The sequence below is a fragment of the Haemaphysalis longicornis genome, unplaced genomic scaffold (assembly GCF_048455015.1).
Source record: "Haemaphysalis longicornis isolate Haplotype H1 unplaced genomic scaffold, Haemaphysalis longicornis Haplotype H1 scaffold_1, whole genome shotgun sequence".
NCBI lineage: Eukaryota > Metazoa > Arthropoda > Arachnida > Ixodida > Ixodidae > Haemaphysalis > Haemaphysalis longicornis.
Genome location: NW_027526203.1, coordinates 12,876,931 through 12,948,863, shown reverse-complemented (window position 1 = coordinate 12,948,863; position 71,933 = coordinate 12,876,931). Strand labels below are relative to the sequence as shown.

At 52.1% G+C, this 71,933-nt stretch overlaps 1 long non-coding RNA gene across 1 annotated transcript; it reads right to left on the bottom strand.

The window, feature by feature from the left end:
* Positions 1 to 39,578: 39,578 nt before the first annotated feature.
* On the bottom strand, positions 39,579 to 41,879 carry LOC144155340 (uncharacterized). Its single transcript, XR_013319563.1, has 3 exons — positions 41,688 to 41,879; positions 40,837 to 41,012; positions 39,579 to 39,626 (listed from the first exon to the last, which is right to left on the bottom strand). It is a non-coding gene; the product is annotated as an uncharacterized LOC144155340 (long non-coding RNA).
* Between the last annotated feature and the right edge of the window lie 30,054 nt (positions 41,880 to 71,933).

Sequence of the window (71,933 nt, the reverse complement as noted above, 5' to 3'; positions counted from 1 at the left end):
AACCTCTGTGTGCAAAGATAATTGCAAGTAGTAGCATATGTGGTTTTTGCCTGCAGGCATGCGAAGTAAAGGTGTTGGCATACGCTGACGATGTGGCTTTTTTCTGTTCAGACAAAGAAAGTGTGAGTACGGCGCTGCGCATGACGCAACGCTTTTGTGATGTAACGGGTAGTCAAGCGTCAGCAAAACTGTCGGGCTGTGGTATGGTGAATGCGACGAACTGGGGTGATAGGGCGCATGAAATGCGTGCACAGACAGAAAAATGGGGTGGTAAAAAATTGTCTATTTTTGCGCGTGCAACTGTATGCAACCTGTTTCTGGTGGCCAAGGTTTGGTATATAATGCAGGTTTTATCGTGTTCCCGGATGAATGTGCAAAAGTTCCATCGCCTGTTTGCAGTTTTCGTTTGGCAGGCGGTTTTCGAGCGAGCAAGCCGCAGCAATTTGTTCCGCAGACTGGGTGATGGTGGTCTGGCGTTAACACACCTTTTTGTGAAACAGCTTGTGTCAAGGTTTTTCTTTTTAAGGGACCAGACAGACCCTTTCGTTCGGGCCTATTTTCAAATGTCACTAGCGACGGCCCTGCCAAATTTTGATGTTTCATCTGTTGACTATGTAAGGCACAGTGGTAGCGGTTTTCTGCTGGAAGTAGTCGCATCTTTCCGTTTTCTCACGGCCCGGTTTTCGGTGGAATGCGCGACTCTACTCCACGGTCTCCTCTCCTTCAAGCGCTGTGAATATAAAGCGAGTATCGCGCTGGGTGGTGGCGGCTAAAACACGTCTACTCTCTCATTTCGCGTATGCATGTGCATGAAAATGTAAAATTGCCTCCATCGTCCCGTGTATGAGAACATCCGTATGTGATGGAAGGCATCCTACGCGTTCACAATACGTTTCACGCGATGTAGAGAATCAACCCAATGGAAACGCCAATTGAACGCCCAGATGCGCCGCATCACACCATGGTTCCCTCGCGGGGAGATGGAGGCAATTTTCACATTTTTACTTTCCCTCTTATAATATTGTGTAATAAATTGGAATCCTTTTCCAGTTCTCCGTCACAATCTTACAATTTAAGTATCATTGCTTAGTGCCGATGCTGTATCAGCAATAACTTCTTTTTACCTTCTCCCCTAAACATTTGCTAAAAAATTCATTGTGATGTTTGAAGATTTGGATATTGCACATAACCCGTAAAATAAGCAATACCATTCCGGGGTCTACGTTATTACCCGAGCGTACATATCTTTGCCGCTGTTATCACTACTGGCCCCCGCATACTAGTTACATTTTTTAACGCCTAGCACATCTATTTTTCCCTCCCTTGCATCTATAGTCGTCCTCTAGGCCGGCTACCAAACCATGGCAGTACATTTTCTCTCCATCTTCATCTCCATCCCCTTGAGCAGCTTGTGTTCAGGTTTGGTACGACACCTTCAGGCCTAGGGGGTGTGGCCCGGACCCCTCGCCGTGGGCTCCCTTCCCTCGCCCTCCTCGCCTTCCGCGCGGCGACCGGGCCGCAAGACGTGGAGACGTCGGCACCCGAGGGATGGGGCTGGCGGACACGGGGAGAAGCAGCGATGGGGAGGAGCGGGCGGTGGTGCTGAAGAACCGCGCGCGGGGGACTCGGGACTCCGGACGAGCAGAGTGTTCCTGGTGATGGTGTGTGTGTGTATGCCCGGACGGGCGACAGGGCGTTGGAAGATGTAAGTAAAGAGTTCTTTCACGCAACCGCAGTGTGCCTCATTCCTTGGCATGCCGTACAGAGCAGGCCCAGATCTGGCGCCCGAACGTGGGGCTGATGTCAAGCCCACCCGTGGACATTTGCTCTCTGCGGCTGCCGGGAAGGGGCCCACTGTGGTTTGGGACGGCATTCCTTTGTTCCAGGAAGGTAGCGCCATTTTGGCAGTGGGAGACCAGGGCTTTGAGCCGTGTAGATGCATGCCTGAAGTTTTTCTTGCGTTCTTTTTTTCTGTTGTTTGGTTAACGGCCGAAGTGGTTACATTGCGAGTGTATGTAGCGTTTGTAGGGATATTAGTCGTTTGTGAATTTGGACGTGTCCCTACCGTAGTTTTTTTGTATCTTAATGTGGCCGTAGTTCAGCCCCGTTGGTCGAATGTATTGTCTTGACGTTCCTTTTTTGCTTCCATTGTAGACTTGTGTGGGAGGTGTGTTTGTCGCGTTGCGTGTGTAGTTAGCGCGGCTTGTTCTGTCTCTTCGCGTCTACAGTTTGGCGTGGTTGAGCCAGCTTTTTGTTGGGTAGTTCGCTGGCAATGGCTCCTACCACACGGAGAGAGACGGGAGAGGAGGAGGAGCCGCAGGGCTCGGGGGGAGACTCAGCGGCCGCTGCGCAGGAGGCTGCTGATCAGTTGCAGCCCGCAGATCTCGCCTCAATAATGAGGCAGATGACCCCGATGTTCGCGGAGATGACCCGAATGCTCGGTTCGGCGCCAGCGGCTCCCACCGCTGGTCCTGTAGTGCCAGTGTCGAAGCCGCGTTTGAATATCGAGGTTCCCTCCTATTCTGGCTACGGAGACGTAAAATCCGTTTACGAATACCTGCAGCAACTGGATTCGTATCAGACTGCGGTAAGCGCATCGGATGATGACGTGCTGAGGCAGGTCCTGCCCGTGGCACTGGTAGGAAGCGCTGCGCGTTGGAGGCGCTGCCAACCGTCTTTCGAGTTGATGGCAGATTTTAAGGATCGCTTCCGCGCTGAATTCCTGCCGCCTGATTACGAGCACTGTATGAGGGACGAGCTTGCGCTTCGCACGCAGCACCCTGAGGAGAGCCTCCTCGAGTACGTGCGGGCGATGCAGGAGCTGTACGAAAGGGCCGACCCCGAGGCAGCCGACGCGGTCAAGGTAGCGCGCGTGTGCAGGCAATGCCACCCGCGTTTCAGACCGTACCTGCGGGGCCGGAGTTTTCGCAACTTGGAGGCCCTCGCACAAGAAGCGCGAGTAATTCAGGCGGATTTACTCGCCGAGCTTCACTACAGGTTGCCGCCGAGACCCGAGGAATCACTCGAACCGGGTGGCGCCTGGTCGGGAGGGGGAGCGCATAACGGCCCCACAAACTCCTCAGTCGGAAGCAACGCAGGCGACGGAAGAGGGAGGCAGGACGAAACAGCCCGCTTGTGCTGGTTTTGTCGCAAGCCTGGCCACTTTTCCCGTCAATGCCCCGAGAAAATGCGTAGCACGCAGGGAAACTCGGATCGCCGGCGGCGGTGAAGGGCGGTATCTTGTCGTCGCCGGCGGGAAGCGAGAAGGGGGGGCCAGGCAGAGGGGGTGCGAGGGAGCCCCCAGAGCACCCCGGCGCTGGCACCGGCGGGCAGCTGGCCCCCTCCACATGTAGGGCACACGGGGACCCATCCTCGGTGGCCCCGTTCATGCGAGTGCAATTAGTCGGTCGCGAACTTTTTGCACTGGTCGAGGCTCGACGGTGTCTCTAATAGGAGACGAAATGTTTGAGGCCTGCCGGAGAAGGAGAATCCGGGTTAGGCCCGCCGAGACACCCTTGAGCTTAGCAGCGGGTTCGGCAAAAGCAGAGGGAGCTGTGAGACTCACGCTCGCTTTTGATGGCAGAAAGCGCAGACAGCGTTTTGTTTGCTTGCCTGGTTTGTCTGTTCCAGTCATACTGGGCAGAGATTTCCTCTCGAGGGAGGGTGTTGTGCTCGACATGGGGAGGAACGGCTATCAGTACGGGCCCCAACCCCCTTTCTTTCCTTTCGCGAACGCGCCGATGCACGGTTTGCAACCACACGGGGCATATAAACTCTACTGTGCTGCGGAAGGCCAGGGAGAGGCGTTAGGAAAGATGAGCACTGATGTAGATGCGATGGTCAGCGCCGAATGTTGGCGGAAAGTTTGCTGCCCTTATCGGAAGGGGGTGGCGGAGCGCGCGCGCTGAATGCAGTGGTTTTATTAGCGGCGCGGGCCGCCCCAAGAGGGGGAGGAAAGGGCCGGACGGAGGAGTCGAGGCCGGCCGCAAAGAGAAAGAAAAGCGGCATCTTGCAGCGGCGATTTCTCGCCCCCCGAGAACAGAGGCAGACAGGAATCTGTCGTGGGGGAAGGTAGTGAGTAAGGAAGAGCTCATTGAGGCCCAGAAATCAGACGGTCTGTGCCAGCGGGTGCTGAAAAGGCTAGCGAGCGGCGTAGCTTGCACCGGTAACGCTGAGGGGTTTGACGCGTATCTGCTGGGCGACGATGGCTTATTACTTCGCTACATTCACCAACTGGACGACGAAGAGGCGGTTTCATCCCCCTTTCGAGTCGTGGTCCCAAGGAAGTTGTGGAAACGGCTCATGCGGTACTTTCATGACTCAGCGCTGGCAGGACATGGCAGCGGCAGTAAGACTTACGACAAGTTATGCCGTGTCGCGACCTTGCCAGGCATGAGGAGAGACGTAATGAGCCATTCCCGCGCTTGCCCTCTTTGTCAGGTAGCGAAGCCGCGCGCTGGGAAACCTGTGGGTTTCATGAAGCCGGTGGAAAGCAGCTCCCCGTGGCAGATTGTAGCGTGTGACGTAATGAGACCCCTCCCAAGATCCGCGCGAGGAAACCAGTTCATTCTGGTTATAACGGACCACTTTTCTAAGTGGGTCGAGTTGTTTCCCCTTAGAAAGCTAGCGTCGTAGCGGATCGTAGAGAAGCTGTTGGAGACATTCACTCGTTTCGGCTTCCCCTCCGACCTGATCACTAACAATGCTTCGTATTTCACAAGCAAAGTCTTTTCAGACTGTTGTCGAGCGCTGCACATTCGGCACAGGAAAACGAGTCCTTATCATGCTCAGAGCAACATCACTGAGAGGGTGAACAGGAACCTGAAGTCCATGCTGGTTGCGACAACCAAAGAGCATAAGGACTGGGACGCGCGTTTGCCTGAGCTGGGTTTCGCGACTAGGACTACCGTAAATAGGTCAACAGGTTTGACACCAGGTTACCTAAATTTTGGTAGAGAGATAGCTTTTCCAATGGAAAATGCACTGGTGTACGCGGCGGCGGGTAACGCCCCTTCTCTGTCGCAGTACACGGCTAGGCTCCGGGAACGCCTTTGGGCAGCGCAACGCACGGCTCGGGAGAACCTCGACGTGGCGCGCATGGAGCAAGCCGAGTAGTATAACAAAGGCCGTCGTCACCTTATGTACAACATCGGTGACCTAGTGCTAAGGAGAACACACCCACTCACCAACGTTGCACGCGGTTTCACTGCAGCGCTCGCACACAAATGGCAAGGGCCATACAGAATTACGGCGCAGACGACTCTGCTCACGTATGAGATGCAGTCGCTTGAAAGCGGCGAGCTGGTGGGTCCTGTGCACGTTAGCGATCTCGAGGCCTATCACGTTCGCACTGGCGATGACGAACAGGTGGTAGCGGAACCAGAAGGGGGGAGTCCCGCTACTGAGGACAGAACGGCCGGCGATAGGGTTCGCACCCATCGTTATTACCTGAGGGTGCGGTAGTGTCTACCCCCCACGGGCCCGGGTCTCACGTGGTTCTACCACGGAGCAACCCGCAGCACAGTCACCGCTTCAAGTTTCATCGCGCCACCTGTGCGGTGGTGCGAGGCGTGGTTTTGTGCCTGGCCGTTACGATGACCCGCCGCGGTGGCTCAGTGGCTAAGGCGTTGCGCTGCTGAGCACAAGGTCGCAGGTTCGATTCCCGGCCGCGGCGGCCGCTTTTCTGATGGAGGAGGCGCAAAGCAAAAACGCCCGAGTGTACGAGATTTCGGCGCACGTTAAAGATCCCCAGGTGGTCAAAATTAATCCGGAGCCCTCCACTACGGCGCGCCTCATCGCCTGCGTTGCGCCGGCGTGTTAAACCCTACATTCAATCAATGGCCGTTACGATGCCAGCCTGGGCCTGCCGACAGCGGGCCCTTCCGGTGCGACCCGGGAGCTTCGCGCCACCGGCCTGGTGGTGCGGGGCGATACATTCGTGCCTGGGCGTTGCGAGTCTGGCCCGGGCCTGCCGAGCAGAGGGCCTTCCTGGTTCAACCCGGGAGCTGTTGCCACGGTCCGGGGGTCCTGGTGCCCTTCGGAGATGTGAGGCGGCTGCGCTTCGCCTCCTGGTCCACGGCGGAGTCGTGTTCGTGGGTTGGAGGCCTGCTGAGCTCATCGCGGAGCTGTAACCCTGGCGTGGAGGCGCCGGTGGACGCAGGGCCTACAGCTCGCTCTGGGGCTTCGAGCCTCTACGAGCGCCCGTCAACCGGGTTTGCCCCGGGCTCATCGCGGCGCCTCCGGTGCCGGCGCCGAGCAGCGGAGATCGGGACATCGGGGCGCTGTCGAGAGGAGCCTGGCTGTTCGGTGGAATCCTGCGCCGGGCAGCCGAGAATGCTCTCCCGCGGATGCCTACATGGTGGCGATGGCGACAGGGCGGCATGCTGCCACACTTCGGCGGGTGCCAGCCCACCCACAGCCGCACAGGGCGGCCCTAGGCGCCGACCAGCGGTTCCTCGTGCACTAGAACCCCGAGGGCGATATTCAATGATGGACCCGTATCCCGTGTTTGAGGGGGGGAGAGATGTGGGGAGCGCCTTGGCACGACACCTTCTGGCCTAGGGGGTGTCGCCCCGACCCCCTCGCCGTGGGCTCCCTTCCCTCGCCCTTCTCGCCTTCCGTGCGGCCACCGGGCCGCAAGCCGTGGAGACGTCGGCACCCGAGGGATGGGGCTGGCGGACACGGGGAGAAGCAGCGATGGGGAGGAGCGGGCGGTGGTGCTGAAGAACCGCGCGCGGGGGACTCGGGACTCCGGACGAGCAGAGTGTTTCTGGTGATGGTGTGTGTGTATGCCCGGACGGGTGACAGGGCGTTGGAAGATGTAAGTAACCGCAGTGTGCCTCATTCCTTGGCATGCCGTAGAGAGCAGGCCCACAATATATATATATATATATATATATATATATATATATATATATATATATATATATACTGAGCCCCTCATTTATATATATATATAAATATATATATATATATATATATATATATATATATATTTTACTGAGCCCCTCATTTCCCATTTCTGATTCGCTACATGCTTAGCGGGGGCCTCTGTTCTGGCAGTCTTGGTGCCAAGGGTAGCTTAAGAGGGTTCAACGCTGGTCGACCACTCTCGACATGTCGTAGACACTCGAGTTAAAAAGAAGGTCCCCTTCACCCCGAGTAGTCCGAGTGGCGCTGGCTACCACCCACAAGTGCAGACAACAAAAAGTACCTTGACATAAATACCCGAGAAAGTGGTGGGGAAACAGCCCGCCGGTAGCGTAGTGGCTTTCGCACCAGACCGCTATTCTGGAGGTCGTGGGCTCGGATCCCACCTGGCGGGCATTTTTTCACCACTTTCTTTCTCACACAAAAAAAATTTTTCATCTGTTTCTATGACCCACCACAACCTCCCCTTTGCTTTCTGAGGTTTTCTTGACTGCCAACCCTTATTTTCTGTCTTATTTCACTGAGCCCCTCATGCCACTCATTTCCCATTTCTGACTCGCTATATATATATATATATATATATATATATATATATTATGTTTTTTCATGAGAGGGACAGATGGTTGCCAAACAGAAGACTAGCTTCATTCAGTATAGAGCCCACACACGGTAGCGAGCAAGCAGGCAGAAGGTCTTCCCTTCCTCTACCCAGGTCCCTGGCTTCGCCTAGTGGTCATGGCGGATTCCGAGTAGTCGGCACATACCCTTGCTGGGATAATTACCGTTCATAGTATGGCACTATCCCTCTTCTTCAAAAAGAATCGACTCGATGCGAAAGAAAAGAGTAAACAATAAGAAGGAAGGCTCTAAACAAAACACATTGCTACTATACTTCCGACAGCCTTTCACAGTCTTGGAGGCATCTTTGGCACTCCTCCAGGAGTGAGATTGCACTTTCAGCAGCCGTAAGTCCATCAAGTCGATTGAACGGGCATCGGCACTCAGCGTGAGGGGTACAGCTTCATCCTAGCCACATGGCCAACTTCTGGAAAGGCCCTCCGCCGAGATCGAACCGTTTCTTCGGGAACTACCCGGTAGGTAACCTCACTGAGTTGACGCACCACTTTGCAGGGGCCGAAGTAGCGGCGCAACAGTTTTTCAGATCTCGTTCGAAGGCACAGAGGGCTCCACACCAAAGCCTGGTCTCCAGACTGGTAAACCCCCTCTCTGTGCCGGTTGTTATATCTGCGTGCGTCGATTTTTTGTTGGTTCCGTATTCTACATCGCGCGAGGTTGCGAACTCCTTCGGCGCGACTAGTGAATTCGTCAGCGCCTGAAATGGATGCTTCAGTTCCACTGGGCAGAAGCATCGCATCAAGCATTGTAGTGACCTCCCGACCATGAACCAGACGAAAAGTAGTGAGCCGGCTGTTTCCTGCGGAGCCGTGTTGTATGCAAATACAACGTAGGGTAGTATCTCATCCCTGTTCTTATGGTCATCGTTAACATACATGGAAATCATATCAGCGATGTTCTTTTTGAGCCGTTCGGTCAGACCGTTCGTTTGCGGATGATATCTAGTTGTGTGGCGGTGGGCGGTGTACGTAAGTTTCATTATTTCTTCAGTAAGCATTGATGTAAACGCAGTTGCTCGGTCAGTAATGACGACTGCTGGTGCACCATGGCAGAGCACAATAGTGTGGAGGAAAAATCTCGCTATTTACGCAGATATTCCACGTGGCATTGCCTCTGCTTCGCAGTATCGTGTAAGATAGTCGGTACCGACCCCAATCCACTTGTTTGCTGCTGACGACAAAGTAAATGGGCCGAGTAAATCCATGCCAACCTGTTGAAATGGCAGGTTCGGGGGATCGATAGACTGTAAAAAACCGGCTGGCCAAGTACATGGAGATTTGCGGCGCTGGCAATCCCGGCACGTTGTGACGTAGTGTTTGATAGTCGCGGCTAACTTTGGCCAGTAGTACTTCTGGCGGACGCGCGCCATTACGCGAGCGATGCCTAAGTGCCCCGACGAGGGCTCCTCGTGGCAAGCGTGTGGAACGTCGCCGCGCAGGCATGTCGGTACAGCCAGAAGGTATTCGGATCCTGTAGGGTGAAACCCTTTTTTAAAGAGCACGCCATCCCGGATAACGAAAGATGAAAGTGGGAATCTAAAAAGTCGTGGGATAAGCGCGCTACGTCCCTCTAAGTAGGTGCGCGCTCACGTGCGGGAGCCGACCGGCCGTGCTTCACATCGGCTCTGTCGATTTTCGATGATTACGCCGATAACTCAACTTGAATACCCAAACTTTTTTCCCCTAGTGATCCGCGAAGTTGAGAGGAAAAGGTGGATACGCGATTTTAAGGTAGGGGACCATTTTTCGTGCATTTACGGACTCTGTTTCTGGAATCGCCACGCCGACCGGAGTTAAGCCTAACGCCAGCTGGGCCTGCCGGCCGAAGTCGCCGCTGCGCCTAGGCGTGCTTCGCGGGCGCCTAGGCCTGACGCCGAAGTCGTCGCTGGCGCTGACCTTCGGGGTGGACCTATTTCATCAAGACCCAAAGAAACATGGCCTCCGCCATGCGAATTGAAGTCGAAGGTGAGGAAATTCAACCGGAATAAGTGACAAGAGCTCAAGGCTGGCAAGTGGCAGGTGAAAAACTTCAAGCGCTGCAACAACAGCAACGAGAACGAAGCCTACTGGCCAACACCCAAGCAAGTAAGCTTACCAGGGAAGCCGGGTCATCTCGTCGGCCGGCTAATAATTTCAAGAGCAAGATCCTCAAGGCCGCGAGAATGCCCGAGCTACCGAAACAAGATATCAAGGTCATCATGAGGCCGAGGGGGGGCCTCGATGTCAGTGTGGTATCACGCTTTGAAATTAGCCGCGCCATCGCCGCTACCGCTGACGTCAGCAGAGAAGAAGCCAAGAGAGACGTCATATGTCCAAACAAACAACAAAACATCGTCATCTTCAGTACCCCAAAGAAAGAAAACGTCGACAACTACGCGGCAGTGTCAAAGCTCACGGTCTACGGCACCGAGCACGACATTAGTGCATACGTATCGGCACCTCACGGGACAGTGAAAGGAGTCATCAGAGGTGTCCCCCTCACGGATTCGGCCCAAGAGATAAACGACTTTATCGTCCATGAATTTAACCCGACAGCCCTGCAAGCCAACAGAATCGGCAAAACGTTGTCAGTCGTCATAGCCTTCAGCGGCGGGAAAGTGCCAAATTACGTCAAGTACGGCAACCTGCTGGTGGTATGCTCACTGCACAGAAAGCAAATTGACAAGTGCTTTCAATGTGGCCGTGTGGGCCACAGAATGGACGTTTGCCCAAATCCGACGAACCATATCTGCAGCGGCTGTGGAATCCAGAACCCGGCAGAAGACCACAACCACGACTGTAAGCCAAAGTGCAGCCTATGCGGAGGAGACCACCTCACAGCAGACAGAGTATGCAAGGCCCGATATAAGACCCCATACGTCGTGCGTAAGCGAAGATGGGAGCGGCAAAAGTCAGCCTATGAAGAAAGTTCCAGAACACCGCCAAGTAGAGAGGAAACACCAGCTGCGCCGGAGTCGTCGCCCCGTCACCAAGAGCGCCAGAGCCGGCGCTGCCTCTCCAGGGGGAGGGAAAGAAGACGGAGCAATAGCTGTGCCTCGAGACCAGGTTCGAGGACGTCATCGCCAGGCGCCGAAACCAAGGTTCGCAGGCATGAGACCCTCTCGAGGTCGAATACTAGGAGCAGTACGCCGAAGCGGATCGCCGGAAAACAGGTGGGTTGGGCAATTTGGTCTTCTGTCGCTCACAGCAACGACAAAGAATTCCCCCCTCTCACCTCCTCCCCTCTCAGTAGCAATTGCAAAGAATGCTCTGAACTTAGAAAAGAATGTGCCGAGCTAAAGAAGCTTATAGCGCAACAAAACCAACAGATTAAAGCGCTCATGGAGCGCATGGGGGCACGCAACAGAACCGAGAAATCTGAGGATAGTACCAAGAGAAAATTAGCTAAGAGAGACACCCATGTCCCTGAACTACCGCAGGCAGAGGCAATGGACGCCGACAGGATAGAACCGGCTCCGTCCCGAGCAACGCATCTGACTATACCACAGCAACCAGAACCTACCCTGCAAACCATCATGAACATGCTGTCTCAAATTTCAAATCAACAGGCTGAGACCAACAATCAAGTGGGAATTCTTACTGAGCCAATGGGAAACCTTACGTAAAGACTAGATAACTTAGAAGCCAAGTACAACCAAGTGTCCTCAAGAATGTCGACTTTCGATGCAAAGCTCAAACACGCGACACTACTAATGAGGAAGTCACACAAGAGCGCGCTCCACAGCAAACCGCACCATGGAACTAATCCCGCGGAAGGTAACACCACCCATGACGATGAACAAGAATAGAAACAAGGAAAGCTTGACAACGATTTATCAATCGAATTGCAGGGGTATAAAGAACAAATTAAGCGAGCTTCATCTATACATTGAAACACTCGAACAGAAACCAGATGTTATAGTACTGCAAGAAACAAACGAGAGGCCAAAATTGGCGGGGTACATTACGTATACCGACCCAAGTGAAAAGAGCACGGCGACCTTGGTTACAAAAAACGGAGCGTCAACCCAACACATGACAACCCAAAGAGGGTGCGAACACGTGCTAGTGGAAATTCAGAGCAGGGATACAGGCAGCAGGAAAAACATATTCATATTAAATGCCTACGGCCGACCGTCTAAAAAGGACGTGGGCATCGAAGGCACCATGCTAGATTGCATCCGAGCAGCAAAAGCAATACCGACGCTGATATCAGGCGATTTTAACGCCCCGCACACGCAGTGGGGGTACCAATTCCAGTCGAGAAGGGGCAAGCACCTCATGAACGCTATAGAACAACATAACGTAACGATACTAAACGAGCTGAAGACCCCCACCAGGATGGGCACGAGCACGGCCAGAGACACCACGCCGGACCTATCACTTCTGATAGGAGACCTGGACGTCACCTGGGCCAAGCTAGACGCTAACCTCGGATCAGACCATGACATCATCTCCTTGAAGATAAGGGGGCAGAACTTCGGGGAAAAAATAGGACAGGCCAGGATTACCGACTGGGATCGCCTCAGGGGAAGAACGGAGATTGAATACGAAGACGGTCAGGGGACTGGCAACTACCAAGACTGGGCCAAAAAATTTCCCCGCATTTCCCCGAGGGGAAGAATGTGAAAGTGCGAATGCACGAGTTGAATTTGCGCGGTTCGGTAATGTTCGCGAAAGAGAGATCACACACACACACACACACACAACTACAAAGAAAGAAAGATGCATTTATTCACAGACACCTATTTGTGTTGTCGTTGTACTTGATTGCTAGAGCGGATCTCAGCTTTGAAATTGTCAGTACTCCTTTAAGCGGGTGCATTAACCCTTCTCACGCCCGATTCCTGGCCAATCCCCCACGTGGGTATGTGCCATGCACAGACACCTATTTGTGTTGTCGTAGTACTTGATTGCTACAGCAGATCTCAGCTTTGAAATTTCGTGTCAGTACTCCTTTAAGCGGGTGCATTAGCCCTTCTCACGCCCGATTCCTGGCCAATCCCCCACGTGGGTATGTGGCATGTCAGCGGCCAGGCAGCGCGCACCCATCTCCCCCCGTTGCCAAGGAAGACGAGGAGATTCCTGGCCAATCCCCCACGTGGGTATGTGCCATGTGAGCGGCCAGGCAGCGCGTGCCCATCTCCCCCCGTTGCCAAGGAAGACGAGGAGCGCGCGCACCCGCAGCTGTTGCTATGTGGACGGACGGCGGTCGCCGGAATTCAGCGTCGCTTATAAAGTGCATTCGCACTTAAAAACACCTGCACTGGGTGGAGAGAGAGAGAGAAATAAACGTTTAATAAAAACGAGCAAATTTGGTGCTAGATGGCAGGGGCACCAGCCCTGTGGGGGGCAACCTTAGTCCGGGATTCCTTGGTCCTGGATGGCTGCCCGGGCTCTAGCGATGACTTCTTGTTGCGCCGCAAGGTCCGAGCTGGTCAGCCGGTCCGCCCACTGCTCGTAAGTAGGGTTGGGGATTGGAGATGAAGACGGGGATTGCTGGCATTCCCCTACCAGGTGGTATAGGGTGCCAGGGGATGGGCAGTAGGCACAGGTCGCGTAGTATTGGGTAGGGTACATTTTGTGGAGGAGTGTACGGTGGGGGTAAGAGTTAGTTTGTAGCCTTCGGAGGGTAGTGGCTTCGAGACGACTAAGGCGAGGGTGAGGGGGAGGATATCTGCGGCGGCTGAGGCGGTAGTGGGTGAGGAGATCAGGGGGGGTGAGAGGGGTATCTGGGCAAGGAGACTGCCAGTCGGAGACGGCCTGGCGTGCATACTCGCAGGCAGCGGCGTGGGCCGCATCGTTTCCGGGGAGGTCAGCGTGGCCGGGTGCCCAGATGAGTTGGATGTCGGGTAGTTCGTGATTAGCCTGAAGGATGCGGAGAGCTGTGTGAGTAATTCGGCCGCGAAGATATCGGCGGCATGCCTCTTGCGAGTCACTAAGTACGGTGACGTAGTCTTTGGCTGTAGTCGCTGCTAGCGCAATGGCTGCTTCTTCGGCCGTTGTGGCAGTGGTGGTGCGGATAGTGGCTGCCGAAAGTTGTTGAAAGCGGTGGTCGACAACGGCAACGGCGAAAGCTCGCTGGGTGGAGTAGCGGGCAGCGTCCGTGTACCGAGTGACGGGGCTAGTGGAATGTAGCCGGTGCAACGCGGCCGCACGAGTAGCTCGGCGGGCGACGTTGTATTCCGGATGCATATTTCTGGGGACAGGAGCCACCGTGATTCGACTCCGGATATCAGGCGGTATGCCAACCGGGCAGTCGTCGGTTGGGGGAGTGGCATAACCCAAGCGGTGAAGAGTCCAGCGCCCCGTATATGTAAGGAGAAGGCGTCGTTGCTGTGACAGCTTGTGCGCTTCAAGAAGTTCTTCCCAGGTATTGTGGATTCCTAATTGGAGCAACTTGCGGGTGGATGTAGTGGGCGGAAGGGCGAGCGCGGTCTTATAAGCCTGGCGAATAATCACGTTGAGCTTGTCTCGCTCCGCAGGTTTGATGGCCAGGTAAGGGGTCCCGTACATAAGGCGGCTGGTCAGTATTGCCTGAATGATGCGAACCGCATCGTGTTCTTGAAGGCCGAACCGACGGTGGGCAACACGGCGGACTAGTTGAGTGAGTTGAGTGAGCGTCCGCTGGAGTTGGGGGATGGTGCTAGACCCGCTACCGTTCTTAGAGATGTTTAGTCCTAGTATTCTTAGTGAGGCGACATTGGGCACTGGGTGGTTGTCGATGAAGAGGTCAGGATCTGGAATTGGGTCAGTGCGTTTCTTGTACGTGCGAGCGCACAGTGTGATGAGCGCAGACTTTTCTGGGGCGCATTTGAGGCCCCTCTCCTGCAGGTACTCCTGAATGACATCAATAGCAGCTTGGAGCGAATCCTGCTGCCGGCCGGTGGAGCCCTGTGCCACCCACAGTGTAAGGTCGTCAGCATACAGAGCATGATTGACCGTAGAGATTGCGCTAAGTAATGGTGGCAACTCTCGCATCGCTAGGTTGAATAGTAGCGGAGACACCACTGATCCTTGCGGTGTCCCTCTGGAGCGGAGAGTGAAAGTCGTGGATCGGAGATGCCCGAGGCGGACGGTGGCCGTGCGGTTTTGGAGAAATGCACTGAAATAGGCGTGCATTCGCGGACCGCAGTTTGTGGTTGCTAGTCCCTTGAGTATGGCCTCGTGTGTGACGTTATCGAATGCACCTTTAATGTCAAGGGCAAGCATAGACTTCTGGGTGCATTCCTGGGTGGAGGAATGCACCCAGAAAATAGACACCACAACACAAACCCCATACGCGGACAGCAAGCTGACTCACATTTCGGAGGCGAGACATTCGCTAACGAAGAGATGGAAACGGCAAAGGCGTAATAGAAAGCTACGAAAGCGCATACACGAGCTCAATAGGCAGGCTGCAGAATACGCAGCCCAGCTCTGTAAAGAAAATTGGTTAAGGATGTGCGACGGGCTCCAGGGAACCCTGTCTGCAAAAAAAAAAAACATAGAGCCTCCTACGACACCTTATTGACCCTCTGAACACCAAAAGTGCGAGCAACCGAAATCTCACACGCACGCTGAGTAATTTTAAAGGAGACAGCAAACGCCTGATGGAGGTGCTTAAAGACAAGTATTTGAAAGCGGAAAAGTCGGGAGCACCGATACCCGGATACGAGGGAGAGGAAAACCCGGACTTGGACAAACCCTTCACCGATCGGGAGCTGGTAACAGCGATCGATGAGAGCAACCAAGCCAGCTCCCCAGGGAAGGACGCCATTACCTACAAACTGCTGAGGAATCTCAGCGACAGGAGTCGAAGTGAGCTTTTAGGATATATAAACAAGGCCTGGAACGAGGGGTCACTGCCCAAGGAATGGAAGGAAGCAGAGGTACGGTTCATACCGAAGCCAGGCAAGACTCCACACGTCGATAACATGAGGCCCATCTCCCTGACGTCATGTGTGGGAAAAGTGGTCGAGCGCATCATCCTGAAAAGGCTGCAGAGACACCTTGATGCCACTGATCAGATGCTGTCGTCCATGTACGGTTTCAGGGAACACCTGGGCACCCAGGATGTCCTCCTGCAACTAAATGAATTAGTCATCAAAAAGGCTAAGAACCAGACCCCGAGGGCAATACTAGCCTTGGACCTCAAGGGAGCCTTTGACAATGTGACGCACGAGAGCATTCTTCGCAGTCTGAATAACACGGACAGCGGGGAAAGAATCTACACTTACGTCAAAGACTTCCTCAGCAACAGGACTGCTATAATCAAGATTGGGGAGGAGAAGTCACAGCCTATAGCACTAGGGAACAGAGGAACTCCTCAAGGGTCTGTTCTGTCACCGCTTCTTTTCAACCTGGCTCTTCTACCTTTACCAGCATTACTAGGGAAAATAGAAGGAATAGATCATGCCTTTTATGCGGACGACATTACGATCTGGACAGCGCAAGCGGGCTCAGAAGGGTGGATGGAGGAAACCCTTCAAAGGGCTGCGGACACAGTCCAGAAATTTGCAAGCACCTGCGGTCTCTGCTGGTCACCGCAAAAATCAGAGCTATTAGTGATACAGCCAAGGAAGACAAGAGAAACATAAGACTAGTTATAGACGACTGCAGCATCACTACCAAGACTCACGTCAAGTTCCTTGGCCTAAGAATATGAGAATGGTAAAGCCCGAACCGCACTCAAAAAACTCAAGAGCACATCCAAACAAATCATGAACATGATTAGAAGGATCACAAATAAGAGAAGAGGACTCAAAGAAGAGGAATCCCTCAGGCTTGTCCAAGCCTTCGTGATTTCTAGAATCATCTACTCGGCTCCCTACCTACAGCTTTTGAAAAACTAAAGGGACCAACTGGACACTGTTATTAGGAAAGCTACGAAGCTCGCGCTGGGCATTCCCATACTCTCATCCACGGAGAAGCTACTGGGGATGGCCAACCATAATACGGTCTCCGAACTGATCGAAGCGCACCTATCAAACCAAAGGGTGCGACTGAGCCAAACAAAAGCGGGAAGAGCCGTACTAGCTAAAATAGGATGGCAAGAAGCTTATCGCCAAAACAAAGGCCCTATACCGCCCGCATGGGCCGAGACAGTGGATAGCAAACCATTAACTCAAAACATGAAGCTGGACAGAAACGAAGGAAGACGACAGGCCAGAGCCAAGACCCTATACGAGTCTCTAATTAAAGAAACAGGAGTGACGTACACAGACGCCTCACTTCCCAAGCACTCAGTGAGAGCAACGATTGCAGTAACAGGAAGGGACGAGCTCATCACGTGTGTCTCAGTCATCACACCAAGCCCAGAGAAGCTAAAGAAATAGCAATTGCCGTTGCGTTGACCCAACCAAAAGCGACGAAAATAGTCACGGACTCCCAAAAAGCATATAGGAACTTCAGAAAAACATGGGTTTCTTATAAGGCAGTGAGAATCCTCCAAAAAAAGTACCACCAAGTCACAAAATAAACCTAATATGGGTGCCATCCCACTCTTCGGTGGAGGGCAATGAATTTGCCTACCAACAGGCCCGAGAACTAATCAGCCGGGCAGAGGGGCAAGAACCGCAACCTATAACGGGCTACAAGGACATAGTCAATCACTATAAAGACGGGAGGAAGCGATATCCTAAACCACACCATTCTCTAAGCAGAACGCAGCAAGTCATATATAGACAAGTTCAAACCGGGTCGTTCCCCCACCCTTATCTCCTAAACACGTTCTACCCAGATAGATACGAGAAAGAATGTCCCAACTGCAGACAACTGGGCACACTCCAACACATAATAAGGGAGTGCAATTTTCCCCAAGCTCACCCCCCTCCCCTTCCCCCCTCCCCTCACACCAACCCTGAGCGATGGGAGACCTTTTTGTCCAGCCCTGCCCTGGAAGAATAGATTGCACTGATCACCAGAGGCCAGGAGTACCTGGAAACATATGGGGCCCGAGAAGAGGGCACCACCCCATCAAGAGCCTAAACGGCTCTAGAATGCTCAATAAAGTTTGTTCTCTCTCTCTCTCTATCTCTCTCTCTCCCTCTAAGTACTCAATGAGTGGTTGGAGCTCTCTGAGTCGTCTCTCTGTTGCTGGGCAAGATATGTACCTTCCAAGGCTCGGACAAGCTCCAAAGCGCCAAAGCGACAAGCATTCGGTGTCGGTGTGCCGCCTTCCGGATTTACACACGATGGTGACATCGAACTCCTGAAGCTTGAGGCTCCACCGCGCAAGGCGTCCCGACGGGTCCCTGACACTTGCCAGCCAGCACAAGCAGTGATGATCACTAACGACGCGAAATGGCCGGCCGTAAAAGTAGGGTCTGAACTTTGTAATCGCCCATATTACCACCAAGCACTCCTTTTCTGTCGTAGAGTAGTTTCTCTCCGCCCGTGACAGAGTGCGACTTGCGTAGGCAATTACTCGCTCAACTACCTCTTGCCACTGTACTAAAACTTTGCAGGGTCCAACTTTACTTGCATCTGTGTGAAGCTCCGTCTTGGCATCTTCGTCAAAATGACCAAGTATAGGGGCCGTTTGCAAGGGCCTCTTTAGCTTCTCGAAAGCTATGCGCTGCTCTTCTCCCCAAGCGAAAGGTACGTCGTCCCTTGTCAAGCGAGTTAGGGGCTCCTCCGTTTTTGAAACTTCGCCACAAATCGTCGATAATAAGCACAAAGACCCAGGAATCGGCGGGCGGCACGTTTGTCAGTTGGCGCTGGGAACAAGCTCACCGCAGGCGTCTTTTCGGGGTCTGGGCTCACGCCCTCAGAGTTCACCACATGTCCAAGAAACTTAAGTGTTTCGAAGGCGAAGTGGAACTTTTCTGGCTTGAGGGAGAGACCGGCTGCACGGATCACATCGAATACTGCGCGGAGGCGTTCGAGATGTTCATCAGACGTGGCCGAAACGATGACTACATCATCCAAGTAAACGAGGCAAGAGCGCCATTTGAGATCTGAGAGAACGCTGTCCATCATTCGCTAGATTGTGGCAGGTGCAGAGCAAAGGTAGCACTTTAAAGGTAGCACTTTAAACTCCAACAATCCGTCAGGGGTAACGAAGACAGTCTTTTCACGGTCTTGTCCATTAACTTCATTCTGCCAGTATCCGCTACGCATGTCGATGGACGAAAAAATCCCGCCATCTCTACGAAGTGAATGATGATGAGAGGAGCGAAGCTAAAATGCTTATCGGTAAAACCGTGAAACATTCGCCCACACATCATATAGACTCGACACGTCAAGCTTTCCACCGCTCCGTTGAAAAGCCCGTCGACGACATCTATGTTTGTGATTAGGTAGGGCTTGTTTGGGACGATGAGAATCTCCTTGGGTAGGTTGGCGAATTCGGTGTGAGACATTTTAGCCGCTTTGGCCGTCCCCTTCTGCAGAGCGTCTTGTGTCGCATACCCCCGGTACGTGTCTTGAGCTCGCAGGCGACGAACGACAACCTCTTCTTCTTCCTCTCCTTCTTATTGGGTAGCAACGAACACGTTGAAAGTTTTGACCTCTTCGGCCAATCTTTGGTTGGCCAATCCCTAGGGGTATCCTGCCACAATCATCATCATTCCGCCCTCTATGACAGCAACGAGGGACGGGACAGGGCCCGAGCAAGAGTCTTCAGCTCACAGGCGACGAACGACAACCTCTTCTTCTTCCTCTCCTCCTTGTTGGGTAGAAACGAACGCGTTGAACGTTTTGACCTCTTCGGCCAATCTTTGGTTGTCCAATCCCTCGGGGGATCCTGCCACAATCACCATCAATCTGCCGTGTACGGCCGGGAGAGGGGCCCGAGAAGAGGAGCTTCGCCCCTAAAATATCTGCAATGGCGGAGTCGATAGAATGAGTCATCGATACGTGGCAAGGTATATACATCCTTTTTGGTAATTTTGTTAAGTCTTCGATAGTCGACGCAGAAGCGGAAGGTACCGTCTTTCTTAGCAACGAGAACGACAGGACTTTTTGACGGCTGTATCACGTCATCCCGCACCATCTCCTTGACCTGGCGTTGAATGGCCTCTCGTCTATTGACGAAACCCTGTACGGTTGTAGCCGAACAGGTCTCTCTATGTCTCCGGTTTAATGCGGTGTTCTGTGCTACTGCAAGCTCTGTACTTCGAGTCAACCGCCGTTATACTTCTTCGTTAACTATTGTAAAAAAAATATGTTCGACATGTGTTGCCTGCTCCTGTAAAATCCCAGAAAGGATTGACAGTATCAATAAAAAAATAAATAATTAGTCCAGTGCGCTTTACCTTGGTCGAGGAAGCAAAGCAGTCACTGAACGAGCTCATGAGAGCCTGGAGTAGGTGCTTTTGCTGTTGGGTTAGATTGGGGCTAATTTAAACAAGGCTGGTAGGCTCAGCAGTCGCTGGGACTGTAGAAATGTCCAGGGCTTCTTGTCGATCTTGAGCTAATGTACTCTGTACGGCAGCTATTGCATCGATGCCCGCTATTTCTGCCAGATAAGCCACAGCTGTGTCCTGGTTAAGATGCTGGGGTGCGGCACTGAGATTCGTTAGGAGAATGCCCGTGCGATAGTTCCGGATTTCAACCACTCCCTGAGCCACGCTGATCTGTCGCTCCAACAGAAGGAGAACGTTAGTTTCGGCAATTTCGCGCGAAAAGTCACTCTGGCACTTCACGGAAACACACTTGATCGGGGGGGGGGGGGGGGGGGGGCAGCGTCCCGTGACCATCGCAAAGGCGTAATGCCATACAACGCGGTTCGGCTTCGGTTTTGACAGCTCGGTTGGTAGAAAACGTGACCAGTAGCTCTCGTAGGTCGATGATGGCCCCATACTCACAAAGGAAGTCTAGTCCCAGGATAAGTGGCTTTGAACACTCCCGCATGAGAAGGAAGCAGGCCGGGAAATACGCGTCTCGTGTCTGAATTCTGGCCGTGCAAACTCCATTCGGTGTAAGGAGGTGGCCGCCAGCCGAGCGAATCGGCGGGCCGCTCCATGGTGTTACCACCTTTCTTAACTGCCCCGCAAGCTGGCTGCTCGTTACAGAATAGTCCGCTCCTGTGCCTACAAGACCCGAGTCGTTGGCTGTAAGCGGAATTTCGGCGCATACAACGCCAGCGTTCCCATGGTGCATTTCTGGACTAGGCGTCAAGTCGTCTGTTCGAGTCACTGCAAAAGCGGGTTCGGGGTCTGGTCGTCGCCGTGGTGAGACCGAGGCGTCGGGTTTGTCTTCCTGTCGTCGAGCCGGTGAAGGATGTTGCGAAATGTGAGCGGCCGCAGCCCTACACCCGGAGGCGCCGTCCTTAGTTTCCCCGGCGGCGTCCACGGGACCTTTCACCCGCCTCGGCGGTCGTCGCAGTCGTGAGTGGGCGCCGAGGGGACATGAAGCGTTGCGGCGAAGGCGATCTGGACTGGCGTTGCTGCTGCGGCGGAGGGAGCAGATGGAAGCCAGCTACACCTCAGTTTTATGAGGTTGTTCGCCGTAGCGGGATCGAGGGGCATCACGCGAAAACCCTGGCATGCCCATCCTGCGGTAGGGGCAGTACCGCCGAACGTGGCCCGCTTCCCCGCAATGATAACGGAGGGGTATGTTGTCCGGCGTGCGCCATATCACCGCTTTTCTAACAGGGTGGCCTGGATCAATCTCCGCAGCGCTGCTGGTGAACCGCTGCTGCCTAGGCGCAGTTGGAGGCTGATAATGTTGAGGCCCATAGAGAGAAGGTATGCGCACAGCGTCTGCGTACGCCATGACATGGGGTGCAGGCACGTCGTAAGTTGTAGCGTTGTAGCAGAGGTGCCTTGCGAATGCGGTGTGGGCTGCAATACCTGCCGTATCTCCTCGCGGACTACGTCGGAAAGGAAGGCCACGCTTGGCTGACGACCAACGAGGTTGGCTTTCTACAGCTCATGTTCCTCGCGAACAATAACTCTTAGCTGTCGCAGAGAAAAGTCATCCGGGTTCCCGGAGCTAGAGCATGACTGGTCGAGGTCTGGGGATGAGACTGACGGCCGTACTGCATCCCACGTTGCTAAAGCGAGCGTTCCATTGCTGCTGCTTCTTTGAGGAAGAACGCAACGCTACCCGGTGGATACCGAACAAGGCCTGCGAACTGCTGCTCTTTTACTCCTCTCATTAAATGCCGCACCTTTTAATACTCGGGCATGTCGGGGTCGGCCCGACATGTCTTCTACAAACATGGCCAAAGTCTTGTTTGGACCCTGGACACGTGACTGAAGGGCAATCTCAGTCCGCTACTTTCGTTCGCCGCTGCAGTACGTAGACAAGAGCTATCGCCGAAATTCTTGCCAAATGTGTCCATGGTGGTTTCATGGTTTTCGAACCAGGTCTGCGCGGCGTTCTTCAGACAGCAATAAACATTCCTGATTTTTCGACGATCATCCCTTTCATTGAATGAGGCCACCCGTTCAAATCTGTCAAGCCAATCGTCGACGTCCTCAAAGCTATCCCCGTGAAATGCTTTCGGGGTGTGAGGCGTATGCACGACAAGTGGTTGAGCCCCTCCTGCCATCCGGCTAGTTTGGCTCGCGGTAGAAGTCATGGCTTACCTGACAGGTGTGGCGAGACACCCAAACTCCGGTTCCAAGCCTCGCAGGAGTCGGCTTGCCTTGTGAACTGGTGTTGTGTCCACTGCAATGGGGCTTGGTAAATTTGGTAAATTTTTCTTTCTTTTTCACGGTACGGACAGGGTTCAAACCGACGTTGTTATCTTTAACGAGCAGCTTGTATTGGTTAAGAAAATGTTACACCTTTTAAACCCTATGGCGCTGTTATGTCGATGGTAATTACAAAAAACTAGCTGATACTTCGATGCGCGCCTTTAGAAAAATTCAGTGCCCTTCCGCTTTGTGAAAAAGAATGGCCAGCGGAGCTGCGGTGCGTAATTAGAGTCGTCTTAGCGGATAATTGTAATATAATTTATTTACCCATAGTTCCTGTAAAACAAGTTACCGTCGTTTTCTGTAAACGCACTCGCAGCGTAGATGGCCATTTGACAGCAGACAGTAAGTCTGTATCGTTTAAAACTTCATTGTTAACTCAATAACACCAAATCTGGAGCCGTTTTCAGTAATTATACTCCCCCCGAGGCGTCCTACCACTGTGATCGGTCAGCCCGCGGTAGACTGCTCTCGTTCCATGAAGTCACGGTGCATCACCGTCTCGACCGCCGCCGCTATCCCTCTTGACCACACATGCCTTAGCAACGCTCACGAGCACCTATGGGGACCCCTCCAGACCAACTCCCGCGTCAGTCGTTTCCTCCTCCACCAAATCCACCCCTCTCAGTTCCCTTCCAATAACTGTTCCCTCTGTGACTCCCTTGACAATCACTCACACCATGTGGCCAGTCCCCTCAACCCATTCCCCCAATCTGCAGCATCGAGCCGTGGGAGGATACGCTGGGCAGCTCGCAACCAGGGGTGCAGCTACAAATGGTTGACGGAGCTGCTAGTATCGCTGCCCGGCTTCTGCCGGCGGTCGCCTCACGTTTCTAAGCCAATTTGCTCGGAAAATAAAGTTATTTCTCTCTGGCCATGCTTCACGGCCCAAAAGGTAATGTGAAAAAGCCATCTTACAAAAAACCAAACTTACGCATATCCTTTGAAAGTCGGTTCACCTCAAAGCACAAATGCATTGTTAGAAGACATTTTCTTTTACAGGAACTATCAGCCGTCTTCTATTATATATGAAGGCCGTAGGATCGCTCTTTTGTTTTTAAGAAGTTTTTCTCACACAGGGATCCGATTTTTTCCGGCCGGAGAAAACGTTCTCCGGAAGCAGCGTGACGCGATACCACACCCTACAGTCGTAAAGTCCGGCCCTAGAACAGCTTTGCTGTGAAAAACGCCTTGCCTTGCTCAATAGCAGCGCTAACGTTATTGCAATCAGACCCATATTTCTGAGGGGCCTGAAGAGAAGTAGACAACGTCACAAGCCTCGACGTTTCTGCATAACATTAGTTCGGATATTTAATTAAGGCCACATGATGAAGTTTCCATTGCATCTCGTAACTAATTTTTAAGGCTTTCTTTTCCTTTTTTTATTATATTTTTGGGAGTTCTTCATATATTTTTGTGTTTTTAACATTCTTGATCATTATTTTTCAGCACCATCACGAGTTCGTGACGATAACAGTAGTTTTACTGAAACTTTCAGGAAATAAATTATACGACAATTAGCCGCGAAGCACCTCAGCTCCGCTGGTCATCCTTCTTCACGGAGCGGAAGGCCATTGAATTCTTCTAACGACGCGTGCCGAAGCATCAGCTAATTACTATTTTCTTCACCTTACCATAGACGTAACAGCTTACGCATGTTCGATTCCCGGCCACGGCAGCCGCTTTTCTGATGAAGGGGAAATGCGAAAACGCCTGTGTCTTCGAGATTTCGGTACCGGTTAAAGTTCCCCTGGTGGTCAAAATGAATCCGGAGCCCTCCACTACTGCGCACCTAATCGCCTGTGTAGCGTCGGTGTGTTAAACCCCCAATCAGTCAGTCAGTCAGTCAGTCAGTCAGTCAGTCAGTCAGTCAATCAATCAATCAATCAATCAATCAATCAATCAATCAATCAATCAATCAATCAATCAACATAACAGCACCAAAGGGTTAATTCAAAGCTGCAACGTTTTCAAAACTAATAGAATGTGCTCGTTAAAAATAAGAACGTCTGTTTTAATGCGACAACAAAATATGCGCCCCATGAGGCCCGCTGTAATAGAAGACAACGATTGTGCCTATTCTTTATACAGTGTTCTTTAACACGGAAAATTTCCATCGCATGGGCAATTTGTATTTTCCTTTCTTCAGAAGAGACCTGAACCGAGTGGCAGCAGTAATTTGGGAGAAACCCAAAATTTAAAAGAAAATTTGAAAGCGAGATTTTTTTTTCCGAATAACAAACATTTCTGTGAATATGCTTTCTATATTGTCCAACGTAATTTTGTTCTCGGCTTACAATAAATTATATCGCAAAGACGTGCTATGGAAAACCGCAGCGGGTTACAATTTTACGCTGCCCTTTACAGCGCGCAACAAGGCACGTTTCCGAGCGCGCGCAGCTTTGTCCAGCTGAATAGCGGCGAATTCCGTCGCCGCTGATGCCTGCAAGCGGTAATGCAACCAGCGCCCCTGTATAGTCCAGCGCTGCCTTTTCAAAACCGCCACGCCCAGCATGAGACGCCAGCAGAGCGGCGATTAAACATATCAGATAGGGCGGCGGGTGCAGTGCGAACGCGCTCTTGCTCTATTGGCGGTGAGATGTTTGAGTGGCGCCCCCTGGCTCTGACGTCGGCTTAGGGACTCGCTCCGCTGTCGTCTGCTACACTCCGCTTGTGAGGGGCAGCAGCGCCTGTGCTACAAATCGCCCGCTTTTATGCTGTAGTGCATCAAGAAAACGTATTTCTAGTAATTCAGATATCTTTACCAGCCTCTGACACATGACTAATTTCAAGCTGTATCACCCACAAGTTTGCAACACACAAGGGGAGAGGGAATAACTTTCTTCAGAGCAACGGTCTGAATATCGTGTGTAACTTGTCCTTCTAGCTTATACGCGAGGTTCAGCGCTCAGAGCTCTCGATAAATATTCAAAATGCGTAGGCTTCCATACAGTATTTTTGGGATACTCTTATGAAGACCGAACAGTCTAACGCTACGTGCCAAGCAGAGGGCCCCTACACGCGCATTGCATTGCAGGAAATAAAGCGGCTGTCTATTTCTTTCGTTGTTGACTTGTATAAGGTTGATGTTCTTGTTTTTGTTTTACTGTGCCCAACGCATTAATTTTTACGCACCGTCACAAGTGTTTGTTAGTAGATTTTGGGATGCTGGGGAGTATCACAAAGATCGTGTGGATATTTTCTTCAGGCTGTATGGCATACATTCCCTTCAAAATTCGCTTTCGTTATGGCTGCGTGCAAGAAGATGCATATTCTCTGTGTGCGTTGTTTATTCACATGCAAATAGAATGAAAAGGTTTGTGCTACACCACCGCGATCGCGCTCCAGACAACGTACGTTGTCCAGATCGAGTACTCGAAGGCGGCTTTTGTGCTCCGAATTTGTAGCGTAACCATCGTTATCATAACGAGGTGACTTTCGACGCAAACAATTATGACATGACTATATTGTTAAAGGTGTGATACACTAGCTAACCAACGCAATAAATAGTATACGTGCATACATTACAAGAATCGAAACCAAAGAATATTTCCTAAAATCTTTTTATTCCTCGGCAACCCTTCCAGGCCTAAGAAACAAATCCTAGTCTACTCGGGATGGCGTTCTATGAATCGAATAAAATTACTCTTACTCTCTTGTCCTGAACTGAGGAACCGGCCAATTATTTAGTTCGATTTTACAGTTAAATTAAGTTTTCCCCTCCTCGTTCTCCTCCACCTCTTGAGTGCAGTTTTCCTGCGACGCATGTCTGAATATTGGGGACATAAGGCTCTGAGAAATGTACTGAATTTCCCTCCAGGTCTGAACAAACATAGTGTTACTGTATCTTTACTGCAGACGTTACTCGTTTTGCTCAATAGACCTTCATACTGCTTAGAAGCCTAGTATAAAACCAACACACAGTGGGTTATCTGTAACTCAACCTACAGGTTTTGCGGCCCATAGTGCATGTCGGCATACTTTCGTGCTATTACAACGTAAAGTGATGAGATATAATACTTTCGATCGTTCGGCGAGGTTCCAAAAACTGTTTTTTTCTTTCGTATGACTACCGGGAATCGTAATGCCTTCTGCCAAATCCGACAGCCCCGAAGGCCTGGTATTTGGTTTGGTCTTGCATTTTCACTGTTGTCGGTTATTAGCAGCTGACGGCTCCCTTTGTTCTAAAGATTTCTGAACACTTAAGCTAATGCTTACTCCGACTCTTAGCGCTCCGCACAGGGCCGGTTTGCAAAAAACTGAGGCGGCGCCGGCAATGTTTCTTCCGGAGCGGTATCAAAAACTGTACTTTAAATAGCGCCTTCAGATGGTGTATGCGATTTAAAGTGTTTTATTATGATAAAAAGTTACGCACACACAAAATCTGGTGCGAACAAGCATCAGACATCAACCGAACGCAAAGAAACAGCAGGGAGAGCGAGTCCGAGTGAAGCAGACGACACATGCGAGAGTCCCTAAACCGACGTCACGGTGGCGCGCTTCGCAGCGCCGCCAGTGGTCGCGCTCACCGCCAATTATCGACTGCACAAATTGCCGGCAATTCGCCCATGTTTTTTTGCGTAAGCTCGACGTAAGCAATCAGTAACGTGCTGATAGCTATGACGACATGCAGTGTAATTTGACGATTCACTCATAAAGATCGCTACCAAGGTATCAAATATTGTGCAAGAAAGATATAAAAACACTTGGCATGTACTATAAAAATTAAGACGGTAGCTGAGACTGGCAAGAAAAACACATTTCTGGAGGTCAAATTTGGCGCCAACACCACAAGGTGATTGAGTAACGTTGATCCAAAAGCGAGCGAAAGGCGGATGTCGAGCTAAGGAACATCACACATTTTTTTACCGTATCTATTTATTTCTTTCAATCGCTTTTAATACCATAGCTGGGCTCTATGCTTCAATGCAAGCTTTGTTGCGTTATCACCTTCCCTGCCGCCACCGGCGCAACGCCATCGTCTGCTGCTATGTTACACGTTTATGGCGTGATCACAGAAAAAAAATCCCCCCACCTCCCCGAAGGGAAGGTGCGGAAATGCGAATGCATTGGGTGCACCGATGAGTGCGCTGCGGCAAGCAGTAATGGAGAGAGGCGTGAGCTCCACTGCATTTATATACATTTTCCGAGCGCAGCGAGCGGAGAGAGGGTACGCGGAGAGGAGAGAGAGACACGCGCAACACGCCCGCCCCGCGCGCGAGCTCTCTCTCCCGCCGAGCTCCGTGATGCGAGCGCTCTCACACGCCCGAGCACGCTCCTCCTCTCCACTCACTCTCCGCTACTCCGCCCGAGCTCCGCGATGCGAGCGCCCTCACGCGCCCGAGCGCGCTCCTCCTCTCCCCTTGCCCTCCGCTACTCCCGCCCGAGCTACCACCTGCTCCGGTTGCTAGGCACGCCACAGCTGTTGCTAGGGGCGAGGAGGAGCGCGGAGAGATAACACCTGCGGGCGCACGCCGGCGGAGCACGACAACCCCCGACTGTAGCGCCGCGGGTCCGACGCGCCGAGACGACGACGACGACGACGAAGGCAGAACTACGAGGCGCGCGCTCACGTGCGCTCGCGCTGGAGGAATGCAGGCGCACGCCGACGGAGCACGGCAACCCCCGACTAAGAAATGCATTCGTATTTAAAAGACGGCCGCGACCATCGCTTCTACGACACATAAGAGCTGCGAAGCGCTACGCCTGATAACCGCCGAGCGCACCGATGTCGCCGATTCACTCATTCGTCAAGCTCGACTGTAATCAGCGCTGTAATGAACCAAATAGTCACTTTTCTTTGTTATTTTTCTCTTGAGTTCGATCATGTGACCCAACAGCTTACTAGGACGAGTATGGACAAATGCCATGCATTGAATTCTCTTTGTCATGGAGAGGCTTGTACTGCCCTCTTATGTTACGGTTACGCCATACAAATAATTTTTATTTTATTGCCAGACATAAAAGCAAAATACTGCACGTTATTTGTATGCTCCATGATCGCTGACTTGGAAGCAGTTGAAACTACACTCTGTTTCGGTAGGAAACATGCTTTAAAGGAGCCATGAAGAGAAAATACAACTTCGTTTAATTTGAAAGAACTAGGATTCAGTATCTCAATAAGCTCCATTACGGCCCCAAAAGATGTTTTTTAACGAAAAAAAAGAAAGAAGTATTCAAAAACTTTCAAATTTTGCGCCACAGTGACGTGTTATGAGCAAGAATGACGTCATACGGGCCAACAATAAAACATAATTTTCAGTGCGTTAACTGCGCATTAGCATTCAAGTGATGCGGTCAAATGGAACTTGAGGCCCCATTACAGACGTCCAGTCATGTGTCGTCGCGACAGGTCAGTTAGGTGGCCGCCAGTCGCACAAACAAGGTTCCGTGACGTCATAGAAAAGTTGCGGGAAATTGGCTAGGGGGTCGCGACTACTTCGCGCGTTTTCTTTAATATCTCCGTTATTTGTTCGAAGATTGCGATGATATTGGTGTCATTGTTATCGGGACTAAGCAATCTTTCTAATAAACCCAACTTGTATTTTGTTTTCATGGCTCCTTTAAACAGCGCGGAAGCGAAACTTCGCCTGCTGCAAATTGCCGCACATTTCGCGGCGCCGTAAGCCGGGGCAATATTTTGCCCTATTTTGCTTGTATTTTGCGACAAAAACAGCCGCCATTTTCAAGCTGTTACGTAGCATTACGTCACTTTTACGCAGGCTGAAGTTGCCAATGCATGACGTAATCGTTTCCGCCAACTGTTTAAATTACGCCATGCCTTCTCAGCCAATCACAGAGGGGGTGTGTATTACAAGCAGTATTGTTGTTGAATAGCAAAGAGAGGCTTAGGTTGTCATGTCCGCTGCATTTAGTCTGGTTTTTTGTTATCGGCCACGAATTATGTGCCTTTAGTAACGAGAAATAAGGCAAACTTTAGAACTGATGTCCGTAAACGACATAACACGTCAAAATGACGACAGCATACACAACCGCTTTGTAAACCGGAAGCACGTGACCAAAATTGAAAGCCAATCAGAAAAGACTTCCGGCAAATTGCTTGAATTGCCGGCAATTTGTGCAGTCGAGAATAGGGCCCCAGGGACGGTATTCCCGTGTTCTGTCCCTTTCAAAAGTGTCCCTTTTGAGCGAGCCCTGATTGGCTAAAAGCGAACACCCGGATGTAATGACATGCAAGCACGGCGGAGCTATGAGCCGTGGCTACTCAGAGTTACTGGATATAGGAGTTGCGAAACTCCCCATAGGCCCAGTAAATGTTTAGGTTCGATGTTCTTCTTGATGTTGTTGATGATGATGATGATCTGCGTTGGTGCCTGATGGTGACGGCACTGATGGCACGACGACGATGAGAGTTGTTGAAGGTTTTAGAAACTGTATATTTACACGGAGAGACATATACAGGACATTTACAGACTGAAGTTGACAGAGTAAGAAATAAAATGGGTTTCTAGGTCAGCTAAAACTTTGTGCACGCGGCACCCCCGTCAGCGACGGACCCTGACCTAAAACTACCCAAGTGGTGAGATCCTCCCTAGCCTGACCTGGCTAGCCCGGCAATACGCCGGCCGTGCATAGCACATTAAACCCCGAGGATTCGACCCCGAGACCTCGTGTCTCGTGGTTTTGGTGGGTTACTTAGGCTCCACCCCCGCTACACCGGCCAATCAGTATCTCCCGGCGACCTGATTGGATGTATCACCAAATCCGGGCATAAACCGCGGTAGGCAACGCCCCCCGCAACCCTCAAATGCTGGTCACTCTCTCCCACCAGAAAACCAAGGAAGAGATCAAAAGTAAACCAAACAAACACAACAAACACTCAAACATCAGAGGAAACACGTACAAGCGCCCGGGGCAAGCTTCTACGAAAACGGTCAGCATCGCCTGTTCCCACGCATCTCGTCCGAGACCGGACAGCTACTCAAGCCAGCTGAAACCCATAAACATCCGTCTTAACGACCCGGCGCGTCCCCAAGATTCTCCGCCGTTGACAGGCGATGCCCCGTTAATTGGACCGTGGGCTAGAAACAGCGCGTAGGGAAAAAAGGACACGGCGGCCGGCTGAGGCGTCGCCTCTGCCGCGCCCATCCCGGGCCGAAACGCGCGCACCCTCGCCCTCGAGCCTCCACCCCGCGCACGCACTGGCCAACAAAAGGAAAGCTATCGCCGTAAATCGGCCACTGCCTAACCACAGTTGACAGCTCCACGCTCCCCGTCTCCAGCCGCTCGACGGACTAAATGGTTTTACAACCTGCTAATGGAAAAACGCGCGCGCAGGCGGCCCCCGAGGCATCCGACCCACGCTTGCCCATTCTCGCACTGTGCCTTGCAACACACTGCTCGAAACAACGTCGCAGCCCAGCTGAGGCTCAAGACAATTCGTCTCCGCGCAGGCGGCATGATCCAAAGCCCGTTCGCTATTTGCAAGCTGGCTGCTATAAAGCCCTTCAGGGAACCGCCGCTTCCCACGCGTTCGACTTTGCAGCGTCGCTGACGCCTGGAACCTTCACACGCCCGTCACAAGATTCACGTAGGGGCCCACTGGTCGCTACGGAAATAACACAAACAAAATCCAGGGGTGCAAAGCGACAGTGAAAACAATTCATATACTTGTACCCGGAAAACACGCTAACACGAGCTTCCATGCACACACCAACCCTTCGACAAGGACAACCCCCAAAATAATTAGAGTTCCAAACGAAGGCACATATGTCCGGTGTAGCACCACGTTCGCTACACAGCGTACAGTTCGGTGTGCTCCGCTAGTGAAACAAACACACAGCCAGTGCGCAACGTCTCGTATCGCTGTCTTCAGCAGCACGACCAGTCATTGTTGCGACACGAAGTTCTCGATTGCACAGTAGGGTTCCTTCGCCATGCACCCGCATGCGAACACTGCCGCTCCCTTAGGAACACCGCAGAAAAATGGACACCCTTCCGTCCTCGCACAGAGCTGCCCCTCGGCGCAAATCTACCTCGACCTCAACCTGGCCACCGAAAAGCCACACCTGACCGAAACAGCCCCAGGCCACCCAAAATGAGCGCTTTACAGCCACTGGGTATTCAACCTGCGCCGGAGAAAACTCCCCGCGCCTGGGTGTGAAGCTACCCCTGACTCGACAATAAGAAACCTCGCCTGGATGGCCCTTGCGAGTGAACAAGCACTTGCCCATACTCAAAGGGTCGGTCTCTCCCTCATTCCAAGAACACCTGCGCTCGCCTGTCCGTTCGCGCGATCTTTCCTGCGCGAAAGGACGTTCAACTTCGAGCGGCTTTAGCCCTTGCTCCGCCGAGCCCTGTACGCACCTCTCGTCTGCCTGCAGCAGAACAATGTCCCAGGGGCGTTTTGGCCATACCCGCGCGTCCTGCTTGACCCTGTCGCTCTGCTTCTCTCGCGGAAGCGCGACAGCCGGCTCCCTCCGACACTCCGTGTCGTCGAGAACACCTCGCGGGCCGAGCGCTGCCGAAGCACAGTGCCTGCCCACCGCGTCGCTCTGCGAGCGGTGATGGCGAACACTACGCTTCGCGGCCTCAGATACGGCGACCGCGCCGTTAGTCTGCCCCTTCTGCTCGATTACCTGGATTACAGCCTCACGGTGGTTTAGGTCTACACCCTCGCTTGCGTTCTCCTGAGATTGCCCGCGGTCTGGATTTACTGACCGCTCCGAGCCAGCACCGGGCGGCGACTCCTGAAGCCGTGGTGCGACTGCACCAACTGCGACGCATTCGAATCCCACCTCTGCCGCTGGGAAAGCAACAGCCGCTGCTCCGTTGGCACTCGGCGGGCAATGCTGCGTCGCCTCACCCTTCTCTTTTACAGCCTCGGTGGCCGGCCCCGGCTCCTGAGCATTCGCCAACTGACCTGAAGGCTCCGCTCCCGGGATCGCAATCCCGCACCGGCGTGAGACCAGACACTCGCGTGCGGTCTCTCTATCCTTTTCGCGGTCTGAATCAACTGACCACCCCGCGGTGGGGTCGGGCGGCGGCTCGTGAACCCCTGCGGCGGCCGCAACGAGTGCGACGCACGCGCGTCCCCCCGCCTCTGCCACGGCCGCCTCATCGGTGCTCGGCTGACAATGCGGCGTCGCCTCACACAGCTTTTGTTCTGCCGCTTCCCGCCGCGGCAACTGTCGGGCTCTTTCGCGCTGTTCCATTAGCTCGAGCTCCCGCTCTAAATGCCTAATGTTTTCCCGAACAGCCCTGAGCTCTGCTTCCATCGCTTCGACTGAGCGATTCTTACTCGCCATGATTAGCTGTACGCACTAAATCGTAGTTTACGCTAATTCATGCCCTGACTTAACGGCAGTGATCGCGCACGGGTGAAGGCAAAGGGACTCGCCGCACGACGCGCTGTGACCGACGCCGTCGTCTTCCAAGTGGTCTGTCTTCCCTGCTGCTCCTCACCGCACGATCACACGGCGTTCAGTCAGTGTCCGCAGTCACACACCTGATGCGCTGCTTCCCCAGTAGTCGCTCCGACGCCGACGCTATGTCGACGCCTTCGTTGCTCCTGCTGGTCCCCGGCAAGCCCGTTGCAGATGCGCCCTTACTTGTTGTTCTTCAGTCGTCGCCCTCCTTGTCGTCGCGCCTCGCAGATCCTGTCGACTGCGCCAGTAAATGTTTAGGTTCGATGTTCTTCTTCATGTTGTTGATGATGATGATGATCTGCGTTGGTGCCTGATGGTGACGGCACTGATGGCACGACGACGATGAGAGTTGTTGAGGGTTTTAGAAACTGTGTATTTACACGGAGAGACATATACAGGATATTTACAGACTGAAGTTGACAGAGTAAGAAATAAAATGGGTTTCTAGGTCAGCTAAAACTTTGTGCACGCGGCACCCCCGTCAGCGACGGACCCTGACCTAAAACTACCCAAGTGGTGAGATCCTCCCTAGCCTGACCTGGCTAGCCCGGCAATACGCCGGCCGTGCATAGCACATTAAACCCTGAGGATTCGACCCCGAGACCTCGTGTCTCGTGGTTTTGGTGGGTTACTTAGGCTCCACCCCCGATACACCGGCCAATCAGTATCTCCCGGCGACCTGATTGGATGTATCACCAAATCCGGGCCGAAACCACGGTAGGCAACGCCCCCCGCAACCCTCAAACGTTGGTCACTCTCTCACCAGAAAAACAAGGAAGAGATCAAAAGTAAACCAAACAAACACAACAAACACTCAAACATCAGAGGAAACACGTGCAAGCGCCCGGGGCAAGCTCCTACGAAAACGGTCAGCATCGCCTGTTCCCACGCATCTCGTCCGAGACCGGACAGCTACTCAAGCCAGCTGAAACCCATAAACATCCGTCTTAACGACCCGGCGCGTCCCCAAGATTCTCCGCCGTTGACAGGCGATGCCCCTTTAATTGGACCGTGGGCCAGAAACAGCGCGTAGGGACAAAAGGACACGGCGGCCGGCTCAGGCGTCGCCTCTGCCGCGCCCATCCCGGGCCGCAACGCGCGCACCTTCGCCCGCGAGCCTCCACCCCGCGCACGCACTGGCCAAGCCGTAAATCGGCCACTGTCTAACCACAGTTGACAGCTCCACCCTCCCCGTCTCCAGCCGCTCGACGGACTAAATGGTTTTACAACCTGCTAATGGAAAAACGCGCGCGTCGGCGGCCCCCGAGGCATCCGACCCACGCTTTCCCATGCTCGCACTGTGCCTTGCAACACACTGCTCAAAACAACGTCGCAGCCCAGCTGAGGCTCAAGACAATTCGTCTCCGCGCAGGCGGCATGATCAAAGCCCGTTCGCTCTTAGCAAGCTGGCTGCTATTGGCGGTGAGATCTTTGAGTGGCGCCCCCTGGATTTGACGTCGGCTTAGGGATTCGCGCCGCTGTCGTCTGCTACACTCCGCTTGTGAGGGGCAACAGTGCCTGGGCTAGAAATCGCCCGCTTCGTTGCTGTAGTGCGTTAAAAAGCGTATTTCTAGCGACTCAGTTATTTTGCCAGCTTCTGACGCATCTGAATAATTTGAAGCTGCATCCCCCACAAGTTTGCAACACACGAAGAGATAGAGAACAACTTTCTTCAGAGTATCAGTCAGAAGATCGTGTGTAACTCGTCCTTTCTTGCTTATTCGCGAGGATCAGCGATCAGAGCTTCTCGATAAGTATTCAAAATGCGTAGGCTTTCATGCAGTATTTTTGAGATGCCCCTATGAAGACTCAACAGTCTAATACTACGTACCAAGCAGCGGCCTCTACACTCTTATCGCACAGCAGGAAATAAAGCGGCTTTCTTCTGTTTCTTTCGTTGTTGTCTTGTATCGGATTAATGTTTCTTGCTTTTTTTTCCTGCCCAGCGCATTAATTTTTCTGCGCCGTCACCAACTTCTTATTAGGAGGTTTCGGGATGTTTGGGAGCCTCACAAAGGTCATGTGGATATTTCCTTCATTTTGTATGGCATACATTCCCTTCTTCACAAATTGGCTTTCATTACGGCTGCGTACAAGAAGGTGCATATCCGCAGCGTGCTTTGTTTATTCACATGCAAATACAATGAGAAGGTTTGTGCTACGCCACCGCGATCGCGCCCTAAACAACGTGGTTTTTCCCGTAGCGGTATCCGAAACTATACTTTAATTGACACCATGAGCTAGTGTATGCGATTTTAAGCCTATTATTATGATAAAAAGTTACGCACACGCCAATTCTGGTGCGGACAAGCATCAGACGTTGACCGAGCGCAAAGAAACGGCAGGGAGAGCGATCCTGAGTGAAGCAGACGACAAATGCGAGAATCCCTAAGCTGACGTCATGGAGGGGCGCTTCGCAGCGCCGCCTGTCTTCGCGCTCACCGCCAATAAAGCCCTTCAGGGAACCGCCGCTTCCCACGCGTTCGACTTTGCAGCGTCGCTGACGCCTGGAACCTTCACAGGCCCATGTATCAAAAAGTGGCCCTGAGATTGGTCCACTGCTTTGGATCTTGTTTTACAGTGGCGCCATCTTTTGGTGACAAAATAAACTATACAACTTGCTCGCCGCTCGACGACCTGGGTGAAAAATGATATTTGAGCGCTTACGTAAATTTGTTATGCCGAAGGAGCCCAATGTGTTGAACTATGCAAGTGTTTTATATACTTACGGAGCAAAAGTAGTAAAGAGAAATGCGACCATAGGGTCAACTGTCGCTTACGCACTGTCGTCTGCTGCACGTCCTCTTCGGTCTTCTGGCCACAAAAAAATAAATAAGTCGCTTAGACGGCTTTATGCCACCTGAAACTGATTATTTAGAGCTGCTTGATCGGCTACTGGATTATTTTTGGCATACAATGAGCTGTAGGCCAAATGATAACTCCGAATTTCATACTTCAGTTCGGACCTATGTTGTGCCGGAGTGCCCGCACCAGCGCTAATTGGTCGAGGCAGATGCGCGGACGCAGAAACAATCACCACTTAAAAACCGGAGTTAAGATAGCAATGAATAACTTAAGAAAGCACATACATAAAGAATGATGCACTTTAAAACAATATTTAACCTTAAATTATCAGTTTGAATAATTATTTTGTGTTTTGGATAGTGCATGCCGCGGCCGCAGTGGCGCCACGGTACGCACGATCCAAAGTAGGGGGGTCCAGGCGCGGGCTGTTTTTTGATGCGGAGTTTGGCAACTGCCTACATCGAAGAGCTCTGGTGGCTACTCGGAGCAGACGATTTGGAGCAAACGATTTTTCGTCGCGGTTCACTCGCGGAACAATAAACACATAGGAGATACTCTGGTGCGGTTTCAGTTCTTTAAAAGGCGTTTGTGAGAACAGTTACGCTATTTGAATAAAAGGCCCACTGCTTAACCGGAACTACGTCACGATGAAAGGGACGCAAAAGGGACGTTTTCGAAAGGGACAGTTACAAGAATACCGCCCCAGCGCGTGGCCTCCGCGATTTGTTGCCGGCGGCGTGCCGTTGCTCTGGCCGTCCCATTTGGCGCGGAAGCAAGGGGAGCGGTGTAATTGTGCTAACTCCGACACCCGCCGCGAGGCGGCGCCATTAGCAACACGCGGTTAGAGTTCCTGTATATAGCTCCCGCAGGGAGCTAAGAGTTGCGCGACCCTTTTCCACGCGCCGCCGTGATTGCGACACTCCGGTTATCCATGCCGCGCAGAGAAGCCCCCACTACGGCTGCGCCGCAGCCGCCGACGCGGGCGGCACCGCAGGAATCCAGCGTAGCCGCCGTAAGGCGCCGCCGACCGAAGCGCCCCCACCGCGCGTCGCCGCCGTCGGAAGCGTGGCGGCGTGGCTCCTTCACTCGCGACGGGCGGCTTTCCCGCAGCAATCCGGATAACAAAGATGGCGGTCGGTCGCGCAACTCTTAGCTCCCTGCGGGAGCTATATACAGGAACTCTACACGCGGTGAAGACGGAGGGCCAGACAGCTGACCAAGCGGTACGGAAATGCAGTAGGGGAAAGTGGTGTTTACACAGCAGTTAAAGGCAGCAGAGACGACGAAGTGGGCACAGAGCAGGGAAGCGAAAAAAATTCCTAGAGACTTACCCCCGAGTTCATAGATGTATCTTCTTCTCAACTTAAACCGAGCTTAACTTGCCGCCGTCTAAGTCGGCTTCCCTCAATTCATAGACCCAACCCGCTCTTCGATCGCACTTCAACCGTACTTCGACTGATCTTGGTAGGCCGAAATTCAAGTCTGCTTCGTAGCTACCTTGAAAGCTTGAAGTCAACTTCGTCGCTTCGTTATTCCAACATGGCGCCTCGGCAGCGGTAGCGGTGCGACGTTGCGCGATGGATCGCCGGCTTCGAGGCAGTCTGTCGTGCCACTGATGTTGTGTTTGGTGACGCGTATACGACGAAAAGCCGAACTTGAAGGCAACTTCGTCGCTTCGTTATTCCAACATGGCGGCTCGGCACCGGTAGCGGCAGCGGCGCGACGTTGCGCGATGGATCGCCGGCTTCGGGGCAGTGTGTCGTGCCACTGATGTTGTGTTTGGTGACGCGTATACGACGAAAAGCCGAAAATACCGCTGCAATCGTTGAGCGGCCACCAAAGCCGGTGTACGATGATCGCCGGGGACTGCCACTGCCTACACTGCAGCAGCTGATGCTGACCCTGCGTTTTCGCCAGTTTTTACGGCGCCGGCTCCTTTCAAGCAGCTACGGGAGACTGGTGAAACCTACTGTGTGCCACACCCTAAAGAGGGTGACGGAGCTGATCGGAAAAAAGCCACTGTTTGAGCGGCTGGTGCACTTCCCGGTCGCGTCGAGGTAGTGCTGCAAATAGTATTATTGCCATTCACGGCCCTCTGATGACTGATATCAGCCAACTTGCTTTTGCGCTTCGGTATCCCTTGAACTTGTCACCGAGTATACCTTGTCGCATCCCTCCCGAAAGTGGCTTCACGTGGTTAGTTTGAACATCTCCTGGTGTTGTTTTTTCTCTTTGTTGCAACATTGTGTGATTGTTAACAGTGTTTTTGGTCTACACAGTAAATCCAACGAAAAGGGAATGTTGTGCAGGTTATAGTGCGCAAGTTTCTCCTTGAGAGGGACCATGTATACAGCATACATCTTTGTTTTGCATTAAAGGACTGGCCTTCAGTTACACCCAGTTCTTCTGGCCCCAAAAGTGGTCTCACATGCACAGAGTTATTGCAACTCCAATTTTTTTTACTCTACAGTGTAATCAGTAAGGTCATTTGTGAGGTAACCAAACAGCGTAGTTGGCGTGTTAACTGCATGCTAGCATTCAGGCAGCACAATCCAATGGAACCTAGGGCCCAATACAATTACACAGTCATGTTTATTGAAAATGGCTTTTGTCGACCGTGTACTACAACACTAACTCCAGTCCCAGTGACGACACGGGCAGTGCGAGTTGCTGGCTATAGTCTCCACTCCGTCATCTGGGGACGCCAACCCACACTTACCAGTTACGACGTGCTCGCTGAGATAAACGGGTGGTAATTTCTTGAACAATTATAACGAATAGCCTGATGTTACACACAGTTATGTGGAGACCGCACTTAAGTGCTACTTTTTAAGCAAGCCGAAAAGAAATTGTGGGGAATGCTTCGGCGTCACTCTTTTTTTTTTCTTTTGCCGCCTGAATAGCTGTCACGTAAAGACTGGGGAACACTTCATCTTCGGGCTAGAACAGCAGTGATTGTTCTTGGCTTGCTGAACTAAAGAGGCCACCCACATTTACTTGATTTTAATAGGCTTAAATAAATGTTTTTGCAACAACCGGGTTGGCTGGCCGCAAACTCCATCACTGATATCGTGTGATTTTCACATGTTCCTCAAACCGTTATTTTCTTGTGAATTGCATTATCCTGCTATAGCCTTCTTGTGGGGTTTGTTAGCTTGATGCATGACAAAAGTGGATATTGATGACTGAACTTGGGCAGCGACTCCTACGTAGATTCAATACTGTGAGCTGGAGACGCACATATTCACAAAACGCTGATGTTGCTCAAGCAGCAAACATCACTGCAACGCACCTACATGAACATCCACGTTTCAATTCGAATCAAGCAAGTAGTTCCCTGTCCGCTAAGTATTTCTGTATTTTATTCTAAATTGCTCGCCATTCTTGTTGCCCTTAGTGCAAAAAAGCTGCCACTAGAGTGTGCAAAGAAAAATACCTGACCAGTAACAAAATGCCTGTACGAAGGCATTTGGTTTTGTTCAAGTACTCCTAAAAGCTCTAATAGCCACATTTGTCAAATAAAGGCAGCAGACTGAAATCACAGAGCTTACACATACTTTTATTATTTCTGTTGCAAAGCCTTGGCCATAAAAATTAAAAAAACACTGGCAAAACAAGAGATCCAAACCTTTCAAAGACAAACACGTTTTGGTTTGCCTATGGACAACAAAACTCTAGAAAATCCAAAATGTCGTTTGTTTTTGTTTTTAAAAGTTCATCGGCTGGTGTCCAACACAGTCCAACAAGAAACACCACTCCAGAAAGGACAAGGCCCTGACAACATCCTCCTGCTCGCAATACGATAAAATTCTCTCTCCCTTCATCCCGACTACACGGGCTCCTGTCGAATTCTCACTCCAAAGCCTGGGCGAGCAAAGTTTTCTCACGCTTAATTTTATACTCAGGAGCTCTAACTCAAGCTCTTTTTGCTGGTTTATCAGCTGGTCCTCTAGCTGTATTTTCTCAGGTGCACCTCCTTATCAGCAGAAGGTGCAGGTTGTGCTCCTCCTGCAGGAGCTCCACCCTCGGGTTATCGTCAGCCCAGAGCTTTCACTCGAGGAGAGCCATATGACCGTTTGGATGCCCTGCGGCCTCCGTAGCGGGCGCTGCTGCATCACTGCCGCTGCAACTGCCGGCTGCGGAAGCTGTAGCTGCCGCCACCAGACTTGGCTCCCAAAGAGACTCTCATGGTAGACTGTCATCTTGCGCTGTCACAGCCCATGTTTCCCCCGTAGATGAGTCTGGCTTGGATGAGTCATCTGAAATGAACAAGCAAACTATATCTGTTGAATGTGAAATCTTATGCGATATGTGAGTGCACGGAAGGGTAGGTGGAGGTGATCTTCCTTTCAAGGCAAAGGTGACGCCACTGCCTATTCCACGATACACAAATTGGCTGCCTTACTCTTTATACAGCCATTTGAGTATGTACGGGGAATTAAAGGGGCCATGTGAGTTACCACTCCGTTTTTTCAGCACATGGCCTGGGGCAAAACTTAGAGTTAGCTTAGAGCGTGCCATGTGACAGGTAAATGTGATGGCATGCAAGTAAAAAAGGTGCGCACTGTAGCTGCGGAGAACTATGTTTGTGGGGCAGCCGCGGCGTGACGTGTCGCCAGCCTGCTTGTCCAAGTAATTCGCACCAAAAGACAAAAAAACTAAAGTAAAGCAGTGTTTGAGTTTTCAACACTGCGTCCTTGTGTGTGTGCAACGTCTATTAGAGAGCAGTATGCCACACGTAAGGCTGGTGTGCAGGACACGTCACTCCATCGTTACACCGAAGTGCAACTGAGGTGATTACGAGACGCACCGTAGTGGATAGCTAAGAATTTAGACCACCTGGGGGTCCTTAAAGGGGCCATTAAGACAAAATACACCTTTCTTCTAAGTTTATGTATTCACTTGTAACTTCTACTGTTTACCCAACACTTGCTACTGCTATAAAAAGCATGTGCACTAAATGTCAATGCAGAGATCTTGTTCTGCAAGCTTTGTACTTTGCATCGGATTTTGTCAGCCTCAGCGAATTGCAGCGAGCTGCCAATAATACGTCGTCAGTTCAGTGCGGAAAAGTAGCTAGGGTATTGCAAACCCATTATCTGTTTTCCTCATTATTTCATTTATTTGAGTCAAGTCTGTGTTAAAATTTGTGCAGTGTTATTCTAACGAGGCAATCTTTCCAGTCAACCAAACTTTATTTTGTCTTCACGGCCCCTTTAACATGAGCTGACCTTTCATTTTTCAGCCTCAACCAGAAAACAGGCTGCAGCAGCCTGCATTAAACCTGCGTGCTAAAAAAAATGCGGATGGCCACTGCTTTTTCTTTCTTCTGCGGCAAAATGGATTCACACGTGATTAGGCCCCTGTTTAGAAACCAAAGCTAATTAATTCAACCACGAGCCCTCACTGCACTGCAGCTCAGAGATGTTGGACAGTTTGTTTCCCTAAAGATGGAAAATTTGTACCCACCTGTGGCATAAACACGGTGTCCCTGGTGCTGTCCACCATTGCCTGCACCAACTGTAGGACCAGTCGACTCTGCACAGGCAGCAGGTGGCGTGTTCCGACCAAGTAATTCTTGTTTTCAGGCCGTATGCCAACCATCTCCATGGTCGGCGACATGGGTCGAGGTAGTGGTCCTCCCCCTAGAAAGCAATGCGTAACACACCGTCAGTAAAAAAAAAAAAAGGCTGGAGTGAATGTGAGCACTGAAATGGCTCTAACAGCAGCATTCCAGTGAAAATAGTCACACGCACACACACATATACTTGTGCTTCTGTGGTCACATTTTGACTTCTCTTTCAAACTATAGTAGACAGTAGTTGAAAGGTGAAAATGAAAGCTTCACTTTAAGGCTGCTGTGCTATAGCTAGGGCAGGCCTCCACGCACTGCAGTATGCTGGGGTTTCACAGTACTGCCGATAAGCTCTCAGTACCTGGATGTGGACAGATTATTTGTCAGGGTTCAGAAGCTGAATCTGGCTGGCACACATTTCCTTTGTGCACATGATGCGCGGTACACTACAGGTTCGGTTACTAAATTTTGTATATCCTTGTTGAGGGGAGGTTTTTTATTTTGAAAGGCTTGAGATTCAAAATTCGGCTACGTTGAAACGGATTATTATTATATCCAAGAACGAAACAGGGATGACATAACATCCGCGGCCCTTAAGAACCGGCAAAGTTCTTTTAACACACAAAAAAAATCACAGCAGGACGCGTGAAAGAAGCAGCTTTCGAACGTAAGGCGCGACGGCAGTAACATCTATCGGTAGCGCAATGCTAGGGTCTTTCAACGAAATTGCGAACGTGTTACTTACCGGCCTTCAATTCCTCTCGCTTTCCGCGGAACCATTCCTCGTTCCACTTCTGCTTCATGTTGTTCCAGCATTGTTCAGTCCTGCCGCGTCGCGTTTTGTGACACCAAAGACGGAGTTAAAATTCCGTAGCAACATCTCGCCACTGGGAAGCTTTCGCTGCAACGGAAGATACGTCATCCTTGCGCTATAATTTGCTTCGCCGCGTCTTTAAAACCAACACAAGAAGAGTCTTTTCACCTTCTGTGAACCTTAGTGCAACTTTTCTGCGCATTTCTTGGATCCTTTTGCTGCGCACGCACAAAAATACGAAGAAACGAACATGAAACCAACGAAACGCTGTCGAGAACGCCGATGCGGCTCGGTTGCGAGCGCCCGGGTTGCCAGATCACATTCACTAATGTCTGAAACACGCGTTACGCTTTGACTGTAGATGATTGGGGATTGCTATTTGCTTAAACAGACCATTGTTAACAATTACTATGGGTGGTTTTTAGTTAAAGGGACTGTTTTATGACCTTGATTTGCATCTTAAACGAAATAATTCCCGGTTACTCTCGATCCCAGCCGCGTCCGTCGCCGCCCCGCTCAAGTCGCCCCCTGACTTGATGAAGCAAGCTCGCTCCAACGTCTATGAAACGGGAAGGTCGTCTTAGACCCGTTCAAGCCGCCTGCTGTCTTGGAGCGGACTTCATGAAGTACGCTCGCTGCTTAAGTTAAGATAGGTCTATGAATTCGGGGGTTATAGGGCAGAGAAACGGGAAATTAAGAAGGAGGGATTCTATGACAATACGAGAGGCAGTACTTTGCTCTTCGAGGCACGGGCAGGGTGCCTGAGAACCCGGGCATACACGGGTAGCTACAGGCAGCAGGATGAAACATGTGCGTGCTGCGGCAGTGATCGAGAAACTATAGACCATATCGTCAGGAACTGCACAGAGATATGATCACCGAGGGGTGAGGGGGAACCGACGCTGGTTGAGGCTTTGGGATTTGGGGCGAGGGTGAACCTCAACTTCAAGGCCATGGAGGTGACGAAGAGGCGACTGGAGTGGTGGTGGAGGAAAAGTCGGGAAGGAATGAGTACGCAGGCGGAGTAATCATACGGATGAGAATTTAGAACAGCGAGGGGAGAAAAAAAACGGGGGTGGGGGCGATGAGTTTTTAAACAGGAAAGAGAGGGAGATGGGAGGGAGGATGCAAATCTATTAAGTTAGCTGGGAGTAGGGCGAGTAGGCGTAATAAAACTGGCAAGTCGGTTGCTGACAACCGACGCCCCGATTCAAAGGGAAATCCACTAATAATAATCGTCATCATCATCATCATAGCCTAAGGCGCGAGTGGCCGAGCTTGACAAGGCGGGAGAGGCAAAGACCGCCCAGTTAGTGCGCGCGGTGGCCGAACTGGACGAAGCTCGGGAAAAGCAGGCCCAGCTTGAAAATCGGGTGGAAGAGCTCGTGACTCCAGCGGCAGGAGACGACGCGAGTGCGCGGGCTCAGCACGACGAGCGGCACGGCGGCGAGAACGCAAAGCCACAGGGGGCGACTGATGCTGCGCCCACGAGTGGTGTCCGTCGACGCAGAGCGGACTCGGGTAGCAAAGAAAGCGCCGAGGCGACGCCGGGAAGGGGTGGATCGCCAGCCAGGTCATTCGCTGCCGTGGTCAACCACAGTAGACCCCGAACACCTGCAAAAGGGCCGGTTAAAGACGTGAGGAGGCGCCAAGTCATCGTTGTCGGCGACTCCAACATGGCCAGGGTGGGAGAGGTGATTAAGGGGAGGGTGGGAGACGACGAACGCGTGAAGGTGAGCAAGCTTCCCGGAAAAAGAGTCGGGGAAGTAATGCAACAAGCAAAGGGGCAGCTGTGGGATAGAATGGAGGACCGCAGCTTGGTAGTGATAATGGGGGGTGAGAACGATGTGTTGCAGAGACGCGGGGGAGGGCTCGCAAAGCAGATTGCGGAGGGGGTCACCGAGCTGAGGGCGGTCTCGGAGGATGTGCAGATTGCGGTCTGCACGGTGCCGGACATGCAGAAACAAGGGATCTACGTGGAAAGGGTGGTGGTTGCGGCAAACAGGGAGCTTTGGACCCTGGGTAAAACGATGAATTTTGAGGTGATCAACCTGAACCGGGACCTGGTCCGTGCGGGCCGCAACGGGGCGTTTGTGTTCGACTACATACACTCCAGTGGCCGTCTAGCTGAGCGTGTAGGGCACCGACTGGTTGCCCGCGCAGTGGCTTTTTTAGGGGGGCCCCGAACGTTCAAGAAGAAGGCGGACTGAGTGGAGGTGGTAGCGAAAGGCAGGAAGGAGGGGGCATTGATGCACGGCGGCGGAAACGTAAAGCAAAGAAAAGAAAAATAAACCGTGGAACTAAAATTAGTTATATAAGCATTGAAGGCGGCCGCAAGCAGGAAAAATGGATTGAGATACAAACCCAACTCGAGAAAGAAGAAATTGACGTGTACGCCCTGACTGAAACCCACCTGAGAGATATGGAGGAGTCACCAGTGATGGGTGACTACGTATGGGTGGGGTGCAACAGGGCAGCGGGAGAGAGGAAAGGTGGGGGCGTGGGAATGTTGATTAGGCGAGGAGAGAATTGGAAAAGGGAGAATCAGGGCTGTAATGAGCACTTATGGGTTTGTGGAACGGTGGGTGGAAAAAAGACACGGTTGGGAGTGGCCTATCTGTGGACAGGGAAGGACGCCAGAGAACAAAATAAAGAGTGGGTGGACTGCCTCAGGACGGACATAAAGAAATTTAAGGAATCCGGTGAAGTGATATTGGTAGGAGATTAAATACCCATATTGAGGATCTAGATGGATATAAGGACTATAACGGCGCAATAATTCTAGATATGTGTGAAGAACAGCAACTGGTAATAGTTAACCGGGAGCAGAAATGCGACGGGCAGATAACGCGGCAAAGCGGCAATAGACAGTCTTGCATAGACTACGGCCTGGTATCAGAGCACACGTACGAGCGGTTGAACCAAATGTCGATAGACGAAGAAAGAGAAAACAGCCTGGGCAGCGACCACAGGAGTATAATCCTCAAATTTGACAGTGGAGGGGCTAGGCAGGAAACACCGGAGGTTGGGCTCCCGAAATTAAGCGAAAAGCAGATAGCAGACATCGTCAATAGCATCGAAAGAGAATTAGAGGCCCAGCCCACGAAGGTGTGGGAGTATGACGAGGTTGTGAGTTGTATACAGAAGGAAATATACAAAGTAAGGAAACAAAACCGCTGGAGGGGTAAAAGGAAACCACGAAGCTGGTGGGACAAGGAAATCAAACTGGCTATTGAAGAGCGACAACAGGCTTCTAGATTGCACAGAAAGGCAAAACAAATGGGATATCAGGATGAAGAGGTGCAGTTACGGTGGAGCCGGTACCGAGAAAAGAAATTTGAGGTGCAAAAACTAGTACAAGCAAAGATTAAAACTGCGAGTTAGAAATGGGTATCAGGCATACGTAAGAAGGATAAGAGCGCCCCCAAAAAATTCTGGAATCATATTAAAGCATTGGGAACGACGACAAAAGAGGTGCAGACTCAGATACAGGACGGGGACGGTAACGTTCTCTTGGGGGACAGCGCATTAAAATACCTACATGGAGTCATAGCAAATACTTTCGACCAAACACGCGAGATATCGGCTACCCGGACACATGTGGTCAATAGAAGAGCGACAGATAAAAAATTTATTATCGAATTTTTGGACTGGAAAGAAGCAGAACACAGTGTTCCCAAAAGTATGGCAACAGGAACGGATGGTATCCCAATAGAGATTATCAACCATTTGGGACCAGCGGGAAAGACGCACTTGTATAGAGCCATCGAACGCACTATAAAATCCGAGAGGATTGCCACGCAATGGCGCGAAAGCAGAATGAGGTTGATCTATAAAGGCAAGGGAGAGAAGGACGAGGCGAGCTCTTACATGCCGATTACAGTCACGTCAGTGCTCTATGGATTAGCTATACAAGCCATCAAAGCCGAGTTGTTGAAGTGGGTGGAAAGTAACGGTAGTTTAGGGCAACTGCAAAATGGATTTAGGCCGGGTCGACGCTTAGAAGACAATATTTTCGTAATAACCCAGACCATCGAAATTTCGGCAGCACAGGGCAGACCAACATGGTTACTGTTTCTGGACATAAAGGGAGCCTATGACAACGTAGATAGTGGATTGCTGTGGCATATACTGGGAGAAGAGGGGATAGGGTCAGAATTTGTGGGGCTGCTAAGGGCAATATATGAGGATAACAAGGCGCATATTACATGGGAAGGGCGGACAGGCACAGAGCCCGTGTACATTCGAAGAGGTTTAAAACAGGGGTGCCCCCTTTCGCCATCGCTGTTCACACTTTATATTAGAGGAATGGAAAGACGATTGGAGGAGAGTGGATTAGGCTTTGACTTGTCGTACCGAAGCAATGGAGAGTTCGTGGAGCAACGGATTCCGGGATTGATGTACGCGGACGATATAGTGTTGCTGGCAGATAATGCGGAAGACTTTCAAAAACTGGCCGACATTTGTGGGGATGAGGCAACGTACCTAGGCCTACATTTTAACCCACAGAAATCTGGAGTCATGGTGTTCAACGAGGAAGCTCATACAGCGCCAATAAGAGTTCAACAGGAAGCCATACCATTAGTAAATAAGTACAAATGCTTGGGGATCTGGCTTAATGAAGGAAAAGGCTACCTGAATGCCCATGAAGAATACCTCAAAGTGAAATGGAGACGAAATGCAGCTGTAATGAAACATAGAGCACTTTGAGGATACAATAAGTACGAGGTAGTGCGAGGCATCTGGAAAGGGGTAATGGTGCCGGCGCTCACGTTCTCTAAGGCCGTATTATGCTTAAAGTCCGATATTCTGTCGGGACTAGAGGTTAACCACAAGGCAGTCGTCAGATTAGCACCGGGAGCTCACAGTAAGACTACAAATGAGGCGGTACAAGGCGATATGGGCTTGGGCTTCATTTGAGGCGAGGGAAGCGCAAAGAAAGATACGTTTTGAGGAGCGGCTTAGACATTTAGATGGGAAGAACTGGGCAGCCAGAGTGCACAGGTACGTGTACCTTAAAAGTGTGGACACCCAATGGCGGAAGAGGACACGAAAGCTGGCGACTAAATATACCTTGACCGCGGCAAATAAACAAGGGGGGGGGGGCAGTTAAAAAGCAAGTGAAGGAAACAGAGACGCTCAGGTGGAAAGAGAGGATGGAAAAGAAGGGATCGCTGGGAATCTACAAAGCAAGCAAAAAAGAGATCTGGAAAGAGAACTTTTATGACAACAATAAAGGTAGTGCGTTGCTCTTTGAGGCGCGGGCTGGCTGCTTGAGAACTCGAACTTACAGGAGCAAATATTCTTCACAGGATGAGACATGTGTTGCATGTGGCAGGGATAAAGAAACAATCGACCACATAGTAATAGGATGCCAAAAGATTCAGCCGTATAGAATTGGCGGGAAAGTCCTACTTCCTGAGGCACTGGGCTTCGCAATTGATGGAAGCATGAACTGGTCAGCAGTAGGTATTACTAAGCAGCGGCCAGAGTATTGGTGGAAAACAAGCAGGGAAGTCGATAAAATAACATCCCAGCGAGGGGTAGCGGCCGGTCAGAATTAAAAAGAATTCCGAGTTGAAGGACTAAATTTAAATTCAAACTACTAAGATAGGCTAGATGGCGCACGCCGTCACCTCGATTCAAAGGGGAGGCCTTTAATCATCATCATCATCATGAAGCGACGGCGCGCCGCCGGTAGCCGATCATGGAGGCCACGACCAGCGTTCCTTGGTTCCCGTGGGCGCCCACACGCGGCGCAGCGATGCAGTTCGGCCACCGCTCCCGTGCTCCGTTTACTTTTGCGCGGACCTGTAGATTCGACCTGATCAGACCAAGTGGAACACAATTCTTCTATTTGTTACGTTTGCTTATAATACTGCAGGTTAACGGACCACCGGCTACTCTCCATATTTCCTCGTATTCGGCGGCGACCCATCGTTCATTCTGGACACCACATTTTTATCGGCTCCCGTGTAGACCTCAAGCCCCTCCTCAGAGCAGTTCCTTTCCCGTGTAAACTATTGCCGTCGAAGGGCTCGTCTGCAGACTGAAGCCAGCCAGCACGACCGCAAGGATCGCTACGACGCCAGCCACCGTACTGTTCGGTTCTGCCCTAGTGACGAGGTCTTACTTTGGACGCCCAGTCGAAGACAAGGACGATGTGAAAAATTTCTTCACCGTTTGACAGGCCCGTACACGGTTCTTGAAGAAACATCCCCTGTAAACTGTCGTGTCACGCCTAGTCAAGATCCCTTGGACTGTCGATACCGAGGCACACAAATTGTGCACGTGTCACGGCTGAAGCATTTTGTGGGCCGTACTTCATGAACATTGGTGGTCAGGCACCCGCCTTCACTCGGAGGGGAAATTATTGTGAGCGCGTATCTCGCGTCAGCACAGCCTGGACACTCCCAGGGACTGTTCATACACTCGGGGCAATCTCCTGCATTCCCGCCTCGCTGTAACATTATCATTCTCATTAACATTAACCAATCCTCTCCCGTCGTGCATCATCATCATCGCTCACGGTACGGTGTTCGATATATATATATTCTGTATTTCTGTACCGGTATTTTCTATTCTGTAGGTTGTGGGTTCGGATGCCACCTGGCGGGCATTTTTTCATTTTTTCTCCACTTTCTTTCTTTCCAAATTCTTTATCTGTTTCAATGACCTACCATATCCTCCCCTTTGCTTTGCGAGGTTTTCTTAACAGCCAAACTTTATTTCTATATATATATATATATATATATATATATATATATATATATATATATATATATATATATATATATATATATATATATATATATATATATGTATATAACGCAGGAGACATGGCGTCCGTCGAACCAACATCTTTATTAGCAACTTCTTCTTCCTCGTCCACCACTACCGCACCGCACCTTCTCTTGGTGGCTAATCTCCCATTCCGGCCAACTGCCCCGTACCATCGATCTGCGGGACGTCACACGCTTCCCCTTCCCCGCGAGAGAGTGTTTGGTGTAGTGGCGGGTAATATAGTCTTAGCCTCCACACATGGACAATGTCAGTCTGACGACCGAGTGGAGCCACGCTGCGGTCGATCTCGTAGTTTACCGCAGAGATCTTGCGTAGGACAGTATACGGCCCTTCCATTATCGCACAGAGTTTGCCGCGGTTGGGATGCCAGGGTGTTTCATATAACACACAGTCTCCCACCTGGAGCTCTGACGGAAAAAAACTTCTTGTCGTAGATGAGCTTATTCTTCTCGTGATACGCGAGGGAATTGCGGACTGCGTTTGCAAGAGCTTCTTGCAGGGTTTCGACAGTGTTGGCGATGAGGCAGGGGTATGATGGTGTGCCATACATGAGAAAACATGGTGGGTAGCCGGTGACTTCATGAGATGTCTTGTACTAATCGACAACCTCTGGAAGAAGGCGTGTATATGGTTTTCGCGTTTCGTCGTTGATTTTGCAGCGGAGGCGGATAACTATGGACTGATTAGTGCGCTCGTTTAAGCCATTACACTGCGGCGTTGAGAACTTGTGAAAAGCTGATGAATGTTGTTGTGTTTGAGGAACTGCTTGAATTTGCCTGCGGTGAATCCTGTTCCGAGGCTTTCCGAGGAACTTCCGAGGCTTTCCAGCAAATAAGATGCCCTTCAGGCAGGAAATGTACGCATCGCAGGTCTCATTTCGGTGCGCAAAAGCCCACACGTAACGAGTGGCATGATCAACGGCCAAGTGAATGAACCTTTTTTCAGAACCACAATTCGCAAAACCTCCGATGGTGTCTATGGCCAGAAGATAAAATGGTGGTTCAGCTGGTGGTAGTGACTCCAAAGATCCGAAACGCTTGGTCTTCGTCTTCTTGCAGCGCTGGCAAGTGTCACAGTGGCGAATATATTTTGAGACATCGGTGATGATGTCAGGCCAATAATATTGTGGAGACAGAAGTCGCAATGTCTTCTTGACTCCAACGTGACCAAAAGCGTCATGAGCCTTCTGAAGAAGAGAAGATCGCAGAGCAGCAGGAACGTAGGCTTTTCGAATCAGTCTGCGCGTCACTATGGTCATTCCGTTCTCAATGACGTGCTTGCACGGCGGTTTGTCATTGGGATGCTCTTGCAGTTGGTCACCTGATAAAAGCTGAATAATCGGGTTTCGCGATAGTGCATCAGCTTTGATGTTTTCAGCGTCCTTTTGGTGCTTGATGTTTACATCGTACATGGAGAGTTTCAAGGACCATCGAAACAGACGGCCTCGCGGATTCTTGATGTTTTTACGCCACTGTAGCGCAGCGTGATCGGTGACCACCGTAAAAGGTTTTCCATGTAGATAGCAATGCCATTTGTCGATAGCGTCAATAATTACCAAGCATTAAAGCTCTGTGATGGCGTAATTGACTTCATGCTTGAACAGCTTGCGTGAGTGGTATGCAGCTGGGTGCTCCCGGCCTTCTTCATCAGCCTGCTTCAAACCGGCGCCGATACCTTTGCTGGACGCATCACAGTACCGCACACAATGTTTGGAGGCATCGTAGATGGCAAGAACCGGCTCTTCCGTGACACATTTCTTCAGCTTAGTAAAAGCCAGTTGGCAGTCAGAGTCCAACTTCCACGTAGCGTCTTTGCTGAGGAGGCATGTCAGTGGATGGGCAATTTCACTGAAGTGAGCGATGTACCGACGGTAAACATTTACGGTACTGAGAAAACGCTGCAGCTCTTTCGGGCGCGATAGTGTGCGAAACCGCAAAATTGCCTCCAGGTTGCTTCGTTTCGGAGTGACTGCGCCATTTGAAACTTTGTGACCCAGGTACTCAATGGATGTTTGTTCGAACTGACATTTCTTCATTTTGAGCCTGACGCATTCGCTTTTAAAAGCGTTTAGAACGGCGTCGAGATGCTTCAGATGGTCAGAAAACGTGTCAGAATACACCACAATATCATCGAAGTACCGTAATTACCCGATTCTAACGCGCGCCTTTTTTCCGGAAAAATAGGCCGAAAAATCGCATGCGCGTTAGAATCGGATACGAAACCGAACTGGCGAAACAGCTGAAATTTTGTTCCAGCCATATCCATCGCCATCTCAAGACGGCGCCAAAGCTTTTAGCAGCAATTTTTCGGATCTAGGCGCCTAGGCTTTTCTATCGGCGTTCACACAAATCGTCAAATTATTCCACTTGCGCGCTTGATAACAGCAATGGCAGCAGCGGCAACGAAGGTGCACCGCTTCCACGGCTTGCGAGCGGCTCCCACGCGTTCACAACGAGCGGTTGGCTGAAGCGTACGCCTCTGGCGAAGCTCGCGAGATGGGCGTGCGAGGCGTGGGCCACGATCCCATCGAACCATGGTTGAACGTTCGTTCAGAAGTGTGGCATCGCGAACACGCTTTATGACACCGATAAGAAGATGTTGCGGACAGCAGAAGGCGACAAGGAGCTCTCGGAGAGCGACGAGGTGTGAGATGAGTGAGATTACTTCGGGGAATAAATCGCCCGTTTCGCTCGCATTCGTTTTTCATGCTCACGAAGTTCCTTGCGCGTTACGATCGGAGGTGTAAGTTTTTGCGGTTTTTTGCCTGGAAAATCGGGTGCGCGTTAGAATCGGGGGTGCGTTAGAATCGGGTAATTACGGTAGTTCGTGACGTGCGCTAAGCGGTGTTTTGCTAGGATGGACTTGACAGCCCTCTAAAAAGTGGCTGGGCCGTTACGGAGACCGAAAGGCATAACAAGCCATTCGTAATGACCGGTACGTGTCACAAAGGCTGTTTTCGGAATGTCTTCCGGATGCATCTTGACGTGCCAGTAACCCGACGTGATGTCTGATGTTTAAAAGTACGTCGATTTCCCGAGAGAGTCTAGAACGTCGTCAATGCGAGGGATGGGTTGGTAGCCGGGCACCGTCACTGCATTCAGCTTGCGGTAATCTATGCAGAAACGTGTGCGCCCTTCTCCCTTTTTCTCTGCCAGAAGTGCCGGTGCAGCGTACGGAGACGTAGACAGCCGTATTATGCCTTGCGTGAGAAGGTCGCTGACTTGTCTGTCCATTTCGACGCTATCGGCTTCTGAGCATCGATAGGGAGCCCTGCGGATGGGGACGTTGTTTGTGACGGGAATGCGATGCATCTCGCTACTGATACACCCAATGTCAGTTTGTGATTTGGAAAAAAATGTTCTCATACTTGTGGAGAAGTTGCTTAAGTGCAGACTTCTGAGTTTTATTTAGGTGGCCCAAATCGGAAGCTTGAGGTTCCTGTACACAAGAGTTTTTGTCAGCCGCGTAACGGACTTGTGGGCGTTGAGAGTGGAGGACATCATTTCCTTGGCGTAGGGTCAGGGTGTCGAGGTCTAGAAACAAGTTTAAGAGGCAGGCGCTGTCCAAGCCAAGAAGTAGATTGCTCTTCATTCCTTGCAGAACGTTCGCTTCTATTTCCTTGGTGATTTTTACGATTCGTACTTTTAGATTGACGCGACCCAAAGTTTTGGTAGATGATGTTACTTGATCTACAGTGATGCATGAATCTCTCATTATTTGCAGGCGAAGGGTTGTCAGCACTGCTTCGCTGGTACAGGTAATTGTGGATTCGGTATCAAGAGTACCGCTGACTGGGTGCCCGTTAATGAGTGCATCAAAGTGAATTAACATAGCTTTGGGTCGCCCTCCTCATTTGCGTGGTTGGTAGCGAGGGCGGAAATGCTTGCGCATCGTGGGCATTCATTAATGTGCGAGTGCATCTGTCGTGGCAAGTCGGCCATGGCGCAATGCCTGCATTCGGACATGGGTGCTCGGCCTGGCGTATTAGGTGGACGCTGACGGGAATTGCCGCTCGGTGCATTGATCTGTGCGTGTCGACCGGGTGGAACGCGGGGCGACTTAGCTCGGTTCATAGCAGCCTCTACTCTAAGCGCAGCTCCCAGCGGATGGAGTAAGCCCAGCCAGAGCCATTTCCATTTCAGCAGGGAGGCCGTCGATGAGCCCTGATATAAGATGCGCGTCCTTCAGTTCAGCAAGGCGTCCCAGACACATTTTTTCATCGTAATACTCCTTAAGGCTCTGGCCCGGTTTCAGGCGGCAATGAATGAACTGACGGAATGGATCCGCGATGGCGCTTACGAACTATTCGGTCATGCATACAACGAGGTCCTCCCAAGCTGTGCCAGTGTCTGTGGGCTTACTGGGTCTGGCTACGGGACAACAAACGACCCCGGCTAGCCTCTTTAGAGACGTTGAGCGACGATGTCAGCTCGACGCCTGGAAATGACCCATCCAAAATGCCCCAGAGAGGTACGCGGCGTCCACAAGGGAGACGCCGCGACGGGTTCGACTCACCGATACAGGCGACGACAGGCTCCAAAGGGCCAGGACGAACCATGGGGTTTATTGGCCGAGTCGTACAGTGCATAATAACGCCAAGACCGGGTTAAGAACTACACTGTACCGACACGCGTCCGATCGGGGCCAAACAGCGCCCGACCGGCCGGCGCGGCGGGGAGGAGACGAGCCGGCCGGGGGCATGGAGCGCCCCGGTATCCGACTCCCTTCTCCTGGACGTGGGGCGGCGAGGGTGCGATACGATCCGCGACCCCTCGCGTTCCCTATACTCTATCCTCCATCTCCTTCCCGAGTCCCTGGAGTCAGGGAGACATCCAGAGAGCTCGCGAGAGAGCCGACCGAGCCCAGAGAGCAGAGAGGCCCGCGAAACGGGCGCGTCCGGTTTTAAGGCGCGAAGGAGAGGAGGCAGGTTCCCGGGTGAGGAGGAGCGGAAGCGGCGGCGGGACAGTCGGTGCCCGCCGGCGCGTCGGCCCGCGAGGTGACGTCACGTGCGCGGGAAAGCGCGCTCGTTCGAACATCGCGCTCGCGGGAGGAGGAAAGGGGATCAAGCGGATCCCCACATCCCCCCCCTCCTCAAGACCCGAGCCCAGTCTGAAGGACCGGCTCGACGACTGCAGGCACAGCACATACCCTACGAGCTTACAACGGGTCCCCAGCCCAAGAAGTCCGCGAATGTCCGCACGTTCGAGTCCACGCCGACACACACGCCCACACTTCGAAGACACGCCGTTCCAAAGTTCGACACGACGCCAGAGTGGTCGGCACGAGCAGGGGCCGTCTAGATGACTCGTCAGGACCCCGGAGAGCCAGGCCCAAGACCGCCAGACCGCGGGGCAGGTTCACGCCGGACGCTCGAGCAACAGGCTCGAGGGTTGAAGCCGCCAGGCGTAGCTCGACCAGCGGCCGAAGGTCCCGAAGAAGCGCCCGGGGTGCGCTCCGTGGAGGCGCCAGGGAGCGGCCGCAGGGAGCGACGCCGCGCGAGGCATCGTGAGGGAGTGCCCCGAGAAAGCGCCGGAGCGCCCGAGCTGCAGAGGTGTGCCATGGCCACAGCGAGTGGCGACGTTGAAGCCGCCGGCCGATGCAGGATGGTGTGTGGCAAGGGCCGTGTGTGGTGCGGCAACTGAAGCTGAAGAAACCCGGGCTGGGGACCGAGCCAAGGTACAGTGCTACAAAAAGGGAGACGAAAGGCGAAACCCAAAACTACCTGCCGGGAACAGCGATAGGGGCGTGCAAAGGCTCGGGCCGAAAAAGCGGCCGTAACGCCGGTGCCGCGAGAAACTGGGGAGAGCTAACGGCTGCGTGGTGCGTAACAGCGGTCGCACGGAAGGTAGCCGGCATTCCCCGTTTCGCTTCGTCGGCGGCCATCCTCCCCCCCTTCCAAAGCGTCGCTATCGGCGACGAAGGCATGGAGGGAAGAATACTGGAACGAAGGGCGTGAGGCCCGCGTCGTTCCCTAGGCAGCCGATTGAGTGGCGTGCCCTTCTCCCGCGGTGTCTCTCCGACATCCGCTTTGAGAGAGGGTCTACCTGGCGTGTCACGTGGGCTCATTGGGCCAATTCGTGGGCCCGTCGCCTGACGTGACGCGCTTCCGCCCGCCACGGAGAAGAGGGGGCAAGCTCGCTGCCCAGCCGGGCGTCGCGAAGAAACCTCTCCGTGGCGTTGGTGCTCGCTGGCGCTCGGTAGGGTTGGTCGTGGGGCGGAAACGTCGCCCCGCGCCAACGCTCCGCTCGGACGTGAGGACGCATGATCAGGCCCGCGGAAAAAGCCAAACGGGTGAATATCGCGGTCCTTTGTCCTCATCGCGCATGCCTAGCGCTTCCGCAGGGCGAAAATGTCGCCGATCCGCGAAGCAAACAGCGGCAGCCCGAAAGGAACCGACGACTACGGCTACCGGGGTGGAGTCCCCAAGTGTACGCCGCATTTTGCCGTGGTTGCGCCTCTCGATTGGGTGCATGAAGTGGGATAACTTGCGTGATCCGGACTTCGCGCTGTGGCATGCGCGGCACGAGCGAGAAGAGAAAAGCCTCCTCGCTGTGTGCGCGGCCGGACTATTTCGCAGAGTGACTCAACTTTGTAAAAGTCTTACGGTCGCTCGCTTATCCGGCCTGTCGCGAGTCGGGGAAGCCCAACGCGGCCTCCCTAGACTGCGGCAAATCGTCACCCTAGATGCGCCTCGCGGGGCATTATCGGGTGAGATTTTATCGGCAGAACTTCCATCCGCTCCTTGCAAGCACGGGTCCGAGGCAAAAAATAAAAAATGCGCTTGCAGCAGCCTGGCTGCATAGCGCACGGGACCTACCGCAACACCAGCGGTCATCAGCCTCCGGCGACAGCGTCGCCCGCTCCATCTTGGAGCGCGACTCACACAGAGCCAAACGACGTACTATTTACATATTTACAAACGGACGTTACTGCTGCGTTCGGAGGAGGTTTGTTCTGCCAAAGGCGATGCCGGCGGACCGCATGTGGGGTACCGCGGGTACGCTTTTCGTCTAGGGATTGCCAAATTCGTGGCAGTGCTCCTTTCGACGATCGCACCGACGAACACATTCGAGCACGTGGTCGCATGTTCCGTCAGATGCGGCGCGCGTCAGGAACTCCGGGTTAGCGACGGGGGCTAATATCCGCCGCCACGTTCGCGTTTCCCTTCCTTTAGCGCAACGGCAAGAGCGAGGATAGTGGAGATCAACTCGCTACATGCTTGGCCAGGTCGTGGAGCGGCACAACTTCGTAAAGTCTTGCGGCCACTCGCCCAGCCGCCCGCGAGTCACGGAAGTATCGTACACCTTCCTCAAACTGCGGGTGCTCACCACCGTGAAACTCTCAGGGGGAATTTCCTTCGGTGGGATAAACTTCAGCGAGAGACATTGAGCATGTAGCAGATACGAATCCGAGAAATAAAAAAAACACGCCTGCAGCAGTACGAGCTGCAAAGCGCTCGAGGCTGACCACAATACCAGCGGTTAGTAGCCTCCGGCGACCGCGTCGCCCGCTCACACAGAGCACGACTCACACAGAGCCAGTTAAAATCATATTTACAACACGGATCGTTCTGATCACCGGGCACCTGCTCGTCTCTGCTGGATGCAATACCGGCTGACAATGGGTCTGCTCGGTATGCGATATCGCCTGGGAATTGCAACGTTTGCACGCTTAATGCATTCCCTTCGGGGCTCGCACCAACTGGCCGCCGTTCAGCACGTGTCTACGGGGCCAGTCGGGTGCTAGGCGCGTTAGGAACATTCAAGCGGCCACGGGGGCTCACGTAATGTGTCCGCCACCCCGTGGTGCTACCGCTCCCATTGCGCACGGTGACGTTTTCACGGGCGCAGCTTATATGGCCAGCACGCGTGGTTCGCGTATCCGCTTAGGCCCGCTGAATGCCACGTGGTCCGTCTCCACTACGAACGAACTTTTGTCGACGAAACGGTCAAACTCGTTCAGAACGTGTGGCCCGATCTCTAAGTAGTCCGTAGCGCGCGGCGAGCGGGCCGCCGTGCTTTGGAAACACGAGATCGTAAGGCGAGCTATGCCTGGGAAACAGAGTGCTCCCCAGTGGGCCTAGCTGCGGACTCAGAGCACTGCATCTCACGCGCGCCGGGCAAAATCGACAACAAAGCGTCGTACAATGCCTGCGCGGGGATGTGCTATGCGGTCCCGGCCGTGTCGTGGGAGCAAAATGTGCTCTTTTGCGACAGGGCCTTGGCGTCCGCGTGTGCGATGATGCACTCGGTAGGACGAATGCGCGTTATCGTCGTCGGAGCAGGATGCTCCCCGACGAGGCGCAAGGGGCTCCTTGGCGAAACGCAAACTTGGCCACAAAAGCCGTTTGTCGTCTGCACGTGGAGATACATTGGCCGCAGGCTAACGTCGTCCGTGCAAAAGGTGTTCTCGTTTCCGACGTAGCGAGCGTATGGCTCTGCTCCAGGTTCATATCGTACGTCAAGTTCGCAGGCTCGGGATCGCCACTACGTTGAGTCGTACAGAACACAGGAGATGCTGGCGCGGGTCGGGCGATAATCGCCTCGGTTCCCGGGCAGCGGTGAGCGGCGGGAGCACGTTACGCCGAAGCGTCGTGCTCGGAAGCCGAACCGCTCACCTCACAGTAAATCGCACAGGGACTAAGGCCAGGGGCCTGCTCCGTCGCGCAGTGTCGATACCGTGTTGGGCGCCAATGTGGGTCTACTGGGTCTGGCTACGGGATAGCAAACGACCCCGGCTAGCCTCGTTAGAGACGTTGAGCGACGATGTCAGCTCGACGGTCCCTTGTGGGCCTAAGTGGGGTTCAGGGTGTTTCCCCACGCCCGGAAATGACCCATCCAAAATGCCCCAGAGAGGTACGCGGCGTCCACAAGGGAGACGCCGCGACGGGTTCGACTCACCGACACAGGCGACGACAGGCTCCAAAGGGCCAGGACGAACCATGGGGTTTATTGGCTGAGTCGTACAGTGCATAATAACGCCAAGACCGGGTTAAGAACTACACTGTACCGACACGCGTCCGATCGGGGCCAAACAGCGCCCGACCGGCCGGCGCGGCGGGGAGGAGACGAGCCGGCCGGGGGCATGGAGCGCCCCGGTATCCGACTCCCTTCTCCTGGACGTGGGGCGGCGAGGGTGCGATACGATCCGCGACCCCTCGCGTTCCCTATACTCTATCCTCCATCTCCTTCCCGAGTCCCTGGAGTCAGGGAGACATCCAGAGAGCTCGCGAGAGAGCCGACCGAGCCCAGAGAGCAGAGAGGCCCGCGAAACGGGCGCGTCCGGTTTTAAGGCGCGAAGGAGAGGAGGCAGGTTCCCGGGTGAGGAGGAGCGGAAGCGGCGGCGGGACAGTCGGTGCCCGCCGGCGCGTCGGCCCGCGAGGTGACGTCACGTGCGCGGGAAAGCGCGCTCGTTCGAACATCGCGCTCGCGGGAGGAGGAAAGGGGATCAAGCGGATCCCCACATGTCAAACACCTCGGTAAGGTACCAGCGGAAGGCCTCACCTTCGAGGTAATCGGAGAAATTGCACAACTTGTCTCACTCGGTCCATGCAGCGGCCGCAGTCTTCACCTCGAAGAGTCAGAGCCACTTGTCAAAGGGAACATCGTCGCTTGCTCCCGAGTACTTGGGGATGGTGATGGCTTTCTTGGATGTTGTCATGATGCGGGGTTGCACGATAAATCCTGTCGACTAGTGTAACGCCCGTCGAACCAACACCTTTATTAACAACTTGGTCTTCCGCGTCCACCACTATCGCACCGCACCTTCTCTTGGTGGCTAATCTCCGGCCAACTGCCCTGTACCATTCATCTGCGGGACGTCATATATATATATATATATATATATATATATATATATATATATATATATATATATATATACACGAGGTTTGGAGGAGAGAAGACGTTTATTCTACTGGGTGGCTGGGCAGATCCATTGAGTCGGTCAATCAAACTCCGGCATAATAAGTATCTTCCCGCTCTAACGTTGGCAGTTCGGAAGAATAGTGCCCTGAAGCCTGTTTTACGGGGTCCAATGATAAACCTGATTTCTGTGACTTGGAGATGGCATCGAGGAGAGTAGCATGCACCGCGAAAGGGTGCCCGCCTCCAAATTCATTTCACCGGTCCTGCATGTAATAGTAAAATCGTACGGCTGCAAACGGAGAACCCAACGGCTTACGCGCCTGGATAGATTATTTAGCTCTATAGCCAGCAGAGGGCGTACTGATCGGTGAGAATGGCGAAATGTCGGCCGTACAGGAGTGGACGAAACTTCTGGATGGACCAGACAGCAGCCAGACCTCCTTTTTCCGTGATAGTGTTGTTTTGCTCAGCGGGTGTCAGCGAACGACCAGAGTACGCATTACCCTTCCACCAAGCTGAGCATCAGGCTACAGAACAACAAAACCAGTGCCGTAAAAGCTTGCGTCGGCACGCAGTACAGTAGGTGCCATTGCATAAAATGATGCAAGACGAGAACAGATGCAGGGCGTCTTTCAGGGCTTGAAAAACTTGTTGGCAATCACTCATCCCGGTTAGCAGCATGTTGGCGCGCAAAAGTTGGTGCAGAGGGGAAGCTATGGTGGCAAAGTTTCGGATAAAACGCGGGAAATACAATGCCATGCCAAGGAAACTTCTCAGATCTCGCTGTGTAAGTGGCCGCCGGAAGTTGACAAGAGCGGCTATTTAGTCGGGGCCCAGACTAATTCCATCCCTGCAGACGAGGTGCCCCAGCACTTTAATGTTTCTACTTGCAAAATGACATTTTGTATTTAATTAAAGTCTTTCGTTAGAAAGGGAGGTCGAAACTTGGTCTAGGCAACCCAGATGCTGCAATAATATAGTCGGAAAAATTTTAACGTCATCTAAATAGTAGAAACAAGTTTTCTATTTCAGGCCCCTTAGCACAGTGGCCATCACCTTTTCTAAAGTAGCTAGGGCTTCTGGTAAACTCATAAATGCCATCTTGTTTTTGTCTGCTTGGTGCATGGGAATTTGCCAATTTAAGCAAGATGTGCACGCTTGCTTGGACGGTGGCGCCCTCTCTTGCGTTGAACCGGATTTAAGCAATTTGCACGCTCCGTCTGCCCCAGATCGCGATAGTGGCAAGGGTCAGCGCGAGCGCAGTGAGTGCAATGCCCGCGCTTCGCCCCGGGTGGCTCGTCCTCGGTGATCAACGAGGCCCGGCACCAGGTAAGTATGACTTTTCTTGCTTAGACCTTCCACCCGACCGGATCAGGCCTTGCGTTGAAAGCCGGTGGGTACCTGAGTGTAACACAATGATAACCCGTTCACACACAGCTCTGCTTGTGCTTGACGATTACTGAAGCGGACAGGGAGCCTACCACAAATATTTAAATCATGTTAGCTATCTTGAGCCGGCTTTATCCATTGTACATTTTTTTTCTAGTAGACGTTACGTTCTAGCGCGAGGCGTTGGCAAACAAGTGTTACGGAGTTTCGTACCGTGACTACATGATACGACGAGGACAGGAGACCCCCACAGTCCGAGCCCCTAAAGGCTTTCACCCTTACAAACAGCCTCTATATACCATGATAGAAGGCACAACACTTCTTCACATTTTGACTCGTCTAGTGGCTCTGCAGTTGTCTTTTCGTCTGTCGAGTATTTCGTGGGCAGAAACCCATACGTTAGTAACGACTTTCTGAACACACTGACATTAGCACATTGAGCCCTAACCGTGTACCTTCCCATAATTTAAATGAAGCTATAGCGAACTGGGGCCTAATTCTCTAAAAAACGGGCGTCGCTTTGAAACGGCGTGGTAGCGCCATGCAATTGCATGTGTTTCAAAGCGACGCCCCGTCGTTTTAGACAATTGGGCCCCTGGAATAAATTTACAGAAGCCACTAAGCTCATTGCACATTTCAGACGGATCTACACGTGGAAGAAGCAGCTCAACTCAAAACTGCGCACATCTTCGACACCGCGGAAACGTTCATCCTGAAGGCCTCTGATCTGGCGCGAAACCCTAAGAAGCCTTGTTGAACGAAAACTTCAGGTACAGTGGTGTTCCGTACTGGGGAGAAAAATTCCTATTTCTTTATGTCTAGATTCAGAAGTTCCCCATTTATAGCATTTTTTTCGCAGGCTTCTCAAGAATTCCCTGCGGTTTCGGTCTTTTTCCAGCGCCACCTATGTCGATTTTAACGGAGCCTTCCGGACGCAGACACCGTTCGGAAAATCAGACTTTCAGCTTGAACTAAATTCCACTAAATCCACCGCTCAGCCACATTTCACTGTGAATTTCACGTTTTGTACCCAAAAACATGCATATTTTGCTTGCTAAAGCTCAAAGTTAAGACTGACTATCTGAAAAAGAGCAAGACATTGTTGACTAATTGAGGCAATTTTAGCTCAGCGCTGGAACTGTTGGCGCCTTCTCTTGCTGGCAGCATGCGGACTAAGGCGCATCCGAAATACTTTTTTGTAAGTTGCACAGGAATGCGAGCGAACGGGCTTCAACCACCGCTTCACGCTTTGCTAGCTTTACCTCATGCAGTATTCTTTCCTTTATGCTCCCTCCTCCTTTATGGTCTGGATTGGGAGCTGTTTTGAATGCCAGTGGCTTTCCCGAACACCACTGCGGATTTGAACATAAATCCGACGAAGTGTTAACCAACTTTTTAAAAGAAAACAAATCAATAAATGATGCGAGGTTCGGCTTACTCGCATTATTTTTCTGTTTTACTCAAAGACTCCTAAAATTTCCTCCATCTATTAAAGATTACCTTTTTCCCTTTTGGCAAAAAAATATGGTCAAACATTTTTCCAAAAAGGGAAAGTTTGCCGCATAGAACATCACGGTGTAGGGAGGCGCGGTAAGCCGAGAACAATGCATGGGGCATCCTTCGTCGTTGACGAAGGATGCCCCATGCCTTGTTCTTCCCAGAACCTAGTATCACTCAAAAGGGCAAAAGCCCTTGGGAATCGTGTACGCCGGGAGGGAAAACGACATAGTTGACTCTCCCTCTCAACATAAATAACTTGATACAAAAACACACACAAGCTATGGACACGAATCCATAAACTCAAAATACAACAGACTCACAGCCTGCCCCTGGTTACCACAAACGGAGAAACCCTTTAAGAGCGGGCTAACACACTTGCACTACACTTCCAGCACATGTCCAGTTCGGCACACAACGCAGACATTTTTAGGAAACAAAATATCTTGCAAAAAGAAGTGCATACGCGTCAACATTAAAACCCAACACTTCTTACAACTCCCTGTTTTCACATCATGAGCTGATATCTGCTCTGCGCACATGTAAGCCTTCAGCGACAGGCACGGACAACATTACATACACCATCATACAGCACCTACACAGGCACACTCTTGAAGAGTCCTACACCTATGCAATGAAATGTTTTTGGGGACCCTTCCAAGGTCTTGGAAGGAGGCCATAGTTGTGGCTTTCCTGAGGGAGGAGAAGAACCCATCCTCTCCCCCAAGCTATCGACCCATTTATCTGATAACGTACCTGCGCAAGCTTTTTGCAAAGACAGTAAAGAGACGTGTACTTTCTAGAGCACAATGGTCTTCTCAACAGCTACCGGGAAGGCTTCAGGGTGGGGCTATCCATCTATTATCAACTTGTGGGCTGAGAATCATATGCAAGAGATGCCTTTCTGCACAAACAGTATTTCATGACCCTTACTACACAGTGTATGCAGTCCTTCTTTGATTGATTCATTGTGGGGTTAATGCACCGTCGGTACAGAGGCGATGAGGCGTGCTGTAGTGGAGGGCTCCGGATTAATTTAGTCCTTGTAATGTACACGAATACCCTTTGTGATATTTCTGCATTCTGATGTACTGTTTGTAAAACGTTTTCACCACTCTTCTCTTTAACGCATTAACTTGAGAGTAAATAAATAAATATGGCTGCCTGTCCTCTCCCACCCTCCCACCTCTCCATTCTTCCGTCAACTTTCGCTCCTCCATTGATGAATGGAATCTTTCCCGTGTTCCTTTGCTAGTGCAGTATGGGTTGTTGTTGTTGTTGTTGCTGTTGCCCCTTTAGGTATGGCATATACCCAATCAGGGGATCGGCCAATCAAGAGGATCTGTTGATACAGCACGCCTCTTCTTTATCCTTTGTTTTTCTCCTGCTTCGAACAGCAGGAGCCAAACTCCTGTATTTAGGGTTTTCTTTTACCTCGCTTCTCGGCGACACGAGTTTTCAACGCAGGGTTTTAAAGTTCGTAAGGTAAAAACCAATAGAACGAGAATCACCAATTAAAAGAACGTTAGTAGCTTCGCTTCTGTACTTACATTGCACCTCAAGTACGGCTTAGGTTTTAACTCCACTGAATAATACGTTCATGTAGTCGCCATGGCAGCAGTATCCGTTTTTTCCATGGTTCTGTGTACACATATATTTTGTGTTCACGCCTTAATTCACTTTATCCGAGTGGCTGAATCGGGGGATAGAAAGGCAGATGGACAGACCAACATTTTTGCGTGCAGGCATCCAAATAAGCACTATCGTCTTAAAACTCTTGGGACAGACGAATATCATACAAAAGGCCTCGCGCTAATAAGCAACTGATTAATCACTTTTTTACGCCAATTTCACGCGAAATGTTTATTCGGGGTACTTTAAATAAGAACGAGAGGGGGCGTAGACAAGTAATTATTATTATATTGTTTATTTAGTATTAGTGAGTGGCGGCTGGGTCAGATCTTGGGAGGCAGTTGTTCAGATTAGGGCTTCTACATTCTCTGTTTGCCCCCCGTGGTACCTGCAAAAGTCCGCGGGGACATTACCGTCTCATTAGGGAGCGCTCTGTCCAAAGGAGGCAATTCCGATTTCTGAAGAGTCTTGTCATTCGGAGGAAGGTAAGCTCCTATATCCGCCGCTAGCTCCGAGCACTCCGACAGCATGGGGTATTATGGGCTTTCTTGGTGAGTTACATGAGAGAGAGAGAACCTTTATTAGAAAAGGGTGACCACTGGTCACGATAACCGAAAGCAATTGGTATGTAGGGTAAGAGAAAATAAAAAAATGCTGGTTGTCATCAGTAGAGTGATTAACTGGACCCGTTCTTGGAATCTTCATTTAATGGGCCAGCTCGTGGTGATCGCAATATAGTCAGAAGTTCACACAGGTTTGCCAGTCTGTTCGGGGGAGGACAAAGACATGAGGAGAAGGTCCCGGTGGTGGTCTTCATGCGCTTCTCAGGGGTTTCCCCCAGGTGTCTTGGGTGGTGGGGAACGTATGCCTAGGCAAAGCACAGTTAATTAACTCTACCGGTTAGCCGGATGAGAAATATATAACTAAAACAAGCGGTACGCCTCAAGTGGCTTGACAAAATTCTCTAAGCACTGAAGTTTGCTTACCAGCTGGTGAACGCTAAATCATCATTGGTTGGCCTGGCGATACTTACCAAATATATTTTCGCTTTTTCGCTGCTACATCATATCCGCACCATGCTGGTTTCGGTGAAGCTACCATAAAACTGTTACAAGACTCGTGACGCACTGCTGTAACACAAAGAAGGTCGTTTCTAGAGAACTTGCCGGGACTTGTCCGGCGTCGTCCATGCTTTGGGGCGCACTGCTGCTCTCGGCCCGCGCAATCTACGTCACGTGAGTGACTGTTGAAGTAGGCCCCACCAGGTGGCGGTAATTGTCCGCTTACGGCTTTACGGAGCGCAGTACTTGAGTTGGGGCCTGCCAGAGCGCGGTACATGACACCCCTTCCCCCTCCGAGAAGGTAGCGGCGAGGCTTCCGTATTGCTCGCTGAGACTTCCGGGGCTTCACAGTGTCAGACTCTCGTCCGTTCCTTGCAGCAGTCGCGATGGGTTCAGCTGGACGTTGTTCCACGACTGTTTTTGTTAGGTCGCCCCGATGATCCAGCGTGTCAACTTCGTTACTTATATCCAGGTCCCACGCCAAAGTCCCTGATGGGCTATCTGTGACTCTCTTGGTATCCCGTTTTCTTATTTGATTCAGTTGTCGTCGAACGACTCCTCCTCACCCACATCGGACGTTCCAAGATCGGGGGCCGATCTGTTTCTCGAGGACTCCGGAAATCCACTTGGGCTCCTTCAAAAACTGCCGTACCATGACTTGTTCGCCTGCCACTAACTGTCGGTTATTAGGCAGCTTCTCTTCGTTTCAGTTGGTTCTGGTGCAGGCTTGATCTGGTCTAAGTAGGATGGAAGCTCCCGTCCAAACATTTCCATGGCTGGGGTGATTCCGGTGGTCTGGTGGATGGTGCTGTGCGGCCGAAACAAGAATCGCGCGAACCACCAACTCATCGGTCCAGACTTGTCCCATGCAAGTGCTGTTTTCAACTCACCAACATAGCGCTCTGCCTGCCCATTGGTAGCAGGGTGGTACGGCGCCTAGGTTATGCGGCTGATTCGGTTGTCTGTGCAGAACCTCTGCATTTCAACAGACACGAAAGCTGCGCCATTGCCGGGCACAATTTTTCGCGGTACGCCAAAAGTAGCGAAAAGGCTGCGCAGTACCGCAACCACTGCTGCTTGCCTTGTCTACTTCCGTCTGTTCTCCTTTGATGCTCTGCTGCTGACGAACCGCACCCTCTGCGCGCACCACCAGGTCGTAGGCTCGGGAGAAGGTCAAGTCTTTTTCGGCGAAGAGCCGCTGTTGGAGCTGTTCCTCGCGAAGGCCGCGAACGAATCTATCGCGTAACATGACTTCCAGCGGGAGCAGCGTCGGGTTCGTAACCGGAGCCCGCCACCCCGCGAACCGGCGATGGCGCCCCTGTAATGGCGGCGGCCCTTCATGGCGGCGGCTCCCTCCGGCTACACTGCAGCCGGCGTCAAGGTCACCGAAGGAAAAGTCCCGAAGTTGCAGCTAGCGGAGAGCTTGCGTAAAGCTGCCGCGTAGTCATTTACTGATTCTCCGTGCAGTTGATCTCACCGCTGGACCATCGCCCGGGAGTACACTTCCGACGGCCGCGGATCGAAGTGCGCCTGCAGCGGGGCCACAATGTCGGCGTAGTCGACTTGGTCCGGTGTGAGAGGTTGCAGTAGCACACAGACAGTCTCGTACGTTTGCGCGCCGCACAGCGTCAGAAGGTGTGCACGTTTCTTCACTGCGTCCCTGACGTCGTTAGTTTCAAAATAGAACTGTAGACGCCCGTACCTTAAGTCCATGACGCAACGTTGCCGCCGAATTCTTCAATGCGGCCGGCGTAGTCCGTCGTACGCGCTGCGATTCACACTTTAGTAGTTTCTGCCGCTGTGGGTGCTCCGCCTCGTCGCCAATGTACAAGAGTCGTGACGCACTGCTATAACACAAAGAAGGTCGTTTATTGAGAACTAGCCGGGACGTGTCCGGCGTCGTCCATGCTTTGGCGTGCACTGCTGCTTCCGGCCCGCGAAATCTACGTCACGTGAGTGACTGTTTAAGTAGGCCCCACCAGGTGGCGGTACTTGTCCGCTTACGGCTTTACGGAGCGCAGTACTTGAGTTGGGGCCTGCCGGAACGCAGTACATGACAAAAACTAATGCGTCGCTTCTTAGTACGGACTCCCGAATAGTCTGCAGTGTGGTAAGCAATGAAGACAAATACAAGGAATAATGGAAAGACGCAAACTTGATTTAGCGGTAAAAAAAGTCATTGATAAGTATCGCAATGGGAAGCCTGTAACTCCCGCATTCAATGCACGCAAGCAGACTTAATGACCCAAACAACTTTTCTGGTGAGCAAAAGTGTTTTCTTACCGACTGCCACATCTTCAACTAAGATTTCAATACCAAAGCAGTTGCTATGAATTAAACTTCAAGATTATCGATGTAGTGTACGCGCGAGTTAACAAGAATTCCTGCGAAGACTAGGAGAGGATAGTGAAGTGGGATAGCGCAAGATGTCTCCAGTGAGGCGGTGGCAGGGTTGGTGGGGAGCAGTGGCGTCGGAACTATTTTTTCCCTGGGGGAGCCAGAATTATGCTACCTTAAACATCATCCCCATCATCAAATATGTTAACATTATGGTTGTTTTTTAAATACCTCGTAATTTATTTTCTTTGAGTACTTCTGCAGGGTCTGTAAAGTGCTGCTACATGAATATAGTATGCATAAATTTTCGCAATTGACCCATCAGCATAAAACCAAATCAAGCCCAGTCAAATATTCACTGAGTCACGATGACTGTGCCCTCTACACGAATCAACAGTAGCACCCATGATTCCGTACCTTGTTATTTATCAATACAAAAGAGCTCTCTTTGTCGAAATAAATAAAATAATAAAATTTGCAAAAGAAACACATACTTACAGAACATTCATATTGTCACGAAGTTAAGGACGACGCAGTTGTTTGGGAGAGAAACAAGTTTATTGGAGCGAACTTGTGCTCCCCTAACAACTGAAAAGAATACAGAGGCGGCGAAGAAGCGGTCAACAAAGCGACGTACGTGCGTCGGCGAGCGTCGCAGAATCGAATGCCCCGGCGTCCGCACTGCAGGCTTTTTATCTTTCGGCGCGCGTGGTTCTCGAAACGTCGATTCGCATCGAGAACATAGTCGATCCAAGAAGATTATTCTGGGCTGTTCACGTTAGATCGGAATGCTCTCCCTATCACAACAGATAATACATGCGGCACAGAAAGAAAGAATGGAACACGCGCTTCCCTTGGTGCAGAGATAACACAGACCGGCGCAGCCGGGCGGTAAAAGCAAAACACAAATAAACAAACCCAATGTATGGTTCGCGGCATTACCCCCCCTCTAAGAGTGCATCGACCCGATGCTAACATAAGCGACAGTCCGAACAAATGAAAATAAAAGTTCGTCATCGTCCGTAGAAAGGTTTTAAGCGAACCACGTGGACGACTTCAGGCCGCGTGCGTTGTCGTGATGTGCCGGAGTCACCATCGGGGATCACTTCGTAGGTATTAGTTGGCCAACACGTCGTAGAATCTGGTAGGGTCCGAAATACCGTCGCAGGAGCTTCTCACTGAGTCCGCGTCGTCGGATGGGAGTCCAAACCCACACACGATCCCCTGGATGGTACTCGGCGTCTCGGCGTCGGAGGTTGTAGCGGCCCGCATCCACCAGCTGCTGGTCCGTTATACGAACTCGAGCGAGCTGGCGGGCCTCCTCCGCACGTTGAAGATATCCGTGGACGTCGGCGTTGAGGTCGTCGTCTTCTACGTGCGGAAGCATTGCGTCGAGCATCGTAGTCAGCCTTCTACCGTAGACAAGCTCGAACGGCGTCAGCTGCGTCGTCTCCTGGATAGCCGTGTTGTACGCGAACGTGACGTACGGGAGTACTTCGTCCCAAGTCTTATGTTCAACGTCAACGTACATTGACAGCATATCTGCGATTGTCTTATTCAGAAGTTCTGTTAGTCCGTTCGTTTGGGGGTGGTACGCCGTCGTTCTTCGGTGATCCGTGTTGCTGTAGCGTAATACTCCTTGCATCAGCTCCGCAGTAAATGCCGTTCCGCGGTCTGTGATTAGGACTTCCGGGGCTCCATGTCGCAGCACAACTTGGCTTATAAAGAACTTCGCCACTTCTTGTGCAGTCCCCCTCGGAAGAGCGGCGGTCTCTGCGTAGCGTGTCATGTAGTCTGTCGCTACGACAATCCACTTGTTCTGTGATCGTGACGTAGGGAACGGGCCTAAAAGGTCCATTCCAATCTGTTGAAATGGTCTCGATGGGACGGCGATCGGTTGCAGAAGTCCGGCGGGTCTTGTCGGCGGCGTTTTTCGTCGCTGGCAGTCACGGCAGCTCCGGACGTAGTGGGTGACGTCAGAGGTAAGGCCGGGCCAGTAGTACCTCGCCTTGATTTTTCCAATAGTGCGGGCTGTGCCCAGATGTCCGGAAGACGGGTCGTCGTGGCACGCTTCCAAAATTTCGTCACGAAGGTTCGCGGGGATGACGACAAGGTAATTCGCTCTTGTTCCGGGGCTGAAATTCTTCTTCACGAGGACGGAGTTTCTCAGGCTGAATGCTGGTAAGCTGCGTTTGAAGGTCCTAGGAACGGCAACATTGCATCCCTCGAGGTACTCGATTATGACGCGTAAGTCGGGGTCAGCACGCTGCTGGGCGGCTAGGTCGCTCTCCGTCACGATCCCGAAGAACGCGTTGTCTTCATCAGAGTCTTGTGGTGGTGGGTCGACGGGGCGCGGGACAGGCAGTCGGCGTCGGAGTGTTTCCTGCCGGATTTATAAACGACTGTAACGTCGAACTCCGCAGGCGCAAGCTCCACCGCCCAAGACGGCCAGAGGGGTCCTTCAAGTTGGCGAGCCAACACAGCGCATGGTGGTCTGTTACAACCTTGAATGGCCTTCCATACACGTATGGGCGAAATTTTGAAATAGCCCATATAATAGCCAGGCACTCTTTCTCAGAGGCAGAATTAGTTTTCTCCTCCTTCGACAGACAACGACTGGCATAGGAGATTACCCTTTCGCAGCCGCTTTGCTTTTGGACAAGGACGGCACCCAAGCCTATATCACTGGCGTCCGTGTGCATTTCCGTTTCGGCATTTTCGTCGAAATGAGCGAGCACGGGCGGGCTTTGCAGGCGTTTTTGCAGCTCGCAGAATGCTTTTTCTTGGTCGTTTTCCCAGCTGAAAGGGGTGCTATCTTTCGTCAAGCGCGTGAGTGGCTCTGCAATGCGTGCGAAGTTTGCGACGAAGCGCCGGTAGTATGCGCACAGCCCGAGAAATCTTCGCACGCCCTTCTTGTCTTTCGGCCTTGGGAAGTTCGCAATGGCTGAAGTTTTTGCCGGGTCAGGTAGGACTCCCGCGGCGTTGACGACGTGGCCCAAGAACTTGAGTTCCCCGTATGCGAAACGGCACTTTTCAGGCTTCAGCGTCAACCCCGACGTACGAATGGCCTCGAGTACAGACTCTAACCTTGCAAGGTGTTCGTCGAACGTCCGGGCGAATACCACTACGTCGTCGAGGTATACCAGGCAGGTGTGCCACTTAAGGCCAGCTAGCACAGTGTCCATGACTCTCTGAAACGTCGCTGGTGCTGTGCACAGCCCAAACGGCATCACCTTGAACTCGTATAGGCCGTCTGGGGTATAAATGCAGTCTTCTCTCGGTCTCTCTCGTCCACTTCAATTTGCCAGTAGCCGGTCTTCAGGTCCATCGATGAGAAGTACTTCGCGTGGCAGAGGTGGTCGAGGGCGTCGTCGATTCGGGGGAGGGGGTACACGTCCTTTTTCGTGATTTTGTTCAGTCGCCGGTAGTCAACGCAAAACCCTAATGTGCCGTCTTTTTTCTTTACGAGTACGACGGGCGCAGCCCAGGGGCTTTTCGATGGCTGTATAATGTCGTCGCTGAGCATGTCGTCGACTTGGGTCCGGATGGCTTCCCGTTCGTGTGAAGAGACGCGGTACGGTGACTGTCGGGTAGGTCGGGCTCCATCTTCGGTTATTATTCGGTGCTTCGCTAGAGGGGTCTGAAGTAATTTTGAACTCGACGAAAAACACTCTCTGTAGCGACGCAGCAGAACCAATAATTTGTTCCGTTGTTCTTGCCGTAGCGCCGGATTCACGTCGAAGGGGTGCGGAAGCTTGAAGGTTTCATCGGGTGTGCGTTCAAAGTCGGCGACCGCGATCACGTCACTTGCTTCTTGCGTTTCTTCGAGGAATGCAATTGCCGCGCCCTTGTTTAAATGCTGGTACTCCTCGGTGAAATTAGTAACCAAAATGTGGGATTGGTGTTCCTTGAAGCGCGCAATGCCTCTTGCGACAGACACACCACGGTCGAGAAGCACACTTTGATCAGTGTCTACGATAGCGTCGACGTCAGGAGCAGCATCTTCACAGTAGACTGCGACCATCAAGCTTGCGCGGGGTGGAAGGGTGACATGATCATCGGCAATCCTTACAGCAGCACGTCGTTCGGGGTTCGGTTCTGGCGTCATGGAGTGATGGGGGGAAAAAGTTATTGACTTAGCCTGCAGATCGATTATTGCACCGTTGTCCATCAAAAAGTCCATTCCAAGAATTACGTCGCGGGAGCAGTTAGGCAGAACGACGAACGCCGCAGGGTACGTTGTGCCGTCTATGGTGACGCGCGATGTGCACGTTCCACTTGGCGTCACGAGGTGGCCTCCTGCTGTGCGTATGTGCGGACCGTCCCATCTGGTCATAACTTTCTTCAGTTTAGACGCAAATGGTCCGCTCATTACCGAATAGTCAGCTCCCGTGTCTACGAGGGCGACTACGTCAAAGCCGTCGATGGACACCTTGACGTCAGACGCAGTCTTCCTCGAGTTGCGGGTTCGTCGGGGCGTCGTATCTCTGCTTGTACGTGTTGACGGTCGGGCACTGTGCATCGTCGTTGTCGTCGTCGTCTCGGTCAGGTCGGGTACGCGTCGCGCCGTGTAGCTGTCGTCGTGTTCGGGCGTCTCGTCAGGGTTAGGTCGGGTCGTCGGGATGAGGGCATGTCGTGAATCACTGTCTTCAGCGCGTCCTTGCGTCGTTGGACGGTTTCCAGTTTTTCGCCGTAGAGCAACTTCACCTCCAGAAGTTGCTGCTTTTAGTTTCCCCCGCGTGGGCTGGGGGACCTTCCACGTGCGAAATCAGCATTGCTACGGCGGTTAGGCGACTGGTATGGGTAGGGCGACGGCGATCGGTGTGAGCGGGCTGGTCCTCGGTTGGTGTTGGACAGGTATTCGTCGATCTCGGTAGGGCGCTGGCCGGGTCGGGGGCGTGGGGCGTCGACGGAGAAACCACGCAGTCCGAGTCTCTTGTATGGGCAGCGACGGTAGATGTGGTCAGCCTCTCCGCAGTGGTAGCACAGAGGACGGTTATCGGGAGTTCGCCATACGTCTGTCTTCCTCGGCGTCTGGTTTCGGGCTACCGGGGGTCGGGCGGGTGACAGTGGGCGGCGGTACGGCGGGGCCTCTTGACGGCGTGTTGGAGCAGGGCGGGGTCGACGAACAGCAGCGGAGTATGTCATAGCTTGTGGCTCTCGGGGTACCTCGGATGGCGTAGAAGTTCCCAACGCTTGTTGCACTTCTTCTCTAATCACGTCGGTGAGGGAAGTGACTTGGGGCTGCGGCGGCGTTGGGAGAAGTTTCCGCAGCTCCTCTCTCACTATTTCGCGGATAGTCTCGCGTAGGCTGTCGGCCGGGATCCGCGTGCTGCCAAAGTCGTTCGCATTGGCCGCGCCAACAAAGTTGCGGTCATACTGCTTAGCACGCATTTCAAGGGCTTTCTCAATGGTGCTGGCTTCGGTCACGAATTCGGCGACGGTTTTGGGCGGATTTCGGACAAGTCCAGCAAACAGTTCCTCCTTCACTCCGCGCATTAAGAAGCGCAACTTCTTTTCTTCCGTCATTTCGGGGTCCGCGCGGCGAAATAGCTGCTTCATCTCCTCAACGAAGATCACGACGCCTTCGT